The following is a 71,008-nucleotide window of genomic DNA, read 5'->3' as shown; positions in this document are numbered from 1 at the left end:
CCAACGACCTTGGACTCTGTCCTGGCTGGGCTGAGGAGCCTCTCAGGCCCCAGGAGGTGGCTCACAGGCAGCCAGCACAGTGGCTGCTCTTTGGAATCCAGCAGTGTTGCTGCTCCACTGAAATCTGGTGGCAGGAAAGCTTTGGCAGAGGGAGGACTGTGAGCATCACAGTGTCTCCAGGATGCCTGACTGAAACTGTTCAACCAGCTGCAACTTCACAGTTCTTCCTGGCCCAGAATCTGCTCTGGGTGGACATCCAGGACCAGCTTCACTCCGAATGCACTCTCAGGAAGCTCAGGCTGATTTCTAGGCATGCTGAGCTTTCTGGCAGCTTGGTTTTGATGGGAGCTTTGCTGCAGGCCCACTTCTCATGCCTGGAGAAAGCCAGAAGGAGTGTGGTCTATGCAGGAGCTGGGTGCCAGCCCTCTCAGCCAGCAGATCCCTCCCAAGCTCCCATCCATATTCCCCACATGAGCCTTTGCTCATCCAGTTATTACAGAAAATACAGTCAGATATAATGACAGGTAACCTGTTAAAACTGAAGAGCAAAGTGTTGCTGAGAGAGTGTAGTCATCTATTTTTTTTAATAGGGGAATGTTATTTATACCTATTTGAAAAGAGTGGGTTAAAAGCAAATGCCAATGTTAGTTTAATGTGTGCATACAAGAAATAAAAACAGCCCATGTTGGACTAGGTGGAGAAAAGAGGAGGTTACACTATTTCCTTTAAAAATGACTTTTAAATGGAAGGTGAGCTTGAATCTTTGGTAGGACCACGTACATCCTATTTGGAGGCTGTTCCTGCAGAGCCAGGGTAGCACAGCTTTCCCTGCTGATGATCCCCTCTTGATTTTTGTGCCCCTTTTGAGTGTGAAAAAAGTTTGCTGAAAAGAGGAACCATGGGACTTTTCTCTGAAGTTGTATTAAAATCAGCTCCTAAAGACAAACCACTTTCCTGGTGGAGATTTTGATTGGGAACTAATTGATGTGCACCTCTGTGTTCCTTTCTGTGAGGGGAAAAGACTATTAAAAGATGTGCTCAAGTGCCCATCCTGTTTCTGAAGATGCCCTGGGGCATTTGTCTGGACTTTTATAAGGCTCAGATTTTCCATGTTTCAGCACCTGCTGAGCCTCAAGACCAGGTCTAGAACACATTTGCTGAGTTGTGGGTCCCAAATCCCCATGGTGGGACAAGGACTTGGCCTTACCCCACACTGCTTGGCTGTAGAGGGTCCAATGGGATGTCAGCAGTTGCTCTTCCTTCCAGGCCCACTCAAGGCAAATCATACCAAAAAAGTCATGAAAAGGCAAAAGGCATGAACACAAGGGAGAAAAAATCCCAAAGAAACAATAGAAAAATCATTAATCCTCACAAAAACCTCCAAAACCCAACCTCCCATCCTCTTCTCCATGGTTTTAAGCTGATGGTTTCAAGTGATGAGATCTGTTTTCACTCAATGGAGTGGGGCCATCCTGGTGGTGTTGCCGTAGTGGGGCAGAGCCTGGTCCATCCCAGGGGTTGAGGTGGCTGTAACCCCAACCCAGAGGGCTGGGCTGAGCTGGGCAGAGCCCTCAGCAGGCATTAATAACCCAGGGGAAGGTTCATGCTGCTCTGGCCAGAACAGGCCTTGCTGTGCACTGAGCCTGAGCCAGTTGCAGGGGTCAGGCTAATGCTGACACTGGGGCCTTTGATTGTGTTTGATTCATGTGCCTACACCACTGGTAGGTCAGATGGGCCGTTAATCCCTGAGTCCCTTCCCCCTCCACAAGGGAAAAAAAAAAGGAAAATAAGAAATAAGTTTAGTGGGAGACTTCATGACTCCCTCAAGACTTGCAATGCCAGCTGACTGCAAGAACTGGGTGTCCAGAAATGCATTTCCTCCTCACTTTGGTTTTTTTATGGGGCTAGCCTGCTGCATTGGATGGAAAAAAAATCTCAGCTGATGTGTGGAGCAGAGCTGGGTCTGGTGGTGAGGTGGACATAGTGTGTTTCAGGGAGACTTGGTCTGCCTACGAAGCTGTGGTAGAAAGAGGATCGCTCTGCTTTGCTGTTTGTATTTGATCCCAGGGATTAAATTTCCATCTAATCTCCACATCTGGGAGGTTGGAGGAAGCAGGGTTGATACATAAGTGTTCATCTCCACCCGTTGTCTGTCCAGAGCTTTTTGCTGGTTGAATGTGCATTTGTATGTGATGGGGAGTTTTTTCCAGCTGATAAAATGCATTTGGTATCGATAAAAGACTTTATGGGTGTTCTCAGTGACCACATGGAGGGTGGTCAATGGGACTGGGCTGCAGGGACAAGCCACCCTCGATGGGCAATCCCTAGGGAATGATTTCTGTGTGGGAGATGGGGCTCTGCTCTTGTTTGGGATGCAGGGCTTCCCCTCAGCGTGTGTGGGTGAGTGGGAGTGAGAAAAAGCCATCACTGTGGATTTGGGAAGGGATAAAACCGGGAAGAAGCAGCCGAAGAGATCCCGGGGGCTCGACACCCCCTTTGGAGGCTGAAAATAGCGTCTGCCGGGCCCTGGGCTGGGGAGGCTGCTGTGGGCAAATGACCAATTAGGGAAACTTTGTCAGATTCGGGAAAGCCGAGATAAGTCTCTTTTATCAGCCTATAAAAATACCACTTTCACTTATCTGGAGCTACCTACGCCGCCCAGCTGCGGGAGCCGGCAGAGGGGAGCGGAGCCGCTCCGCAGACAGAGGAGGAGTTTCGGATGGGCTTGACAGCCGGGGTTGGGGGTGGGGGGGTGTTGGAAAACCAATTTCTGCCGGAGAACGAGCCTTCTCCCCTCTCCTTTCTTCCCCCCAGAGCCCACTAGCTCTTCTGGCCGTAGCCTACACAGGGTGGGGAAACCTTCCCCCCGCTTCTTCCCCAAATCTTCCCTTTTCCTTTTATTTTCCACTCTTTTTTCCGGCATGATGCTACAGAGCGGGCTCGGCCAAGCAGTAGAGAAGTTGAGGAGTTGATAGGGCAATGCAGAGTGGGCATGGATGGGTCCTGTACCCATGGATGTGCCAGCATGAACCCACAGGCTGAGGGTGAATGCAAGTGGGTAGAACTTGGCTCTGTGCCCACTTGCGCAAGAATCTTCCCATATTTATATGGAAATAGTCAGATCCACGCAGCCATCCACACCCCGAGGCCATGAGCTGACACGTCCGTGGGTCTGGGTATTTTCTGGACACCCAAACTCTCGTTCTGCATCTGTGCATCTGCATCTGAAGGCATCTCAGCCTGAATACCCACACGCAAACAGAGGATCAAGACGTGGAGAGAGTGCTAACATGAATTCCTACTGTGGGAAAACATGCTGCACTTTGATTATTTTCTCTGTGGTTTCCAGGCTGTTTGGGTTGTAGGAAAACGATCAGATAGAGCGTGGAGAGGGAAAAGAACCCCATCAGGCAACACAGTTTGCATCACTGCTTTCTGGGTTTTTGAGAGGATGTTGGGGAAGAGAAAAATGCTGGGGAAAATAAGGTTTTCGTTAAAATATACCCCAAGTAGGTTTTCTAGGTTGGGAGGAGGGCAAAGAGGGAGCAGTTCCTCCCTCGGCCCTCGTTCCCCCAGGTCCAGGCCCACAGAACATTCTTCTCTTATTTTTTAAAGGCAGAAGAAGCAAATCTGTCTGGTACAGACAAAATTAGAGCCTTGGCTGCTGTGGGTAGCACCAGGGGTGAAGTTGCCTCTCTTGGCGCTTGGGCAGGCAAAACTTTGTGCTGCAGTTTTTCTTGAGTCGTTTCTCTATCGAGGAATAATCACGCGGGTGAAGGAGAACAGGACGCTGCCACCGGGGGTGCCCCGGACCGTGGGGCGACCTTTTGCTGAGGCTCGGGGAAGGGGCAGCCCCCGGAGAAGCCTCCCCCGGCGGACCGGTACCTTTCGCACAGTTTTGCTGGAAGGGCTTCCAAATTCTTTTCCAAATATAGCCCCGGGGCTGCCGCCCGCCTCCCACCTCCCCCGTGTGCCCTTCACGCAGCCCAGGGACAAGCGTGACAACGGCAGGCGGGAGGAAAGCCGGGAGCGGGGCACTCCCACGGAAACACGCGTGGAACACGCCAATCCGTTTGCCTTGGGCTTCATGCGGGCTTATTTTTGGGGGAGGGAATGCGATCTTTTGGTCCTTTCTGTCCTGCAATCACCTCCGGTGCCTTCCCCGAGGGTGGGACCTTCCCCGCTGCCCTGTCCCGGCCCAGGGATAAAGGCCAAGGATTTCTCCTCCTACCCCTACCCAAATCGGGGAGTTCCCACCCAAAACGCCTTAGCAGAAAGGTGGTGGGGGAGAATGCCGGCGTGTCCAGGTGCCCGAAGGAAGCGCTCAGCTCCCGTGGGGGTAACGCGCAGCTTTTGGGAGAGATACCCCCCATTCCCTCCAGCATGTTTCATCCTCGAGTGAAACCCGGGCTGGAAGAAGGAGACAGAGGCCGGGGGGCATCTGGGGTGAGGGGACCCCTCCCCAACAGGCCTGGGAGCCTTCAAAGGTCATTTTAAAAGCGATAAATGTGATTTTCATCTCCCCACATGCCCCGTTTCCATTATAAAATGTTCCGCTCGGGATATTTCTCCCCCATCACGTTTTTATAGAGAGATCAAGGACAAACTTGTTTCAGGTCCTTGTGGTTTTTTGTTTTTTTTTTCCTTCGGTTCTTTTTGTTGTTGTTGTTTAATAATTTGGGGGTGGGGGGGATGTTTTTCAAAAATGCTTTTCGGGGTAAAGCTCGCAGAAGTTTGCAGTTCTCCCGCTGCAATTAAGAGGGAGAGGGAGTGAGATCTTGATTGCTTCTGCTCGTTCTGATCGCTTCGGAGGTGGGGAAGGGGAGGGGGAGACGGGACGACGGGCGGGAATTGATTTTAGATTTCTCTTTTATGTCGGGTCTGGTTTCTGGTGATTAAATTTCTCTCTTATGTGGACTGGACCTAGGGATAACTGATTAATAACATGCCACTTGGCGCCAACACGGGGTCTCGAGGCCTTTAATCGGCAAGATGCACAAGAGAACAGAGAGAAACACAGAGCAGGACAAAACTCCACCGACTATTTTAGCCTGCTGTTCTCTGCCTCGGCGGAGTTTTTTTTCTTCATCTTTTCAGTATTTCCTGCTAAACTCGTAAACTTTATTTGATTTACAGCTATTTCATGAACCTGCTTAAACTAACATGTGTTCCGTCTTGTCCGACTGAATCATAAAAACAAATCTTGGATCCAAACGAGATTTTTTCTTTTTTTTTTTTCCTTTTCAGAGAAGAAACGAGTTATTAATGGCAGAAAATAGACATTGTCTCGAACGGCGGCTACTCCAACCCTCGGAGCAGGGAGGTTGGCGGCTTCTGTGCCCGCAGCCTCGGGGGGTGGAACCGGGCTCGGCTCCGCAGGTACCGCCCGGGCTCCGAGCTCCACCGAGGAAGGTTTTTGCCCAGAGATTAGAGCGCTTCTTTCCACTAAAAAGAATTATTCGTTGGAAAAGAACGATTTTCAAGCGCACAGCACCTAAAAATGCTCTGGCAAAGGCATTAACCCACGGCCCCTGTGCTGGCAGGCTGCAGACACGCACAGGAGCAGGTAAACACGCCTGTCTGCCCCTCAAAAAACCCAGTCAGGCACGAAATGAGCTCCTAATATTTTCTCAAATGGGTGAGAGCAGGGGGTTTTTGTGCCCTCAACCTCTCCCACATCTAGAGCAAAACAGATACGCTCGTATCCGGCATGAACTCTTAATATTCATGGAAAAGGTTTAAGTCTATAGCGATGTGGAGATGGGGACGCACATGGGCTTGTAAAAAAATCAGATTCACCACACAAAGTGCCAACACCAGCAACTATGGCACCCAAATTTTCAGCCCCATTCCCCATCTCTGTTTGCATGGGAAAACATTCCAGTGAAGCTACCTGCTCCCCCCAGAACTGGACTCTTGACTCTTCGGGCAGCAGGATACGGTGATGCTCATGTTGCTGGTGCTTCCCTACACATCCATGGGGCTCTGACCCGCAGAAACCGATTTTTCTTCTGTACTCGGGAAGCTCAGGGCCCTGAAGTTACAGTTCGGAGCTTCATCCAGCCCTGGCACAAGGGGCAAGTCCCCACTGGAGGGAAAATGCTTTTTTTTTCTTTTCTCTCCCTCCTGTGAACATTTTTTGGCACATTACATTTTCTGAAGACACGAAAAGGAGTCTTAGGAGATGTTTGAGTTTTTCACGTAGTCTGTACTTTCTCCATATAGATAAAAGATAAGATGGCTTTTAGGATGCCCGTGACACCTGTTCGAACACAGGTTAGCGGGGGTCCCCAGCAACCATCCCCCCGCCTTCCTGGGAGCGTCTCCAGCTCCCGAAATTTGTTGGTATCTGTTAATACGAAGGATAACATGGGCATAACAGATCGGCGGGCTGAGCTATCGCTCCGAGTTCTTTAGAGCAGGGCAAGGAAAGAGAACGGGGGCGAGAAAAGGGGAGAGAAACGGAAAAAGGGGAAGAATAAAAGCAAAATGGATTGCGAAGGAGGAAAGATAGAAAGAAAAATTAGTTGGAAAGAAAAGGAGGAAGAAAGTTTGTCGGGATGAGGGAAACAGTGTGGATGTCCGGGCCGTGCTCCCTCCCAGAGCTCCTCTCCCAAGGAGTGCCGGGGCACAAACAGGGATGCAGGGGAAGGAAAGAACATTTACAGGTGCTGCTTATGCGGCCTTTTATAGGAGACTGATTCAAAATCTTTGGGATCTCTCTCCTTTCCCCAACCCGCGCCTCCCCACGGCCCCCCCTTCAAGGTCATGGCAAGATCAGTCTCAGGGAAAAAGGCAAGGGGCACTGCGGACTTTCCCTCTTGCCTCCATTAGTTTCTTCCCAAGGAGAGAGCGAAGGCCTTATCTGCTTTTATTTTCTCCTTCGGGCTGAGATAACGCCCTGACTGACACCCTGTTTGGCAAGAGCAGATTAGCCTGTCCATTCCGCTATCGATAACGCAACCCCCTCCATCAGGAGCATCGGGCACTGATCGCGGTCGGGAGGGGGATCTCTAGGGCACCTTGTGCCAAAAAATCGCCCGGTGATACCGGGGAGAAAGACAAATGTAGCCTAACTCCCTCTTGTCCTGGACAGCATTGCATCCACGGGAAAATTTGGGGTGGGAGTCGAGTCCTGCCTCCCCTGGGTTGCAATTAATTCTGGGAGAGATGCTTTTTTGGAGGGAGAGAAGGAAAAGAGAATAGATGCCTTTTGCTCCAGGGATGCTCCGAGCTTAATTTTGGCACTCTGTCGTCCTGCTTGTCATCTTGGAGAAAAAGATACCTCCTTCCCATGCGTGGGAGGCGAGGAGGGTCAGCTCGGTGCCCGCGCCACGCCAATCTCTGCCTCTACCCGGCTCCTTATTTTTCATTTTCGTCACCATTTTAAAGCCTGGAGTTGGCCCTGGAAATTAATGGGCTGTAGGGACGGGGGGGGGAACGGGTTTTAATTGAAACCCCTTTTTTTCCTTATAGTAGCCAGAAGGGCGGGGATTAAAAGGACACGAAACCACAAACTTTAAAAGAAAAACGTTATTCACCTGTAATTAAAATAAAAATAAAAAGCTCGACTCAGGTATCTACCCCCGAAGGCTCGTCTAAGTAAAGAAATTCTAGAGCGCTAAGTGCAGGATTTTGTAATGGAAATAATGACACGAGAGAACTGTATTGGCGGTACTTTGAAACAAATAATTTGTTGATAAACTCTCAGATCAAGGCAGTCAGTCCCTGCCCCCGTAATTTATAAAATAAAAATAGAGAAAAATTAGGGCGAAAAAACCTCAAAAGATACTGACCAAAAAAAAAAAAACAACCAACAAGTGAATGGACTAAAATGCTTCCAGAAAGGATGATTATTTTAAATACTTGTTTTGTCCCAGGTGCGTATTTCGCCAAAGTGAAATGCGGCCAGCAAAAGGGAGTAAGAAATAAAAGAAGAGAGAACTGCTCGGAGAGGGGAAGTAAATTATCTAAAAATGGAAAGGAAAAAAAGTAATCCCTGCTATGGGGGAGCTAAGTCTCTGTGAAAATATGGGAGGAAAAAAAAAAAGAGAGTTAGAAAGCCAAAACTGCTGATATATCTGTATTTTACAAGCCGGGCGGTCGCGCTGCCCCGTCCCTGGGCAGGGTGGCTGCCGAGGAGCCGCGGGAGGAAGCCAAAAGCCTCTTCGTTTTGGTTAAGACGACCCAAAAAGTGATTTTTAAGGGGGGGTGTGTTGGGGAGGGAGTGAGTTCATGCTCGGCACTATTTCTTACTGCTGACACCTCGACCCCACTGCGAGCCAGCACCCCGGCCATCCCCCCTCCCTCCACCTCTCCCGGGGAAAACCCGAAAGGAGAAACCTCCAGGGCGAGGGACACCCTTCAAAGGTAGCAAGAGGGCAGAGGGGCTGTGCACGGCTCCGGCCATGCGGGCCCCTAAAACGGGAGCTCCCCGCGGCCTGAGGCCCCGGGGCCGGGCGGTGCGGTCGGGGCTGCGCGGGCCGGATCCTGCGCTCCTGGTGCTCTGAAAAGCTGAACCACCGGCACCGAGCCTGGGGGGCTGCACAGGGTTCGGGGGGGGCCAGGGGTGCACCCCAGACCCACGGAGGTAAGTGTCCACCGTGTTTGGGTCCGAGGCTGCGGGTGAACACGTTGCTATGCGTGTAGGAGGATTTATATTTATATGTGGAATATATAAATATATATTTATAGGGGACGTATAGTGTATAGGCGGTGCATACACATTTATCCCCTCGCCCGTGTTCTGCGTGTGCGCAGATTTGCGCACACTCCCACTGAGCTGTGCGGAGGCTGGGGACAGACCGGTGTTTGTGCGCACCCAAAAACCCGCGTGTAAACCATGGCTAAAGCGTAAATATCTGCATAAAACCTCCAGCGGATGGGCCAGGGTTGGCTTGCGATGGCAGAAATACTGCTGTGCATGTGTGCGTGAAGATCTCATCACCTGCACGTCCACGTCCACACGATTTCGTGGTGGGCTTGTGCGCCTGTGGATATTTACTTGCACAAACAGACACGTATATTCATGCATATCTCCAGATCTCTGCACTCATGCGCTTATATTGCACGTTTAGTCCAAATATATAAAATAAATAATATATGAAATACATAAGATATAAAATTTGCTGACAGTCCTGAGCAAAGAGGCATCGTGTGTGGGGACGTGTTGGCAAATGGGGTGTCCAGACTCCTAGAAACACATCTATACTTAAATATATATAGATATGTGTATATTTATCTGCGTTCCTACGTGTGCTGACTTTCTTGCCGCTCATCTTTCGCCGGCATCGGGTGAAAATAACCGGTGGGTCCCGGTGTGACCGGCGGCAAAGGGATCCCCTCAGTTACGGGTTCGGAGGCCGAGAGCGAGCGGTCCCCTGACGGACAGGAGAGGACGATCCCAGTCCTCCGGCTGCAGCCGCCTCAGGGGCTCCGGGGCGACCTCAGGGGACACCAGGAGGTGGGGTCGGGGTGTCGGATGTGGAGGAGAGTATTTTATTTCTGCTTTTGGGTAAGGTCCTATTCTGCTCTGGCAGCTCCAGCACCTTTGGGCAGTCGGTGCCAGCTGGAGAATCACACTCGGTGGGGTTTTTTCCCCCCCATGCCGGCTATTTGGGAGGACTCCGAGTTGAGGAGCGCTGCCAGATCCAGCAAATGGGGCGCATCAGAGCAAGGGGGGGGGCTTTTCCTCCCCGACCCCCCTTCTTTCTTTTTTTTTTCCCGCCATCCTTGGTGGTGCTTTTCCTTTAGGCCTGGCTTCCCCAGGCGCCTGCAGAGCTCAGCCTGGGGAAGCCGGGAAGTGCAGGCAGGATTTGCCAGGGTTGTGGGGGGAGCAGGGTTGGGGTCCCTGCTGGGAACACTCACCTTTGCAGCCTTCAGCTCCTGCAGGAACTTCTTGCTCTCCCTTTGGTGTTCCTCTTTATCTTCTTTCTCGCTATTTATCCACCTCCCTATTTTTCTTTTGAAGGAAACGTTTTAGTATCCTTTTTTTCCTTGGGTTTTTTTGTTGTTTTGGGGTTTTGTTGGCTTTTTTTTTTAAATGTGAAATCTCCTGGCAGCGACCGCGAGTGCATCCCAAAATTCCTCCAGGTTAAGGGAGAGCTGGGACACAGGGCAGCACCAGCGGCCTCTTTGCAGCCACTGGCTGCACTTGGAGGGGTTTGATTTTCTTTTTCCCCCTTGTCAATCTCCTTTGGCAAATAATCGCCTTGATTTACTACTTTTTCCCCTTATCTTTTTTCTTTTTTTTCTATTTTTTTAATCAGAGCAAATAATTGGTTCCCGAAGTACACGTGAATCTGTGCAAATAACCAGGTTATCATTTACTATATATAGCCCAGCATGCTCTCTTCCAAAAGCGCCTAAGCATTCATTGGACAAGTTTTCTGCTCGCCCTAATAACATTATTTGTTTCGAAAAATAAATCAAGCTAAATAATGCTAATACCGTTGGATTACATCGGCTTTTCCGGGTGTAGCGGGAGCTTTGTTACTGGTTTCCCTATTTTCTGTTCAGAGTATAAGTGGGTTTTCCTGAAGTTTCCAACCACTCTATGCCTGCTTGGGTGCTACACACTCATGTGTGATACAGACGCCCTCCCACCCGCATGTGTACATCTGCATTGTAAGTCTCGGCGCGTGAATATATATATTTTATGTGTATAAATACACAGACGCATCATACAGAGTTTGCACTCACACAGCCTCGCTGTATTTTGCGTTGCACTGAATGGATTTCTTTGAGGAGGGGGAAAAAATGACAGGAATCTCACTGATGGAGCTTTAAAAAGAGGAGAATAATACAAATTAACCTTCCATTACTGCCGCAGTCAACCATGACAGAATAGGCCAGTTGCGTGGTTGGTGACGTCTCCGTGTCCTATAGGAGCAAAGCTCGTGAGATAGTAGCTATCGCCTTGAACTCTCTTTATTTTATCGGAGTATGGCTGGTAATAAAGAGTAATATTTAATTTGTCTGAGACCACAAATCGGCTTCTAGCTGGAAGGCTCCTTGCCTTGACATTCCAGTCCTGGGGAGCCTGGATTTGCTGTCTTTTCCCCAGCTGCTTGATTTTTTTTTTTCTTTCCCTCCTTCTCCAATCCCCCCCCAACCTGCAGACGGAAATAAATTCGATTTATTTGCATCGTTTTCAACTTGTCTTCAAGGTGTTTGAGAGCTAGTTTGGCACTGGAGAGGTGAGTGCTTTCCCAGGCAGCGGCCGGGCTCGGGTTTGCTCTTCCAAACTTCAGGGATTTTCACTTTTCCCTTTCTTTCCGGCGAGGGGAGGGAAGATCGTGTTCTCTCTCGCTAGAAGCTGCGAGAAACCTTTCTCTTCGTTGCTTTATTTTCTTCTTTTTTTTTTTTTTTAAGAGAAAAGCCTCTTGTTTGGAGCGAGAGGGATGCCGTGGGGGATGCTCTCAGCACATGTGCGGTGCGGGGCCGGCTGCACCCACCGCGTGTTTCCCCGGCATTCCCGCACCATCGTGCCCGCCTGCTTTATTTCCTCTTTTCCCACCTTCCTCCCCTTGATCAACACCTTTCGGAGCAGAGCCCAGGCGAGGGTAAGGGCTCTGCGGAGCCGCCGCTTCCCGCTCTCCCCAGGCCAGGGCTGGGGCCGCTCCGGCCGCCGCCGCCTTCCCCGCGGGGGAACAACCGCCCGATTTGCTCCCTCGTTTATTTGTGTTTGGAAGGGCTCCACGGCTCCTTTCCCCTCTAAAAATAATGAAATATGGGACAAGCTTTGCTCTGTTTGTTTAAGTAGCATTCTCTGGCTTATTCTCTGCGGCTACAAGTGCAGTTATTTTATTATTCTTATTTGCAACGGTTTACTGTTGGCTGTTTCTTCTCAAGTAGCTGTTGGAACTGGCGTGCACATGGGAAGGGTTTGGGAGATGCCAGACTACACATACGCAGCCCCCTCCCCAACAGCCGTTCACCCCCAGACTTTTCCCTTCCTCACCTCAAACTTTCAGAGGGCTCCGGTACTATCGCGCCCTGAGAGTGCTGGGAGCAAGGGTGGATTTGCTGAAAACTTCCTCGAAATGCAAAAAAAAAAAAAAAACCAAAAACCCCCCCCCAAAAAAACCCCAAAAAGACCGAGAGGCAGAAAAGGGTGAAGGATTTTTTTTTATTATTTGGGGGGACGGGACAAACCGGCGAGAAGAGGGTGGGGGCAGGAGGAGGAGGAGGGTGGGCAGAGCAGATCTAAACCATGCCATTTATTCCGAGTCTTATCAAAAATCCGCCTCGCCAATCTGGTTCTCTTCAGCCTGCAGAATGCGACAGGGAGGCTGTTTACCCTGCGCTGACCTATTCAACTTTACCCTCCCAATAATACATTAAAAAAAAGGGAGCGAAGGAAGATGCAGATAAACCCACATCCCCGCTCCTCGCTGACGGGTTGATTATTTGAGCTCCGGGGGGCTGCAGTCCTCGGCCGTGGCAGCGCGGCGAGGGGTGAGGAAGAGGATGGGAAAGGGCAGGGGAAGGAGCCTGGATGCGACCAGAAAGCGGGGACAAGGGCCACAGCCCCGTGCACACCACCCGGAGTCCACCTTTGCTGGATTTCTGTCCTACTCCATCGCGTTTCATCCCTTCTTTGGGGGGCATTATACCCATTAGGCGAGCCGATTTAGGGGGGATCCCCCCCCAGCCCCCCAATAAATGGCCTCTGTGAGCACCAGCAAATACAGAGCTGGGTTTAAATCCACACCTCTAGGCTGGCTTTGAAGGCGGGAGGGGGCGACTAGGGGTGGTTCGAGGTTAGCGGAGCCAGCGATTTATTTTAAGGGGGGGCAGGATATTCCCAGGCGCTGAATTTTCTCTTTGGTTGGGAGAGATGGATGGAGGAGGGAGGGAGGGAAAGAGGGAGGGAGCGGAGAAGGAGGTAAAGCAGAGGGGGAGGGTTGCTGGGGAGTTTGATGATTGTCTTTGTGCCTTGTTCTTGTTTGCCGGCCAGAAAAATAGGCTGGAAAAGGAGGTTTGGGGGGGAGGGGACGGGAGGGAGGGCTGTGTGAGAGGGAGTCTCTCCGGAGCAGGATCCCAGCTGGTTGGGCAGTGGGTCCCGGCACTTGGCGAACGGAGCTGGACGAGCCCACGTCATCTCCGCGCTCCGCTCCGCGCTCCGCGCCCGGCTCCGCGCAGCCACGGCGGCAGCGTCGCGAACCTGCCTGGAGGAGCCGCCGGTACCAGCCGGCAGAAACTTTTCTTTTTTTTTTCTTTTTTCTTTTCCCAAGAGGGTGCTGTTTTCTTTTTTCCTCTCTTTCGCTCTCTCCATCTTTTTTGATTACTATTTTTAATTTTTAAAATTATTTTTAGCTGGGGAGTAGAAAGAGTGAGCTGTGGAGAACTGTATTTTCCAGATCAGGCTGAGAAAGGGGTGGGGGTGGGGGTTTTATCTTGGTCTCAGGATCCTTTCTAGTGCGTCTGACAACCTGGAAGTGTTTGGAAAGAGCAAGAGAGAGAGAGAGAGAGGAGCAGGCTTGCATTGGATAGATTTTTTTCTTCCAGGCTGGGTTTTCACATGCTGATCCGCAAATAAATAAATAAAAGGAAATATGCACACGAGAAGCCTGATCCCATTGTAATTTCCATTGCAAACGGGGAAAATAGACACATACATTATATATATGGAGATGCATTGATTGCATGGAATTCAACAAGCAAGGTAACAGCTCTTCCATTGCCATGTATGTCCGTCGGGGTCTGTAATCCGTGTGTGCGTGTGCGTGACCGAGGGAGAGCGAAAGTGGCTGGCTGGGGGCATTGTTAGCCACAAATTGGCTTTGCCGAGGAGCTGCGAGGCCTCGGGAGACGTGGGGTGCAGGGGAAGGAGGGGGGACTGCTCCTCCCAGGGCTCCCACCGCGGTGTGGGGCTGGGGTGGGAACGGGGCAGAGCTGGAACAAAAGCAGAGTGTGGTTATTTTATTTTTTTTATTTCTCCTCTTTTATTTTTTCCCTCCCTCGAACCCACTGGGCGCTACTTTAGCAAAGCGAGATGCATTTTTCATACAGCCACCGCGGCCTGGTTCTGTCAAGCTCCATTTCTTCTCAGAAGCTCTTTTAAGGGGAAAAAAATTAGAAGGCACAGATCGCCAATTGCTCTTAGTTATTGGGTTGTTTTTTGTCGTCACACCCTCCCTTTTAGAAATTATTATTACCTTTATATCGGCTTAATTATGTCTGGGCGCAGAGAGCATTGGGGAGGCTCGCTGGGGCTGGGCTGCGCTGCCATGGCCGAGTCCCTCTTTGTTTTAATAAACATGATTTTTTTTATAGTTTTATTATTTTCCCTCGGTCTCCCCGCTAACTTTGCCAGTTCAGGGGGAATAATAGCTCCAAGATGGAGGGAAATCGATTGAAAAATGGATAACCAGCACTTCCCAAGGAAAAAAAAAACCAAGAGAAAAAAACAAACAACACACCACAACAGTCCAGGGGAAAAAAAAAAGAGAGAGAGGAGGAGGGGAAGAGAAAGCCTTAAATGGTCCCTGGAGCTGCGGCTCTGCCCCCGCAGGCTGGGACCAGGCCCGGGGCAGCGGCTCCCGCAGCACCCCGCGCACTTTCCCCGCTCGCAGAGGTTTTGCTTTGCCCTTCGGTCAGTCGCCGCCAGGCTCTGGCTGCTGTGCGGTGGGAAAAGAGCCTTTGGAAAGGGAGGGAGGGGGCAAGGCCGTGTCTGTATAAGATCTGTAGCTCCAGAAGTGCGGACCTGAAGTCCCTTCGCTTTTTGTCCTTTTAAATTATATATACGTACATGTATATATTACCCACCACTAGCAAGGAAGATCATTTCTCCCCCCTCCTTTCCACTCCCAATTTTCCTTTGCATTTAAAGGAGAATTGACTTCCCCCCCCCCCTCTCTTTTTTATTTTTAACAGCTTTCAAATATTGTTGCAGGGCAAAGAACTAATTTAAAAACATTCTCGTGTATTTAAACCCAATATTGCCTCCATATGGTTGGCCTTTCAAAACTGAATACCCTTCTTTGAAACATAGAAGAAATATTTTTAAAGCTACTAAAATTCTGAACTCCTTAAGAACAAAAAACCAAGCAGATAATTCAATTGCTTTTTTTTTTCCTCTGGTGCTGCTATGAAAGTTTTACCATTCCTGATAGAGCCTTTAAAGCTAAGTCAAAATACTGCTTTCAAAACTCACTGCGGTTACTCACGTCAGATTTAAACCGTGTATTTCTTAAGGTCTTTTACTGTCCTCGTGTAGTTTTACCCTAAATGTTATGATTTAGTTCACTTCAGTATCAGTTCCACCCCCTACTCACCATCCGAGTGCGTGTTACCTTGCACAGTGTCTCGTACGATTATTTTTTATATATTTTAATTATCTCTTCCATCCTTTGCTTTTCTTGCAACTGCCCGGGGTAAGAGGAGAAAAGTCTTTTAATTTTTTGTTCTTTAGAGGTGATAAAAGTTGAATTTTCTTTGAAAATGGGGTGATAGAAGTGGCCTCGCGTCTCGGTGGTGTTTTCCTGGTTGAAACTGGAGTGGGGTGAAAGCTCGTACTCCCATGGGAGGAGAGTGGGGATTTTAAACCCCCTGGGCCGCAGCAAGCCCGGGGGGATTGGAGGTGGCCAAGACACGGGGGAGGCTCTGTCGCCCCCACCTCGTATCCCACACCCTCCAGAGTCATTTGTGTGATGAGTTGGCCGGTCCTCAGCCCCTCGGGTTCCTTGTTCCCTGTGTCCTGCCAGACAGCCCTAAAATACGCTGTTTACCTTTTCCAAAAGATGCATTCAATAATACCGCCTCCCCCTTCCCCTCCCTCTCCACCCCCCCACCCCCCCCCCTCAAATCCTATCATCCCTTGCGGGCTGCGATAATAAATAAAACTCTTTATTTCTCCCTCTCCCAAAGTTAAAGGGCCTTGTTCCCTCCCCGGGCAGCTGGAAGTGAGTTGCGGGATTGCCGGGCAGCCCTACCCTAGCGCTGCGCTCGCTCCCCATCGCGTAGCTATATAAATATATATATATTTTATTAAACGTCAGCATTGACTTATGCGTCTCTTATCTCTGCTCTCTCCCCGATGTGTGCCTGCAGTGGGGGATTCAGCGAAGGAAGCTCGTAACATGGCGGATAGCGAGGAAGGCTTCGGGCTCCCCACCACGCCGGCGGACTCGGAGGCCAAGGAGCTCCAGGCTGAAGCCAAGCAGGACACCCAGCTGGGGGCCACCAGCAAGTCGCCCACCTCACCCCAAGCGGCCTTCACCCAACAGGTAAGGAGTCACACTCCTCTTCCTCAACCCCCTCACTATTTAATTTTGGTATTATTTTTCCTTTTTCTCTGCGTTTTTTTTCCCCCAGTTGGGTGGCTGAGTTATTTTAGGCCCCACGGGAGCGAAAAGCCTCACCTGATGGTGGGCCTCATCTTGCCTGGGTGTTATTTGGGGTCGTGCTCAAGCTCTAAACCTGCAGGGAAGTCCGTGCATGAATATTGGGGTGCGTGGAGGTTCACGCAGGGAAAAGCTCCGAAAATAACAGGGAGAGGAACCCGCTCATTCAGCGGTGGACACACCCCCAGAAGTGTCCACGCGTGGGTGTACAAACCCACATATGGACAGATACAGTGTGTTATCTTTGCTGTGGCCGTGCATATTTGTGTAAGATATAAATATATATATATTTAATACATATATGCACCCCTTGTCTGCCCAGGCAGACACACGCACAGGCAGACACAGCCCACACCCAGGCAATGGGCGCTGAGGGCAGGCGGTGGGTATCACGCGTGGGCACCCCTGTAGCGACCCAAGGGACAGAAACACCTCGGGGTGCCCCTTATCTCCTCCACCAGCCCTCACCCCCTCAGGTCCTGCGTGTTGCCTGGACACGCGTGGACTTCCACGCGGGACCCTCCAGCTGCAGTTCCCGGAGGACCTCTACGCTCCCGGGGAGAGCAGGATGAGGGGGCAGCGGGCCAGGCTATCCCTTGGTTTCTCCTTCCCCGCCCGGGCCGGGCCGTGCTGGGAGCTCCGGGTGCTCGGAGCCGTCCCTCGGCTCTCGGCCCCGCCGACTCGGGGCAGCCTTGGGAGTGAGCGGGTGGGGGCGGAGAAAGGCGGGGAAAGGGACTCTTCCACCAAGATCCCCTCGCTTTCGGCGGCCGTGGAGCCCCTCCGGAGAGCCCCGTTTCTCCCTGGCAGGTAACCCTCCGGTAAAGCTTCCCGGCCGCTGTGGGTGCCACCCGTGGGGTGCGGGCAGGAGGCTCGGCTGGGTCAGGGTGGGCATGAGGACTGATACCGGCGCCTCGAGGCCACCGTGTGCTTTTGGAAATCAACCCTCGAAGCGTTTGACGGGGCCCTTTGGCTCCGATTTTAGCGGGGGTAATATGTGTGCGGCTTGGGGAGGGGTGCCCACTGAGACTCCCATGCCGCCGTGGAGGGATGTGTTGTCTCTGCGGTGGCATCTGCCCCAACCGGGGGACTCACAGCTTTTGGATGGTGTGGGCTGGAAGGAAGACGGAAAATAAGGGGGTGAAGGGAGCAGAGTAACACCCCAGAGTAACGCCGCTCTCGCCTGCAGAGCGCAGCCGGCGGGTGTAAATCACTCGTGGGAGGGTGTAAATCTCCTCTGGCTGACTCTGGGAGCAGCTGGGCCGAAGCGCTGGGGGATTTCTCTGGGAAGATGCGGTTGGAGCCGGCTCCGGGGGCTCCCTCCCATCTCCTCGCCGGCACAGGCGCGCCGAGGCCCGCAGGATCCTGCTCCAGGCCCGCCCTAAGCAGCATCACGGTGCTCCGGCCTGAAATCCCCCTCTCCCCGGCTTTGCGGCAGGATTTTCCCGGGAATGCCCCAAGCTCCAGCCCTCACAGTCCGACCTATTTCCTCCGAGCTTCCCGCCGGGGCTCTCCCCGCACCGCTCGGGGCTGACGCTCTGTGCCTCCCCATCCGCAGGGCATGGAGGGGATCAAGGTGTTTTTGCACGAACGGGAGCTGTGGCTGAAGTTCCACGAGGTGGGGACGGAGATGATCATAACAAAGGCCGGGAGGTAAGAGAAGAGGGGGTGTCCGGCTTCCCCTTCGTGTTCGCGAGGGGAAGTTGCAGCCGCGTGGATAGGGATGTGTGTCCACCTTCCTGCCATTGGGACAGTCACATCTCTCGTGTCCAAGACCGCCTCTCATGTATTTGCCACGGCCGGGAGCACCCTCAGAGCCCTGCCCGGCCATGGAGAGCCCTCTCTGCCTTAATATATGCAGGAGAAATTGTTTCTTCTGGCTTCTTTCTTAACCAGAACAGTTGGATCGTTAATCCCAATTTCAGGCCTTTGGAAACTTTCCAGGAGAACGCGAGTTGCAACCACTTGGCCAAAAGCAAACCTTGTTTAGAGCAGCTCGGTGGGCTATTATTATTATTAGGGGGGTTTAATTATTATTATTGTTATTAGCAAAACAGGTCGTTCTGCATATTTTAAATGTTTCATACTGTTTTGCAGAGCTTCTTATTTATTTTGCTGACACTGAGGTGAATATGCCCAGTACACCCACGCACCCCATTTAAAAGTATATGCGGTCTTTAGCTACTGTTTATATAGCGATAACAAAGCTGTTTAGATGCAGAGATAGATGAGTCCACAAATAAATAGCATGTGGATCTATTTCTATATGAGTGTTTATCTGTGTGGGTGTGTAGAAAAATATACAGCCCTGCAAATATGACTTTATTGGGATTATAATCGATTCCATGACCGGTTTAGTAAACCTGATCCGCAGATATTTATATATGTATGAGCATATGTTGGAGGGGATTTAACATTATCCTTAATATTAATTTGTTGGAGGATTGTTAAATTGGAGAGTGGCCAGTGAGACTCAGTAAAAGAGTCTCTCCACTCCCACTGGCAAACCGGGGGTAGCCCGAGGGAGGCTTTTTCGTTATAATTTTAAATTCTAATACTAGGAGAAAGGGGGGAAAAAACCTCTCTACGCACAGGAATAGTAGTAGTTTTAGTTTGTAAGGGCAGAACTAACTATGTAGAGTCAAAATTTCAGTTTGCTCTGTCATCTGGTATTTGTTGTGGTCTTCCAAAATTTGCCTGAAGAGGGAGGGGGAAAAATACGGAGCTGGTTGGATGAAGTTTTAGCGAATAGATCTGTCTCAGGGCTCACATTCCCCTTCACTAGCCCCTGCTGGAAAAATCGGTTTTAAAGAAGGGATTTGTGGCCAAGGTGATGCAGTATGAAGAGGAGCTAGAGGGGGATAAGGCCGGTGCCGGGACCTCTCTAAAAAAAAACAGTTCCCTGGGAAAAAAAAAAAAAAACCTCTCGTAGGGAGACAGAAACCACCTTGCAGAAATTTCAAACAAATATCGCCGTGGACAGATATCTCATCTGGACAGCAATAAAATAGACATTTACAGTGCAGGGGCTCGGGAGGAGATACGGGATAGGTTTCATTATTTATATAATTCTCCATGTTTATCGTTGGAGAAATCCACGGTATTGCTGATCAGGTGTTTTCGATGGAGTTACAGATCAGTCTTCAGGTGGAATTTGGTTTCTTCTCCATTAAAACCTTAAAGTTCAACCCCCGTTTTTTTTTTGTCAGTGGCGATCCACCCCCTTTCAGCTTTTTACAACCGAATTAAAGCCTTGCTCAGGTGCCTCACGGCAGCGATAAGATCCCGAACCTCGGAGAAGAAGGCAGTATTTTTAGAGGTGTGGGATTTTTTTTTTGTTTATGCGTGTCTTAAGTCCAGGGATACATTTTCATCTGCTTTATTTTTAAATATTTGGAAAGCTCAAACTAAAATAACAGCAGTGTTTTAAGTCTCTGCCTCGCAGTAATGGAAAATATTTCGAAAAGCCCCTGACTTGTGTGTATCCGAGAGTTTCCAAGGATTTGTCAGGTGTGTTTGCTGGTGCCTCGGGAGGTGCTCACGGCCGCACAGAGATTTGCTCCTCCACCTCAGTGCGTGGAGGGTTTTTTCCTCCTTATCTGCCCACAGAACCGTTGATAGACAGAGAGGTGGTTAATATATACGAATTTAATTGTATACTTTTCTATTTACTTAATATAACGGATTTCTAGAAATATATACAATTATAGAAATATATTAAAAACATACATTTTTGTAGAAATATCTAAATTTTAACTTTTTTAATAAACTTTTTTTGGCAAATTTCCCCCCCCGTTCCAGCGGCTTATGGACAGAGAGAAGTAACTTGCTTCCAAAAGTTCTCACGGTCAGATTTGTTCAAAGAATGGAGAGTTGAAGCCTTAGTGAAACAAATAATTAGTAAAAATACGAATAGACACACGAGTAGGTGAATAAATAAATTCCGCTAGTGTCGAAATTCTCATTCTGCCTTGAAAAATCACCGAGTTTGCCTCGGTCGGGACCCGGAGCGGGACCCATAGGCACCTAAAGATGTTCTGCACCCCGAGCGAAGGGTGCACCCCTCCGCCACTCGCGCCTTTCGCGAAGGTCCCTCTGAGAAGGTGGCGTTGCCCTTTGGTTAAATGACCCCTCGCTATGTCTCCTCCTCGCAAACACACCCCGAAAACACCTTGGTAAACTTGCTCTTCTCTGCTTTTATACTTTTTTTTTTTTAAACAGGCGTATGTTCCCCAGTTACAAAGTGAAGGTCACTGGACTTAATCCAAAAACGAAGTACATCCTGTTGATGGATATTGTACCAGCGGATGACCACAGATACAAATTTGCAGATAATAAATGGTATGCAAGCGTGGGGGAAAGGGGAGGGAGTAGATCTCCGTGTCGGGCTCTCTGAGCTGCCTGTTTGGGAGATATCCTTCAATCACCGGCTCGTCCTTCTTTTTCCCATGCAGAAGAGAGATGTTTGGCTGCAGGAGCCTCACCTGAGCATAACAGGATGCTCCCACGGTTCTTGAGAGAGCAGTGCATCAAAAAAAAAAAAAAAAAAAAAGAGAAAAGTGTGCCGCAATTAGCGAACGATAACTAATCCTGTTTGGCGATGAGATTATTTGCTATTGTAAAGCCGATAGTTTAATTGTATTAAGGAACGGAAAATTAAGAATTGACACTTTGCTCCTGGCTTGAGTGCCGGTAATTAGAGAAAGGAGGGAAGGATGGGGTTAAAAGGAGAAGCAGGGAGAGCCATCTCTGACGGGAAGGGTGCCAGAGAGCTCAGTAATTCCCCGAGCGGTGTTTGAAATGCCTTTTCTCCCCAAGCACGGCAGTGACTGTCCGTAACCGCACACCTGAGTGGGAGGGATCCCACCGAGGGGATGAATGGGGAAAGCAGGAGCCCACAGGAGGGACCCCAGGAGGGGATGGTTGGGGAGCAGGAGCCCTCGGGCCGCTCCCACGTGCCCGGAGCTTAGTCCTGTGTCCCCACGCAGGTCGGTAACGGGGAAGGCAGAGCCGGCCATGCCCGGAAGGCTGTACGTGCATCCCGACTCGCCGGCTACTGGTGCCCACTGGATGAGGCAGCTGGTTTCCTTCCAGAAGCTCAAACTCACCAACAACCACCTCGATCCCTTCGGACATGTAAGTATCAGGAGTAGGAGAAGGACTCTCGGGGTCCCAGGCGCGCTCAGTCTTTCTCCCACGGCGTGTCCAGAACCCATGTGTGTACCCCCTACCCGTGTCAGCGCCACCAAGGGCGCGGCAGTGTCACCCACCCCCAAATCCCTATGGTGGTGGGGTGTTATTTTCTTTCCTGAGTGTGATGAACCCCAATGAGGGCCCCCAAAAATAGAAGTATAAGTCTTGAAAACGGGTTATTTCACCACACTGTGTGGGAATTGATTACAGACCCCAGGGGCTGGAGTTCGCGAGTGGGTGAACTCGCCAGGCTTAATTGAGTATTTGGCTACCTGATCTTAATCGCATGGGGAGTCTCCGATCATTAAAAGTCTGTTCGTTGCCTCCGGGAATTTGTCTAACAGGTAAAATCAATCAGGCATAATTATTGGAGGGAACATAGGACCTAAAACCACGTGGATACCTCGATAAAAAAAAAAAAGAGAACAGTAATTAAAGACCATAACAAAAATTGAAGGCCCACTAGAACTTCTTGGACATAAAAAGACCTTTGCGAGACTCGTGGGGCCGTGAAAACTTGTGCGAATTCTGCAGCCAGGAACAGCCCTCCTTCGAAGGTCTCCAAAGATGCGAGTTCCTCTGAGCAAATATATATGTGCATGTATGAATAATATGTATATATATCTATAAAAAGAAATATATATATATAATTGAGCGGGTATGCGAATCCAGATCCTACCATCTCTTTCCAAGAGCGTATTTTTCTCCAGTCTCGTTTCAACACTTCAGTTTCATTTTTTCCAAGTTTTTTTTCTCCTTTGCTATTTAACGATAAATGTTGTGCTATTAAATTCTTGCCCACGTGTTGGCTACGAAGTGAGCAGGGGGGCTGGGGAGAGCAGCCAGCCGAGCCTCCGGCCCACCCCAGTGCTGAGCATCCTTTTACAAGTGCTCCTTTGCACCTTCAGTTGGGGAGTTGATTTCCCTTTTCTTTTTATAATTTTGATTTTATTTTACTTTTACCTTGGACTTGCGGCAAAGCGGTTTGTAAAAGGTGCTTTTCAGGCATCAGGATCTTCCCCACACCACCAGCTCCGGGAAGAGGGAGGGGAGCAGCTCAGCCAGGGGGACTCATCCCACCCCCCGAGGTGCCTTTGGGGGACAGTCCTGGAGAAGGGGGGGGATCCGGCCCGGGGAGACGGGGCCAGGCATCCCCGCTGGGAACAGGCGGCTGTGGGGAAAAAGTCCCTCTAAACAAACCGAAGACGCTGAGGGGACAATAAGGAACTTCAGAGGAGGAGCTGCGCCAGGAGCCTCTCAATTAGAGTAGCTGTAATGAAATTAAAAACCATTAGATCGTTCACCGTTGATGTCTACGACTTTCCTGGATGTCAAAGCAATTTGCTTAAACCCCCGGGACGGGGGAGGCGGCGGCGGGACGCTCTGCGTCTCGCTGTCGCCAGGGTCCGGCAGTCATTATCGTGACCGAGCGGCCCCCCGTCGCCGCTCTTCCCCCTCCTCGATCCCCCCATTTTCCCCCGAGATTAACCCGGTACCGAGCAGGGACCGCTTTTTATCTTAAACATAGAGCGTCATCCCCCCGCCACCCTCCTCTTCCTCCCATCGTCTGCGGGTGGCTAACGGGGGGAGATGTGTCCCTAAATCCCTCCAGCCCTCCTCTTCCCTTGCTCTTTCTTGACTCTTTGGTCCCCTGGGGTGTGTGGGGGTTGTGATGTCCGGGCCGTCGTGGTGGTGAGCTGGGAGGTTTGGGGGACTGTGAAGGGCCTGGAAAGACGAACCCCCCCCATTCCTCTAGCAACATGTTTAGGATGCCCGTATGTGTTGGGGGAGCAGTTCCGGACCCCTCGGAGGTGTGGGGGGAAAAAACAGAGCAGCACAGAGCTGGGGTGGGGGGTACTGGGTAAGGAGTCACCTTTCACAGCATCACCCGGCCCTGACGGGCTGCTTGAGTGAGGGGTTTTCTGCAGAGATATGTCCCCCTACCCCAGCACGTAAATCAGGCCTTTCGGGGGAGTTCTGAAGCGGGTGAAGATTTTTTGGGAAGAGGATCCCACTTCTCCACTTCTTCCCCTCCCCGGTCAGTGGGGATTGCACCGACCTGTACCCCCACCATTCTCACGGGGTGTTCGGTCCTTCTCCCCTTGCCCAGATCATCCTGAACTCCATGCACAAGTACCAGCCCCGGCTTCACATCGTGAAAGCGGACGAGAACAACGGCTTCGGCTCCAAGAACACCGCCTTCTGCACCCACGTCTTCCCGGAGACCGCCTTCATCGCCGTCACCTCCTACCAAAACCACAAGGTGAGGGGCTGGGCCGGCCCCCGCCCCGGCAAACCGCGTCCTGCTCCTTCCCTCTTCCTGCTGCTCTTCCTGAGGGCTTTGGTTTCCTTTCCTACCCTCTTCTCATTTCACCCCTTCTTCTTTCCCCTTTTCCCTTTCTCCCTCTACTTTTTCTTTCCTCGTTTCTCCTTCTTCTTTCGCCCTTCTCCTGTTTCTTCACCCCTGGTTCTTTTTCTTCCCCCTTTCCTTCTCTTTCCCTTTTCCCTTCTTTTCTTTGTCCTTCTCCCCTCCGTTCTCCTTTTTTCCCCCTCCTTCTCCTTTCTCTTTCCCCCTTTTCCTCTCTTCACACACCCATCCCATTCCCTCTGTTATTCCTGGCCCCACAAAGCATCTAAGGACGGGGCTCAGGGCGAGCCGAGGGAGAATTAGCTCAACAGGATGGTTTGCTCAGATGGAGACGACCAACCGAGGAAGTTGGCTTTATCTTCCCCCCTCCCCATGGGTCAAAGGCTCCTAATCTGGAGGAGAGAGCCCGGCGCTCCCCTTCGCGGCCGGGGGCTGATAACCCGGCTGGGCGCGGGCGGCACTGCGGGGAGGGCGCGGGGGGCTGCGGGCTCGGCAGCCGGGAGGCCCGGGAAGGAAAGGGAGGCTCTGAGCCTGAGATCAGCTCCCCGTCTGCCCAGGCAAACAAAACGCAAAAATAATGGAAGAGGTTTGTCTTCCGGTGGAACAGAAAGGGGTTGGATGGAATAAGTGTTTTCTTGGGGTGCTGCAGCTGCTCCGCTGGGGGAAAATCCATTCCCCCTTCTCCTTCCCTGCTGGGCTTTGGGCTTCCCCACCCAGCAAGGAAGGAGGAGGAGGAGGAAGGCTCAGAGATGGGGTAGTTCTCTACAGATGTATCAGGGATGTTTTTCACCAACTGCCCCTTGCCACCACCTGCAGACCCTCTCTAGGGCAGATCCCCATGAAAAGTCAATTTTCCTTCATCAAGTAAAGCAAATTCCTTGGTTAATCACATAGAAAGTGCTTACTACAAGATTTTACTTGTGTTTATGGGCAGGTAGGACAGCTCCTTTGTACTAGATAGAGTGAAATACTTGTTTTGCAGGTGGAGAAAAGTCATTTAGCATCCCCACAAAAAATCCTGGATGTTTCCTGGTGAAGTTCAGTAGGAAGCACCTAAACCTGTGTGAAACAATAGTGTTTCCTCTGCCCATCAGTTGGCACGTGAGATGCAGAGAGTGGAGCTGGGCTGGAGAAGAAAGAGTGTTTCACTGGAACTAGGGAGAAAAGAAAATACTTCCCTGCCCTTTAAAATAGGAGTTGTTGGCACAGCCAGGACAAGCAAACTGAATCCAAATTGAGTCCTTGCCAAATTATGCCTTAAATTATAACTCCGCTGTGGATGCTATAAAATCAAGTTTAACTTCTGCTTGATGGATTCAGAGACAGAATATAATATTAATAGAACTGGGAGTTAATAAAACAGGACACACTGCCTGTTTTAAAGGCATTTCTCGATGAGAGCACAGACCCAATTTTGACTGCTTTCCTTTGAAGAAAAATGGGACTGTTTTATAGGAAAAGAAATTATCATGCAAATAAAGCAAAAGCAAAGCAGAAACATGTAAGTACAGTAGTTTGGGAAAACTGCCATATTAGGAGGAGCAGGAATATTTGATTGTAAATCAACAACATCTGTTTGATAAGAAATGACATCTGCGTATCTGTCTCTGTCAAAACATAGGCACTGACAAAGGCAGGAATCCCTACAGACACACACACTCACATCCCAGCAGACACATGCACCCACACACAGACACCAAGACATATTTTACACACCCCCTACACATTTTACATACCCTTACATCCCTCTTCCCCCTCGGCACACACATTCCTCCTCTTGCTGCGCTGAATCATTGGGGGAACAAAGAAAGAGTAGTGGTTGTAGCCCCAAGATAAAGACCCAACTGAGAAAGATAGAGCCACAAAAATAAACCAAGGAATGATCTACCCTAAATGGCATCTCCCTCCAGGGAAGGGAATAAAATTTGGAGCTTGCCCCAGTGCAGATGGAGGATGATATGAGAATGATATTGGGGCTGTTGGATGCTGGCTGTGCTCAAGGAGTAACATCCTCCAGCTGAGCTGGGTGGCAAGAGGGGTCTTTTCCACTGGCAGAAACCCGAGCTCAGCTTTCACAGCTGAGATGTTGCTTGGCAAACCATATTTTCAAGCTGCATTTTCATGACTGCATTTCTTGCTGCCATAAATTATTGTAGTCCCACCAGTCTGTGGCTGCAGCATTGAGGTACCCAGGGAGGGTCTGCCTGCCCATCCCCACGTCTTGCTCTCAATACACTACCTATTTTTTCCTATTTTCAGCCATTTCTCTCTCACTTTCCACCCATCACCTGTAGTTTATCCTTTGTAAAACTTTCCCATCCACACAATCATGTAGTTTGTAGATTCCAACATATTTTACACTTAATTTTTATATGCCCATGTATTTCTCACTCATATATATACACAAATTCACACATGCATGTGTTTTAGGTTTCAAGAACTATGTTATAGCTGAATTATATTACAGTATTCATTGTGTGACTCGCCCACAAATGTATTTGAGTCTATGCTTTCACAGCTTATAGAAATACTTGCCTGATTCCAGATCAGTCAACTTATTTCAATAGCACAGCTGCAATCCCTATGTAGGCCTTGTGCTTATTTCCCCTGATATTTTAGACAGCCTGAAAAGATATTTAAGCACCCTGGGATCTCCCTCTCCCCAGCCCTACTCCCCAAAAAGAGGCTTAAGCCATGAAGGAAGTTTTGGTAAAGTTTTCAGTGCTGTTGTCAGCAGCTTGGTTGACCACCTCCCCCATCTCTGCAACCCTGAAAAATACCCCAGAAATATCGAGGTGTTAAAATAGGTCACATGCACATTTCATTTCCTTGCCATTTACACAATGGGTGCTTGCAATCAGGTTGATTCCCAAATATTAACTTCCCCTGCAGTTAAGTACCATTTTGCTGTAGCTTAAATCTTTGTGTTACTGGCTTGTATTTATTAGGTACTAGCTCTCTGCTTAGGACCAGGAAATGAACCCTAATAGACAGAAATAATTAAGGTTCTGCCCTCATGAGGGTTCTTTCAAAAGCAAGAATTCGCAACAATTATTCTCATTAATTTTTACAACCTACTTTCCCCGTTAGTTGGACTTGGGCTTTATATTGGTCTTCCCCCTCTGGATATCCGGTTTTATGCTGATTTTTTTTTCTTCCTTGAGTTATTTAACATTCTTGGTAGCCCAAATTATTTTAAGGAAATTTTAGCCCCAGCTGGGATGCTACAGGCACCCAGAAATGCTACGTGCAGCAGAGTAAAGCAGAGGACCAGGGAAGGGCATGGATGAAGACTAATGGATACACTCCCAGACAGCTGGTGGGCTTTCTGAATACATAGGTTCATCCTACCCCTAGAAAGACCCTGTGCTAAAATCATGTTGATAAGTTGACCAAGTCAACTGGTGCTTCATCCTGATGAATTCTGAAGAGCTGCCTGTGCAGCAAATCCTCTGATCACATGGCCTCTTCTTGTTCTGTGGAGACATCTTGTAAGGTTGTGTAGGTGTAGCTGCTGCAAGAGGTGGGCAGGTCCTTTGGCTTGGGATGTTTTCTTCTCAGAACTCCGTTCTCCTTGCCTCTGGTTGCAGGTGGCCACCTCCATCACTTCAGCAGAGGCCACCATTGTGGTGGCCAGGTTGGCATCCCATGGAGTTCCTCTGTGCAGAGACTGGACTGGGTCCAGTCCCTAAAGCTCTCCCTGCCCAGCCTGTGGTCCTTGGCCCTGTGTCTTCCCACTTCCATGGGTAGAAAGGACAGCCTCCTCCTTACTCAGGACTCTTGTCTGAAGGGACATTTCCCTAGAGAGAGACAGGGTTCCCTGGGGTGAAGTGAGGTGAGACCATGTATCTTCTCTTCATTGCTAGAGCTGGTGGCTTCTGTGCAGCCCTTAGTCACTCTAGGATGGCACTGAGCTTTTGAGGCTCCTCACATCTCTGCTCTCAAATACTTAGTCCCATTCCAGGCCTTGGTAGGAGAGTGCTTCTTTCAAGAACTCTTGTGTCCTTCACACCCTATGTCTGAATCAATCTTGTCTCCCTCTGCCCCTCTGTCCTTAGTCTTGTTCCTGCCTCCCTGCCAGCCCTGGGACCCTTTTGTTCCTCAAGCCAGCCCTTCTCAAGCTCAGAAAAGACACTTTCTCTCCAGTGTCACTCTTGCTTGCCAACCCAACTCCTTCCCCCAGAACACTGTGCGAGGTCCTTCTCTTCTCATCCTCTGTTCTTGTCTCCCAGTTCAGCCAACAGCCTCCTCAATGAGCCCCTCTGTCTCACACCAGTACTTCTGACCAGCCACTGCCTCAGTCCCTCCCATTTCCTTCACTGGCTTCTGGGTTCTTCATCTTATCCCCCTCACCAGCAACTCCCTCTCCTCCTGGCCTTTACCTTGAGTTCCAAGTCCCAGCTGCCCATCCAGCTCCTGTTTGGCCCAGCCAGATGTCCATAGTCTCAGCAGGTCTTCATCTGTTCCTTTCCTTCTCACTTCTCTGGTTTGGCTTCCTCATCCTCACTGACTTGGTTTCCACCTGGGCTACATGAAAGTGCAAAAGAAAAAGGCTCTGTGCTTTCCAGCCCAAAGCTCATCCTCCCATGGCTCTCACCACTGAGAGCTGCAGTGGTGGCAGAGGTTGTCCTGGCTCCTCTCTGTCACTTTAAGCAGGACCGTGATCATCTGCAGGGCAAGGACAGCACATATCCCAACAGGATGGGGAGGTCCATGTGTGTTCTGCTCAAGGGTGACCACCTCGACCTCATCATCACTAAATGGGGTGACCTGAAGGGTGATTTTTTACACCAATTAAGAATTTTAAGTTCTTCAGGTGAGGCAGTTGTTGACAAAAATACAGCTCAGAAACTGAGGATCCTCATCCCTTGTAGAGCATGACGTTCCTTTTCTAGAATGCCCAACCTTAGGACAATTTTGAAAGAGCCCAAAGAGGTCAGGGTGGTGTTTTTCCCCTTAGCTGTAGTGCTAAAAATAATGTTGATAGTAAAACAAGTGAATAAAATGAAGCCCAGGGCACAGACCTGGTGTGGAACACATCATCCTTAACAAAGTTTTAACTTTGTTCTTACTTCTGAAGTGAGAAGCAATTGTGAAAAATCCTCTTATGGCAAGTTCTTGACAAAAAAAAATAATACTAAGTGGTAGTTTTGATCCTGCCCATAATGATATTCATGAGCCTTTAGGCACAAATGTCCATATAAATATATATCTGTATGGTTTTGTTTTTGTTTTTAATCTAAGTGTGTTTCTTTGATCTAATTAGATGCAAAGCTAAATTTTATTATGCTAAAGATGGCATTGGAAATAGGGAAATAGGGAAAGTGTTTTGTGGTCAGTTAGCTCATAGAAAGAAGAGAAGTGGAGCAGTGCTGAGATTTCATTGGGAACTGTTGCTTTCCATTGAAGTGAAGATGAATCCATAGGTCAGACAAGACCTGAAAAGTGTAAATCTGGGAGTCTCAATCTTGGAAAATTCTTATCTCAAAGAGTCTGTGGCAGCTTCAGGAATCAGTGGTCAGAGTGAACTTTGCCATCAGTTTCTCTCAGTAGCAAATATGTAAACAAAGCCCTACAGTTTTATGGAATCTGTTATGTAATTTAGCCCTGAGCACTCTTTCTTAATGACCTTACAAGATGTATTTTTTTTTTATTTTTCATGATGTAATTGTCATTTACTTTCTGACAGTTTTTCTTGCCCCCTCCATGAGTTACAGTCAATTAAACTGAATTTTGCTATGGCAAAATTGATCCAGAAGAAGGTTATTTCCACACATGCGTTTGCTTTTCCACCTCTGAAGCAGTTTGTAAGTCAGACAAAAACTGGCCAATCAAAATATCTTCCATGAGTTGTTTTTTAAAGCAGAGATTCATTAACTTTTTCTCTGTGCTCTACTTTGTTGTGTACAGTTTTGTTAAATCTGGCTTGGACTCTCCTGGATTCATGCTGGGGTTGATGCCATGAGTTATAATCTAGAGAAACTGTTCTGAGAACTCCAATCCATCTGAAGTACACCAAAGATCTGAGAATTAATTCAAAACCTTCTGTAGTCCCTGGTTTGTAGATGCCTTCAATCCAGCAGATCCCTAATTTTAAGGAGGCTGAAAGCCAAGATTTCAGTTGGGGTTTTCTACCACAACATGTACGTTAACACCTCTGTTTGTAAGTGTGTTCCTCATGTGGGTTTGGAGCCTTCTGTACCCATAAAGCAACACATTTGCAAGATCAAGGTCCCCTTTGGTATTTTGTCTGATATTTCATGGGTGATTAAAAGCTTGATTAATCAAGCAGGGCATTCATCTGAGGCCCTTAAATTCGGGACTAGGGCACTGATGGCTCTTTCTCCAGTGAAGGGAGAGCACTGGGGACCTGTGAAGGCAATGCTACCCACCTCAGAGCCCCAGTGCCCTCTGGCAGTCCCCATCTCTCTCCACTGATTCCAGCAGGAACGCTGGGAGACGAGGTTCCTGGTGCAGGCGCCTTGGTTAAAATGCCTTCGGTTAGGTTGGGATGAATCCGCCCCTTTGTACATTTGTGTGCTGGTGCCAATACTGTAAATCCTCGCTCAGTGAAGGACTTCACTTATGCAAGCAAATATTGCCATTGGGGTCAGCAAGGGAGGACAACCTGTACATTTACTGGGCTTCAAGAACATTTAAAATATTGAATAATGCCTATTATTCATTATAGAAGAGTCGCCACCTCGCCAGTGGAAACCGATAGGCCGTTTCTTTTGCAAAATACGCAGCTGGTTGTGTAATTATTCAGGGCTCCTAATTACAAAATGGGCCTCTGTTTTATTGCTAGAGAATGACTCAAAAGGCAAATTGACCCGAATAGATTGTTTGTTTGCCCTTCTCTTTGAAATCTTAAATGCGTGACAAAAAAAAAAGCGCAAGGGCCTGTTTATGTGATAAATGTGGTCCTGATTTAAGGGGAGTGCCTGTGGGGACAAGCATAGGGGTGATAGAGCCTTTGAGAGAGATTTGGGGCTGAATTAGGCAAAAATGGCAAACAAACAAACGATCTTTGGAAAAAAATATGCTGAAAGACCAGAAAATAACAAAATAATCTGGTTGTGCAGATACCTGGCGAGGTTTACTATTGACAGTAGCTGAGCCAGATTTTCCTCTTTGAATTTTGGCAGAGAGGTGGGTTCATTTTTTTTGTGCTTGAGTTGGTGAACACGAACCTCTCTCTGTTCTCCAGCCATCAATCTCGAGCTCTTTCCTTCCCGTTGGCCAACCTTCAATAGGAAGGAAGGACGGCGTTTCCATAGAACGCAATGAGTGCTTGAAGCTCCTCCAGTGGCAAACACAGCATTGTCTCTCCTCCTGGGAAAGTGGCTCTCCTCACTCCTGGCTGAGGGCTTAGACTGCCAGGTAGTGATGGAGAAAGAGAAGAAGGGGAACTGTTGCCTCTTCTGCCATACCACACCTGATCCAGGCTCAGTCCTGCTGGGCAAAGGCACCACAGCATTTGCATCAAATTTGGGATGCAGAGTGAGTTTTTACAAGATCCACAGGGAATTTCAGGGTGTTGCTGGTCCATAATTAATGTTTGCTTAGATGATAACCCCTAGCTTGAGAAATCCTGCTCACCTAAGCCTTCGGAAGTATGTGAAGGAGGGGATTGCACCTCTTTGAGAGACACAGCTCCTTTGTGTAAGGGTATGTCCTGTACAGCAGCTGCTTTAAATGTTTAGCTTAGATGTTGTAAGGGGACCAAAGTTGAGTCTGAGAGGGATTCATCCTGGCAAACTTTAGAAGCTGAAGGTAGCCAATTAAGTGAGCAAACACCCCTCAATTTCTTCTGGAATTAATGGGGGGAGAAATAATCTTCCAGGGCTGGTCAGAGGTGAAGTTGCCCTCCAAGTACTTTTGGTAGTTACTCCACGCAGTGCTTATAGGTGTGGGGCTGCCTGGGGCAGGATCTCAGATGCAGAGCACCTGGAGTACATTTAGCTGGTCTGAAATACAGAAAGAGTGAGCTTCAGTGGTCTGAGTGAGAGGATGTAGGGTCTGAGAGCTGAAGTTTTGGTCATGGCTGAAAAAATGATGTTAGTGGGATTTGTTCAGACAATATGACTTCCATTCCTGGTCCTCTGGTCAGTGCAGCGCTTTCTGTCCTGGCAACAAAAAGTAAGTAAGAACTCTAAGAAAGCAGATTTCCTCCAGAGAGAAATTTTTGTGTGTGCACAGTCCCACGTGTTAGTTATGGGACAAGCCTGAGAGAAGTGAGAGGCTGTTGACAGGAGATATTTTTCCAGTGGAGCAATCTAGAGGAAGGCCCATCTGGAGTGGTCAATGCCTGAGCTGAAGGATGACTGGAGTTCCTGAAAGCTGAGTTTTCCCTCGCATCCCTACCGGCTTGAGTTTAATAAACAATACCCCGTCTCCCAGGCCATGCCTTGGACTTGCAATGAACCCGTTGCATTTCCTCCCTTTCAGATCACCCAGTTAAAGATTGAGAACAACCCCTTTGCGAAAGGCTTCCGCGGCAGCGATGACATGGAGCTCCACAGGATGTCCAGGATGCAGAGGTAACGTGTCTCCACTGTGGGGACTCACTCAGGACCATGAACACCACCTGGGCTTTGCTTTGCATGTCACCTGTGGCTTGGGCTAAGCCAGGACATAGTGACAGTCCCTTCCCTGAGGTCTGCATGTGCGTTTTACATCAGGTTGTTGCAATATCAGCAAGATGTGGGGCCAAAATTCAGGCCCTCCCACTCCAAGGTGAATGCCTTCACTGCTGGCTTGCAGATTGTGGGTTGTCCTCCTGGCTGCAGGGACTTGTATTTGTTTGACATGTCTCCATTCAGAAGAACCTCCAGCTTTGTGCAAAACAGCCACCTCTGTGGCTGCCCATGGGCTTAGACCTGTTCAAAGCAATCAGAGATTTGGACTAGCTCAGAGAAGCTGTGGCCATCAGGCTACCACGGGAAAGTTGTTTTTTCCCCTAGGTGACAGTGCTTTAAAGACAAAGATCACAGCCTTGTTTTGGGAGTATGTTTGTTAAGGGTGCTCCACATGCCTCTGGAGATCTTGGTGTAGAGCCCTGTGTTGTGTTGTCACTGGCTTTTGAGGGGCTTTGGCAGGAGGGGACGTTTGCCTGGCCGGTTCTGGATGTGCAGAGTAGGAGTGCAGATGTGGTGGTTTCAGGCTGAAGGACAAAAGTGTTAGAAAATGTTTGGATCTCCAGTGCCAGGTGGCTGAGGAGACCTTTTTGAATCTCAGTTTTGGATGTAAGTACTGTAGCTGAAAATCAAACCTAAATCTTGTTTAATGTCCTTTTCTAAATGTCAGGTCCTGCTGGTAATTAACTTCGTGCCTTTCAATTCACTTGGAGCTTTGTCCATGTGTCAAGTTACTTCCTGGTGCAAATGTTTTGCAGGAACAGCGCCATACCCATGATCATACCTAGGGCAGATGTAGATGCTCAACATAGCATTTTCCATCCAGAAGGGGAGGAGAGACTTCAATCCCTTATTCCCTGGGATCAGCAGTGCTGGCTCTTGGTGAAGGGCTGTAGGGACCTCCCCTGTGACCTTCCACTGGGAGGGCTCTTCCCACTGCCCTCCCAGGACCAGCTGTAGGTGGTCACCACAGGCTGGAGCGCAGATGTCAGAGTCTCTTCTAGTTGCCGTGGTTGATGACCTGAGCAGGGCTCTCCACAGCCAGGAAAATCATGCTGTCAGGCAACAAATAATTCCTGTAATCCTGCAAGAACCCATAGGCCTACTCAAATGGGCAAATGTACTCCTGTATACAAATATTTTCAGGCTCAGCCCCAGAGAAGCCAATACATATGTATCCAAAAGGCATATATATATAACAGTTAATCTTCTCAATCAAAATCATCTCTGTGGTCTTCTGAATGTGCCCTGTGTTCCCTGCCTGCCCTTTCCAACGACAGCACAGATCCTGGCAAAAAGTGTCAATATTTATTTATTTATGGGTGCACTACCACTTGAAATAGCTTCCCCCCACCCTGTGCCAGTCTCCCAGCCTCTACTGGAACTCGAGCAACGATGTCCTCTCCTCATTTTTTTGCTGCTAAACCACCCTTTCATTACGGTCAATGGAAAGATTTGAAGGTTTACATTCATGGTGGGGTTTTTTTGGAGAGGGAGGGAGGAGGTAGAACAGTGAGGACTATTAGCAAGGGCTTCATGCCATATGAAGAGCATGGCATCAAGCCATGCTGAGCCTGGGCTAAAAATTGCTTGGCATTTTTATGCAGGCCTGTGGTTGTAGTTGATGATACAGTGAACAGAAACACTTGGAATATATAAATACACAGACCTGGCAGGGCTGAAAGGGTTAAAATCCACAGCCCTGGCTTTACAGGATAATTTCTGATGTTCACTTCCTTAATAACTTATCCTCTGTCCCGATAGCATAGAAATGGCTGTGTGCCTTTACAAAGATGTCATTTTTTTAAGGGAGGGCAGGATAAGATTATTATACTAAAATAAAGACCCATTCAAGGTTGAAAATATGTGCCCACCTTTGTGGGTTTTTTATATATACATGAATATATGCAAAATTATATAAAAATATATGAAAACATTTATAAAATAAGTTATATATATAAATAAGTTGTATATATGAAAAATAGATTGTGTCTGTAAGATAAAGAACCATTCAGGATCAAGTATGTTAGAAAACTATGACCTACCTTTTGTGGGTTTATATAAGATTAACATATAAATTTATATATTAAAATGCAATTAAATGTATATAAAGTATATTTTAATATATAAATATATGTGTATGAAATTGTCTCCCAGTGATGGACCCACTCCCCAGCTGGCAGGTATAAGTAAGTCTGTCTTGGTTTTAGGGGGGTGATGTCTATTTATGCCTTTGGAGAATATGATGGGATGCATTTTTAGTGCTATTCCTTCATTATGAAAAAAAAGTAGCGGCAAAAAGGCACATTTTTATAACAGTGCACAGCTTTTGTATCAGAAACTGGTGACCTGACATTCATCAGGTCACTGATCATCTCATTAAGGGGTACAGCCATGGAGGGAAAGATTTTGTCATGCTGAGGAGACATCTCTGTGTTTTCTTTATTTAAACCTAAGATGTTTCTTAATTCCCTGCAAAGCTGCTTTCCTTTGAGAGCTTGACCCAACAATGATGGGGTGGATGAGGAGCCCTCTTGCCTGTCTCATCTGCAGAGTCTGAATGATTTGCTTAGAGCAGTTCCCTGCCTTGAAGTAGCTAAAATCACATGAGATTAAGTGCTTCCTAATAGAAAGAACCTGCCATCCCACCAGCCCTAGTGGTCTCCTTGCACCTTTGGCTGTCAGAGAATGGGAGGGAGACCAGTTTTCTGGATCCAGAATAATTTCAGTTACCTCAGAGGGGGTCTTGCTGTGGGATGAAAGAAAGCAGATCTAAGTGCTAGTGAAGACTTGGCTGGATGATTCAGTCACTGAACTCATCCCTTTGGCAAATGGTAGGGACTTAGAGGAAGGAAGACAAAGTAGGGAAGAAGGACGACTTCCAGTGCCAAGGGTGAGCTCAGAGGATGGATTTGGGTGCCTCACCGAGGACTCTCCCTCCACATCTGTTTGCCTCCATGTGCTCTGGCTAAGCAAGAGCAATGTGGTGGTCACAGTGGTGTCTGGAGACAGAAGCTTTCTAGGGTGGATGGGGGTGGCTTTGAGTCCATCCCTCTCCAGGGCTTTCTCCTTTCCAATCCTCCCATGTCAGTTTTTCTCTCCTGTCTCCCAGAAAAAAAAAAAGTTAATAAGTCTGTCAGGGTAGTAAACTTCATTCAGTAGTCATGTTAAGCCTTTCAGCATCAGGTGATGTCATTCAAAAAGAAGAACCACCAGCTCCAGAGAGATTCAAATTCCAGTGAACACAGACTTCTGATACCTGTTAATTTTGCTCCCACTGCCTTTCTTTCTTGAAGAACACAGAGGCCCTTTATCAGCTTCTTTGGTAGGATGGATGCTCTGGAAGAATAGGCTTTACCCAGTTTTCAAGTTTCTGAGCATGAGATCGAGTTTGTTATTTCCTTGGTTAAGGAAAAATACCCAAAACCATTAAAAAGTAAGCAAAAAAACCCAGGAAAATGTGCAGAGTTATACTACATCTGTACCCTGTGGTCATGCTGCAGTTGAAAAACATAAATCAGGTAAAAATGACACTGGAAATTTCAAGTAAAATATTCCTTTTGGATCTCTTGCCCCCTCTGCACTGTAAAAATCTCTTTTGTCTCCACTTAGAGCTTCTGCCCATGCCAAGGGGAATTTGGTGTGGAGTAGAAGAGCAAAACACGTGGCAGAAACCTGCAGAGGGTGAAGTTTATGCAGAGAGACGAGATCTGCATTGTAGATACCAGTGTAGGACTTTGCCCCCCAAAAATTCTCCACACATTGAGAGTCAACAGAGCTGCACTAACAACCCACAGCTATTGGGTGATTTGGAAGGTTGCATGCAAGTCACAGCTTTTATTATTATTTTTTTTTTAGTCTGTGAGTGCCAAAGGACAGCAGGGGAGAAGAGTTTGTGCGTCTGGGGCTGGAGCACTGTAAAAGAAATTCTGTTAAACCTGTAACTAATTTTTGCTGGTCATCTGCAACTCCCATTGTCTTTGGTGGTTGTTATGGGTGCTGAAGTGCTTCTGGAAGTCTCACAACCTAGTTACAGTTCACTCAAATTAATGCAATTTAGTTCTTGAAGCTTCCTATTGGGAAAGCTTCTAAGAGCAATGATGATCCCATGAAATGGCTTTTGGCTCCCTTGGTGGCTCCTTTCAAAGTGAGACAAAGATCCAGAATGATCCACAGGACAGAGAAGAGTGATGGTATGTTATGGGTATGTTTTCTCTGCCAAAGATCACGAGCCACAGTTTGCTGCCTTTGGCATTAATCCACAGTTATCTTGTTGGCTCCAAAGGATTTATCTCAAAGATTCCCATGAATAATCGAGAATACAAACTGAGCCAGACACAGAGGACATAAAATCAGTTCCATAATTCAGAGATGGTGTGACAGAGATGAGAGTGCATTTTGGGGTGCCAGTAGAATAAATGGATCAGCCTCTAGGGATTGTCTACCTTGACATGTTAACATCATGTTGGACTGAGAGGCTCCAGGCTGACTAATGCAAGTCAGTCTTGGTCCACTGCAACCAACCTTGTTCTTCTTGTGTCTTCCCATCACATCTTTACATCCACTTCCATTTCCTATGTTCTGCCGCTGAAATCTTCCAAGAGCCACGTGCTGTGTGAAACATTTCAGTGTGAGAATTAGAGCTGTAACATCTGCTAGAGAGATGATGCTTTCCTCCAGCAAACATATCCGAGGAAATTTTCCTGGTCAAAGTCCCAGTGGAAACTGTAGGCTTGAAATGTATTCTATAGAGTTTGATGGAATTCAGATGGAATCCAAAATAAAGCTCTGCAGACCTCACTGGAGGGTATGCACAGCTCTTTTAAAATGGGAAAGTCAGCTCATCCATTCTCCATCTCCTCTTGTGTTCTTCTTAATCCAACATGATCAGTGGCATTTTTCTGCAGGAATCTATCTTTTTATGTGCTGGATAATGACATGGTATGTTTATTCCAGTCACTTTTTTTTTTTCAATTCCTTTTTATATGTCTGTTATGGCTGAATTCCATTTCTTTCCTACTCTTGAGTCTCAGCAGGAAGGACAACAATTGGTAGCCTGGGAAATATAAACCCCAACACCACTGAGTTATGTTTGCACATCTGGAATTGGGGTTTGATTCTGCACCACTGGGCTGGGTGGGTGGAAGTGGTGGGACTGACAGGATGACAAACATTTGTCCTTTTGTAGTGACTGACCAAGGAGGAGTTAAAGTCTCCTGGGAATATGGAAAGAGTGTAAGGGAATCACCATGTTCAGCCACAGAGAGACCTTGTATCAGACTTTAGACTAAGATTTGATGTTGTGAACAAGATCTGGACAGCTCAGGGGCTTCAAAGGTTGCAGGTAGAACATGGAAGCAACTGACCATGGAGAAATTCTTTTCCATATCATGCTTCATCTTGACCTTGAACAGATATCAGTATGATCCTTGGGATCTGATGTTTAATAAGTCTTTTGAAGCCTTGTTACCATCAGCTACAGCAGCTCTGGAAAGCCTTGGTGCATATAATGTTTTGTTGCAGAAATATCAGAAACCTCATCTTAAATAACTTGCAGTAGGAATTGGATGCTTCAGTACAGAAGCTTCCTGGCTATAAACTGTGCATCTGTGAAAAGATTTTTTTAACAAGGTTTTTGTCTGGCAGCTGTGTTTACTATGCATTGGCTTGTGCATTAGGAAACTTCTAGTCTGCACATGAAAACACATTGAAAATTATTGCTCCATTACACTGTAGTAAAAAGCAAGAAAGTGTCTGGATATCACTATGTGAAGGTCTCTCTATATATAATTCTTTTTCAGTTTTGATTAGTTTGCAGGGCATACAAGGTTTCTGGTTCTGAGATTACAAAATTTTCTTGAATTTGCTCCTTTGAATTTTTTGCTAGGTGTGAATTTGTGGCATAACTGATCTTATGGAGCTCTGTCATGGTGAGGGAATCATATCACAAGGGGAAGATGCCATGTGAGAAAATGAGACTGAACTTCCTAATTCTGCCTGACAGAGGTCTGGTTTGGATGGAAATGCTCAGGAAATGCAGGAAGGGTTCACTTATAAGGCCTGATCTGCAGGGCTGGGGTTATATGATGAACTTTAAGTGCAATTCATGTGCTATTAGGAAAGTCATGCAGAGGTGGTGTCCAATCCTATGGGTCTGAGAAACCTTTAGCCAGGTAGGAGTTAAGAACTGAGTCAAGACTGAGTGCCTTCACTATGGTCTTGGACCTCATCCTTGATCTCTTTTCCCTAAGCTTTAATGAAAATTGAAGTAATATTCTCTCCTGGTGGCCCCTCAACTGGAAACTTGGTGATGCAGAGACTCTGCAGCACCTTGTGTGCCTCCCCTTTTCCTCCTTGTCCCCTGTGCTATTGTAATATACCAAATAAAGTAACTAAATATTAATAATTAACCTCCAGCATGCTTTAAATAGACCAGAAACATCTTCTTTCCTTGTAAACCTTTTTTCCCAACCAAGTTTTTTTTCTCCCTTCTAGTTTTGCAATTTTTAATGCAAAAAAAATGCAGCCTATTAACACTCCCCTGTAAAACTAATTCACATTCTGGCCCAGGAGCAACAGCCTCTTCCTTGCTGTGTAGACAGTTTCCTATACTGCCTAAGTCAAGGTTTAACACTTTTTTCCCCTTCCTACTTTGCTACAATTTTTTAGGGACAGCAAAATTTCTGGGCAAAACAGTCATTCTGTGCCAGCAATGAACAAAACCTTTCATTCCACTGAACTATAGCCCAGGATCACACCCACCTATTTTGGGAATAGTGTCTTGGGGGTGGGAGGGGAAGAATCTGCTTCATTTTGTTTTGTCCTTTGGTATTCAAAAATGGTAGGTGTGCTGAGTGTATATTGAGTGGGTTCAAGAAACAGTATAATATTTTGAGATTACTGTTGATTTACAAAATAACAAAGATGTCTCTTTATTAGAGCTCAGCTCTATAAGGAACAACATGTAGAAATACAGGGATAACTTCCCTTGTGGACAGAAAAATGGCAAAGTGAAAGAAAGAATATTTTAGCTATTTAGTTAGAAAATACTTTCCTTCATCTCCCTCCTCAAACAGTTGATTTTTTGGCAAAAATAGCACCCAACATGTTTTGACTGAAATGGAAATATTTCAGTCTGGAGAGACGTTATTGCGATACCTCCTGGGAACTGCTGTTTGGAAACTTGGTGTCTCCAACCTGTTCCCTCTCCAGTGTGACTCCCAGCTCTCACCATGTCCCACAGGTCACTACAGTCCTCCTTTACAGCCACAGAATCTGTTGTGTTCCCTGGCAAATGGCATCTGAAAGGAATTTGGTTCCCAGTGCATGAGGGGAGTGTGGGATCCTGACACCACCTGTGTTCTGGCACTTGGGATAAAGATACTGGTGTTTCAGGCAAACAGCCTCTTCATGGACAGAAAGCAGCTGAGGTTCAGCCTGGACATGAGGAAGAATTTCTTCACTGAAAGGGTGGTCAGGCATTGGAAAGGACTGGCCATGGAAGTGATGGAGTCCCCACACCTGGAGTGTTCGAGGAAGAACTGGATGTGACACTCAGTGCTCTGGTCTAGTTCACAAAGTGATGATTGGTCCAACGTTGGACTTGGTGGTCTTAGAGGTCTCTTCTGACAACAACTATGTGAAAATATTTTTTATCAAGAAGAAACCAATTAACTTGCTAATTTCCCCCCCTCTCTGTTCTCAATTGAATGAGAAAAATTGCTAATTTATGTGAGAAGCATCTGGGATAGGGATGGTTTCTTATTGTTTATGTGGTGCTTTGCACAGTGAGGGTCTTCTGATGCTGATGGGGTCCCTCTGAGCTACTGTGAGAATTCATGGTTTACCAAGCAGATCCAACCCCATGTTCCAAGGAGACATGGAATTCTTCCTCTCATGAAACAGGGAGAGACTGGGAAAGTAGTTATCTCACCATCTTCCAGAAAAGCAAGAGAACATGATCCTTCTCCTCCACCACACCTCAGAGATGTCCCACTGGGGAAAAAAAGAAGAGATCCTGTAATTTCTTGGGGGATTGGATGTTGGTAGTGTTGGAGCTGAGGAAGAAGGAACTACACACCAGCTTCTCATTAGAGAGGAGAGCTATGGGCATGCTCCAAGTGTCACCTCCTTGTGGATTGTCTCCTTGGAGAGAAATGTGGTGGGAATGCAGCTTTGAGGTGTCATGTTGGTACTCTTTCCATGAGGATAGCTGTGTGAAGGTGGAGAAAGACAGAAGCAGGCAGCTCAAAGCCATAACCTGGTAGGGCTGGGAGATCCCCCAGAACCCAGAAGATTTGAGGGTCACCTGTGAGGTTTGATGGCCACAGCTGTTGACGTTCTTGAGAAGCCACCAAAGCTGCCTTCCAGCAAGAGTTCCTGGGGTGGAAATTTAAGTGCTGAGTGTCCACAGACAGGTCCTCTGTAGCCCACCACCCACCCTGGCATCCATTGTTGTCTTGTGCATCCCAGGGATAAGTCTCTGCTTCCTCCCAGTCCATGTCTCTTTTGTTCCTCATGAACAGCCTGGACTCCAGTACTGGGGGAAAGCTGCCTGACCCACAAGCCCAAGTGGGTAAGAAGCCACGCTCCTGCTGGGAGGAGCTGCTGGGCTTCCAGGGGATAAAACCCCACCTTTGGAACAGGCTTTACTTGGCAAGCCATCAGTGCCCAGGGTCTGGAAAGCTTTCAACACAATGAGAGACACATTTATTTGGTTTTGCGCTCCTGGGTGAATTTCCCCTCTATTCCAGCTCTGTTCCTGATGTTTCTGGCAGCCACTACAGCAGTGGTTTGGATGAAAGCTCCCTGCTGTGAGTAGGTTTATATAATTGCTATTGTTAAGTTTTGTAAATAAGTTCTGAGTTCTACAGTGATAGGTCCTCTCTTAGAGGCATAATTGGAGATTCAGGGCTCTTCCTCCTGGTGTAACTTGCCAGGTGAGCTGATGGTAATTAAGGATCTGCCCTTGCTCCAGCATAATGATTTTGGGCAGGTGGGTAGGATACTTCACAGCCAGCTTTGTCCAATTGTTACAGCCTCAAAGGAGAAACCTTCTCTTGGAATCCAGGAATCCAGGCTCTGGTTGGTGGCTGCTCTGAGCCAGGGGACACTTCGGCATGTGCTGCTCTACTGCCTGATCTTTATGCACTTTAGCAAGTCTTTGGGTTCAGGAAACACCCAGCTGTTTTGGAGGCAGCCCTGGAGGAGGTTTATACCTCTCCTGATGTTTCTGAAACCCCCTACTCAGCTTCAATTCTTCCCCCTGCAGAGCAGGAATAATCTTGTCCAGCCACATCACTGACGTACTTGGAGAAATGTCTCTAAAACACAATGTAGGGGCTTGTAGAAGTGGGAATTTCCAGCTGGTGTTGACAAAGCATCCATGCTTCAAACCAGAGCTCAGAGCAAGGGAACAATCCAGACTTGCCATTAGGGCTTACCCTCCCATCCTGGCTCTCCTGAGGCTGTGGCTCTGGTGTGCATCAAATCCCAGTGATTTATTTATTTCTCTTTTCTGAGCACTCTGGAGTGCAGCTTGTTCTGTTGTCCATGGATCCTCCATCCAGGACAACAAGGCAGACAAACCCTGGGGAAAAGGAATGGGAACAACTACCATAAGGAGAAAAAAATCAATCTAAATATTTAATCCACCTCCAAGTCAACTTGGCAGAAACGAGGTTTTTATTTACATGCATGTGCACATCCACATATACATTATAAATACTATACAGTTTATAAATCCTATAATATGTAAATATAAATCTTACATATTTTGCTGTAACTGCATATCTCTTTCCAGTATGGATGTGAAATAGCAGTTGTGGTGGAAGAGGCACAAATCTAAAGGAAGGTACTAAAAGGAAAGGGAATAATGAGTGCTGTATGGATAAAGTGTGACAGAGCTGCAGCCTCCTGGGAGGGATGTCTCTATTTCCTTGAAAGCCTATGCAAACACCATGACACTAATGTGCTGCCTTCATTTATTAATCCACTGATCTATTTATTAATTGATTGCTTTTCTGACTTGTTTTATTTTTCATTTCTCTGCTTTTAGTAAAGAGTACCCGGTTGTTCCCAGGAGCACAGTGAGACAAAAAGTGTCCTCGAATCACAGCCCCTTCAGTGGTGAGACCAGGGTCCTTTCTGCCTCCTCCAACCTGAGCTCCCAGTACCAGTGTGAGAACGGGGTGTCAAGCACCTCCCAGGACCTGCTACCGCCTGCCAACCCCTACCCGATCTCCCAGGAGCACAGCCAGATCTACCACTGCACCAAGAGAAAAGGTCAGACCTTGGCCGTTCCCCGCTCTGTGCTTTCCCCCTCCTAACATGACTGTCAGCATTGATTCCTGATGTTTCCCCTTGCCCACAGGCTGGACACCCCCAGCCTGTTTTACAGTGACACCTGGGGATGAGTGAGGGATGAGGGTTGTGTGCTGGAGGTGGGCAGCTCCCCCAGGCTGGGCTGGGAGACTCACCCTCATTAGCCAAAAATCCCATCTCCACTCCTGGGCTGGGCTGTTTAGAGGGGTGACAGTGCCTTTCACCCACGGTGAATCCACATTTGGAAAGATAGCTGGTGCCAGAGATAAAGATGACTTATCTTTCTCCATAGCCCCTCAGACAGGGTTAATCTCCAAGTGGAGATACCTTGACACTTTGCATTTTGCAGTTTTCAACTCATGGACTCACAGCTGGGAGACAGTTTTCTGTCTGCAAAAAGCAATTCCACTTAAATGCTTGTTCTAACAAACAGTGCCTGGGATTGAAAATCATGATATCCATGTTCCTTCCCCTCTGGTGCGACTGACCTGCTTTGACAGAGCTTGAGGGATCAAACTGTGAGGGCTTTACGCTGACTGCTCAGCTCGTCCTGGCGTGAAGAACCCCATGGCAGCGATGGGATAATTGTTTTGGGCAGTAGCAAGTGGTTTGTGGTCTCTGCCTCCCTCTCCCAAAGCAATGGGAATGCTTAGATGCAGAAATGCTTGCAGGACTGAGGTAGCAAAAGCCTCAGATCAGCTCTACTCCAGATACTCAGAACAAAATGGGGAATTTCCAGGGCTGAACTCAACAAGGAGTGACAGGAGATGGTTACTGCCGACCCCTATTCCCTTTTCTCAGGATTTAGTCTCTGCTGCACTGGAAAAGCTAACAGAAGTCAGCAAGCACCATGGCATTTGAGTGCACCAAGGATTTCTCCAGCCCAGTAGCCTCTCCCCACAGCAGATCCCTTCCTGCTTCCCTGCATAGTCCTATCAGTCAGACACGTCATTATTTTTAGTAACGTAACCCTGGGGCACTGGGACGTGCAGACACACAGTCTAAGGTAGTGGGTGCTGGGAAGCCCTGGCAGAGAGGGGGCAGGAGGGCAGTGGAAATCTCTCTCTTGTCCTTGGTGAATCCCCTGAATGCTGTAAGAGCACATGTGCTGTGTACAGGTATATATGCAAAACTAAAAAAGCTGAGGAATCCCAATGTTTTCCTAAGACTGAGCTAAACAGTGGAAAACAGAGGTGTCATTTTCTGTCCCCTCCAGCTGACCAGGTGACCCTCGTGTTCATACAGGATGTGCTGGAGCTGGGATTGGGGATGGTGATGCTACACTTGAGTTAGATATAAGATAGAGAATAAGGAGATGCAGCAGCCTTCCAGAGGGTCCCCTAGGTCAGAGATGGGGGATGGGGCCTGTTTTACACCTGCACTGGTGTGAGGTGCTGGAACACAGCTGGGTCACTGCAAAGCCCCAGTGTTCATGATGGAAGATCCCACTCAGCATGGCATCCCTCAGCCTGTGATCCATCCTCAGTGCTCCTTTGCCCTGGGAGCGGAGCTTTCGCCGCTCCTCTTCCCCTTTGCAAAGCCTAACCAAAACAAGCTGGCCCGAATGGCAACAAACCCTTTGGACAATCTCCGACTGCTGCGTGTCCCCGCACCGCAGGGCAATTCATCATTCGCCTCCACATTGTAACGTGATAAGGAATCAACAGAGGTTTCCTTCCAGTTTTGGGATTCCCGCTAAGTGGTGTCTCCATGGGTGGTTTCCCTCAATCCCCCAATTATCTCACTTCCTCTTATTGTCACAAAAGAGACGACTATCTGCCCTGTAATAAACTCCCCGGCCCCTTTTGGCCTGCGTGGCCCTTGCGAAAGTGCAGGAGACTGGCAAAGGGAGCCCTTGTCTGTATGGCCGGTGGCCCATCAGCCCCCTCATTATCTCCGCGATGGCTTGAGTGGCACAAGCAGTTAAGGGCCTTTTATCAAAGCCGCCAAATGCTTTAATCAAAGAGAAGCAGTGTCCTGTCCGATACCACCGGCTTCTTCCGTGGAGCTGTACGTCTCGGGAGTTTGAGTCTCTGCTTTCCTCCCTGTGCCTTTTCTCCCCCTCCCCATGCATCCAGTAAATCGAAAACAGCCACCAGGGCTTAAAGAAAAGAAACACAAAGTTAATGGGAAACAGAGAGCCAGTGTAAGCTGCCAAGCAGCTCTTTGCAAAGTGAAATTAATTAGAAAAAAAAAAGTCACTAGAGATGAGCAATTCTGTTTGGATAAATCAGAACGTGATCCAAGGTTTCATCTCGGACTCTGACTGAGCGTGACACTCCTTCTAGCACCAACCAAGGATCTTTCTTGGATTTGGGAAAATAACCCAACATATAATTCTCCTCTTTTTCCTTCTTCTTATCCAGCCTCTCATTTCTGAGCTTTCCCTCACATCTTTCCCTCCTGCCTTCCTACAATTCTGCATAACTCTTATCAAGCCTCGCCATCTAAGAAAATCTGAAAGCAAGAGCATGTTTATTCCTATTGCCCCTCTGTCCATTTTCTGGATGGGAAATCTTATTGATTTTTTGGATTATCTGCTCCCCAAACTTTGACTCCTCCTCAGTCAGTATAGGATTTATCTCCAGCAGATTATTTCCTTTTTGCAAGGCAGTGGTTATGGGTAAGTGCTCTCGGGGGCAGAGGGCAATTCAGCTGGGTTTGCAACCAGCTGGTGTCTGCATCTCCTGTAGTAAATTCCACCACTGTTTTCCAAGAGAGTCTCTCCTTGGAGCTCCTTCCATCTTGGACATCTCATGAGGTTTCTCTGTATCCTTTTCAGTTGGGTCAAGTCTCAATTTAGGCTCAGTTAGGAAGAGGTCTGTGTTCAAGCAAGTCAAAGGAACCTTATTCAACTTCTAATTCCTTGGTAACCTCAGACAAAGATTATGCTCTGGTTGACAGTGTTGTTCTTAGCTGTCAAGTCAAGATGGATTCACCATGAAGATCTGATATGGAGTCACATTAGGGGAGAGCACAGGGCTGTGAGGGGATGTTATCTCTGAAGGCTCCTCTGCTTCAGGGAGGTGATGCTCTTCTCAGTGAGGAAGGAAGGAAGGACACATCCCAGAGCTCCAAATCTGGTGATTACTGGTGCCCAGTTGGGAGTGCAGGGTCACAGCATTGGGAATGACCTCAGTGTGCTGCAACAGGGTTGCTGCTCCAGGCCCAGGAAATGGTGATAATCATCCTGTGTTGTATCCCAGCTCCACACTGAGGTTGCTTATGGCATGTGATGAAGTCACTGGTCTGGAGAGGATGGATTAACTCCAGTCCTGTATCATACTTAGGAGTGGCCTCAGTTCTTGATGTGGATTTTCAGGCTTTAACAAAGATCAGTTAGAGCTTTGTCTTTTTTCTAGTTGTTCTCCACCTCTCGCTCTCTCATTGTTGTGCTTGGAGAAAAGGCTTAGCAGCAGGCAGCCTGGTTTGTGTCTTTCATTTAGCCCCACATCCCAGTTAGTGTGTTGGGGCTTGTTTTCCCTTGTATTATCCTCTTCCTCAGATTTCCTGTGGACTACATAGTCATCCCTCTAAACCTCTGCTCCCTTCCAGCCTTACACAATCTCAGCCACTTGGCAGATTTCTGGGATGCCTGTGATGCTTGACAGGAGGCAACTGGAAAAGACTCTCCCTGGGGAGGTTATAAAAGTTCTCATGTTGGCATTCTGAGGGAGAGGAGGGATGTGGAAGAATCCACTGGCTTCAGCCAGTGAGGGCCATATCCTTCAGCCACCCAACCTGGACTTGACACCATGGGGAAGAATCTATCTTTCATATCCTTCCTACTTTGAGGAGGTTGATGGAGGTGCAGCAATATCTTTCCTCCTTCTCCTCAAGAATAAGTACCATTAGTGTGGACAGACCTCTCTGTTGATTGAACTGATTTCTCCCACATCTCACCCATCTTTTCTTTCACTCAAAGAATCTTTAGGACAAAAACCAGGTATGGAATGTCTTCTTGGAGGACATGCTGCTCATCCTACTGATGTTAGGAGGTGCAATGAGTTAGCCAAGTCTTGAGCTATGCTGCAGTTGGAGGTGTTTGTGGCTTGGATAGATGCAGTGAAGTCCAGAGCAAGGTGCCTGCTGGGCCAAAGGAGCCTGCCTGTGTGGTGAGAAGATTCAGGGGGCTGGTGTGCACCCAGCCTTTGCTGTGCAGCCACATTTCTTGTGGCACAGTAGTTTCAGCAGTTTCATCTCTTAAGAGGAAAGGCTGAGGGAGCTGAGCCCATTTGGTCTTGAGAGGAGATGATTGAGAGGGGAACCCATCCATGTCCATCAGTGTCTGCAGGGACAGGTCAGAGGATGAACCAGGTTCTGCTCTGGGGCGTCCAGCAACAGAACAAGAGTAATGGGCAGAAACAGATGCCCAGGAAGTTCCACCTGAATGTGAGAAAGAATTGTTTTACTGCCCAGTGACTGAGCGCTGAACAGATTGCCCAGAGAGGGTGTGGAATCTCCCTCACTGGAGACATTCCAGGACTGTCTGGATGCAATCCTGTGCCATTCTCCCTCACTGGAGATATTCCAGAACCATCTGGATGCAATCCTATGCTATGTGCTCTGGGATGACCCTGTCTGAGCAGGGAGGTAGGACCTGGCGATCCACCCACTGTGTTCCCTTCCAACCTGACCCATTCTGTGACATTGCTCTGCCATTAGAGTTTCCTCCTGTGCCTCAGTGGGCAGTGCTGACAACTTGCTACCTCTGGAAGAGGTTCCAGCTTCTGATGTGGATTATTGCTGCCCTACAACCCTTTGTGTCATGGTGCCCTGCAATGCAACACATCCAAATCACAAACGGTGCAATAGATAGAATAACTGGCTTGTCTTAGGTTCCATGCCCTGGGATGTACATCTTGTTTGCCCCCAGGAGTTGTTCATTTTGATTGAATCTGCCTTTTTCTTTTTTTCTTGGACAACCCTTGTCATCCTTGCACCCTGGTATTGGCTATTCAGACTCATGCTGGATTCATGCTAGAATCCAGACTGGATAAAGCACCAGCGTTGGTGATAATCACCCATTGTTGGGATGAACCTCCTGTAATGCCCTGGAAGTGTGAGTAAGCTTTGAAAACTAAACCAGTCAGGTCCCATTCTCCATTGTCTTCTGTCTTGGGGAGTTGACTGTCATGAATCAGAAAGGAGCTCTCCTGATTTACACCAGGGGAAGAGGTTGGCCCAGTGCACCCTGAAGTCCAGAGACCTTACATGTTTGCATTTCATTCAGGATGACCCTAATCTTGGAGTTGGGAAAATTCCATTTAAAGAGCCATTTGTGTGGTATTTACAGCCCAGCTGTAAGTAGTAAATACCGGAAATCTTGGAACTCCTTATGCTCTCACTCAAGCTCCTTCATTAGATAGATCATCAAATTCCCTGTGAGGGAGCCAGTTTCCACCCCATTCTGCAGGCTCCATTTTCCTTGGATCCACTTTGGAGCAGCTTTTCCCTGGCTCTGGCAGCTTCCCCTGCTTGGCAGAACCTTCTGTCTTAGAGGTTTGTGCAGTATTGAGGGACTGGTCACAGGAGCTGATTTCCACTCCTGGCTTTCAAGTACCAACAAATGTGGAGGATGGTCAACATTTTCTAGGATGGTCAGCACCTCCTGAATGTGACCAGCACACCCCAGATGGGTCCAGCACCTCCAAGGAAGGGCTCAGTGGCAACTGGAAAAGGCCAATGAATTGCCATCAGGGAACCAACATTAAGAATCAAACCAAGAGCAGGCAGTTAACTATCTTCCATTTCCTGTTTATACTGATGCTAAGGCAATGAGAGGACCTTCAGGGAGGGGATTATGACCCTGAGATGGACTGTCCAGGGTCCAGAACTGGTGGAGATGAATTTAAACTGCAGCCATCAGCATTGTGTGAGATATCTGTTTTTCTTGTTCTCCTTTTGCCATTCTCCCATTTCCACCCTTAGATCTGTTCCACATGCATTGAGAATGCCTTTTACCCAATCTGTGCTGGCTCTGATCTCCTCTGCAAGGAGTGGTGGGACAATGCCAGGTTGGACTAGAGAGCCTGGACCAATGTAAATCCATCATCTGGCACCAGCTGAGGCTCTCTGGTCTGCATCATCCCATCTTATGATGCAGACAGACTGTTTGCTTGTCTCTTTGAGGTTACAGAGATGGGAGAATCACCAGAGGGCAGGCAAAAGCTGTTAGGGTAGGATGTAATCCTTTGTCAGTGACAATGTCCTATCTGGAGGTGGATACAGAGTCCTTACACATCTTAGAATGTGGAGTGATGGTGCCCTTTCCACATATAACATCAGCAAGCCTGGCTGTAGAGAGACCAGCAGAACAATCATGGGAGCTTGCAGAGGGAGAGAGGGCACCTAGAGGGTTTGAACTAAAACTCTGGCTGGTTTTGTTTTCCTCTCTTCACCTGTGATGAATCCTGGAAGCAGCTCCATAGCTCTCCGACTCTGCCTGGCTGTGCTGTGGCAGGCAGTGAAATGTCTGAGCTAAATGGAAAAATCAGCAACCTCAGGTTGTAAGTCAGGCAGTTTTAGAGAATGGAAAAACAGAGCTTGACTGGTTTGTGTTGTCTATTTAAAAAAATAAAAATAAAACAAACAGTCAAACCCCAAGCCAACAATTTCTAATGCCAGCAGAGTGATGCGGTTTAATGCTGAAAACTTTATTAGCAGAACAATGCTGCATTTTACAAGACATTGTTTTTCCACCCTAGTGTTCTTATTACTCAGTGGTGGGTCAGGGATCCAAAACTTTTACGCTGTCCATAAAAGCTGGAGCTCAGGCTGATCTTCCAGATGTACCTCCTGTGATAGAGCCATGATCAGGGAGAGAGATCAGACCTGTGCTTCCAGCTTTTGTCTTTCAGGGCACTACATCCTCCCCACTGCTCCTGCACAAAATAGACCTGACCAGGATTAAGGAGAGTGACACACTTCTGTATCTCTCTGCTTATTGTTTCAGCTGCTTTAAAGATGGGATTGCACTGCCCACTTATTCCATTCTGTTTCCCATCCCAATTTAAAGGGAAGGCAGAGGAGAAAGGTGACTTAATGGTCAGGGCTCTGCATTGCTGGGGTGAACAAGGCTGGTTTTGCTGTTGTCAGGAAGAGAGAATGAAATGGCTCTGTGGTTTTCCACTGAATTTATGGGCAGCTGCTATTACAAAGCCAAAGGACACGTAGGGGAATGTCCCCACAGTGTGTACTTCAGTACTTGCTGTTGTCTGGGGTGGCTGGACCAAGATGAACACCAGTAGCTGTTCCAGATGGACTTGGAAGACACTTGGGTGGGTTATATTATATGCAGAGTGGGCACAGCTTCCAGGGCAACACACATGGATGTTCATAGCAACAAGGATGTGTGCATGGGTGTGTTTACTAAAGGTGCCTGTGCTGCCCACCTGCACCTCCTGAAGGTGAGCCATGAGCAGTCACATTGGAGCAGCCTGAGAGCATCACCTGTGCATCTTCTGGCATAATGCTCTTAGTCCTCCTTTTTGTGGAATTGCCTTTTTTCCTCCCTCCCTTTGTGTTTTAGGGGTGAAAAAAATTACAGCTCAAAAAGAGCTGGATGAGAAAATTTGAAAAGGATAATTTTGGGTGGTATTCTTTCAAATTTTATCTGTGTTGAAAGGTGCAGCCAGGAGGGTTTTAACAAAGAGGGATGTTTTTCTGCCTGCACCATAAATCTTGTTTTTGAAGCAGCAGCAAAGTTAATCCATGTCAGAACAAGCTCCCCTTCCCTTGCCATGATGTCCTTAAAATCTCTTGGTGAAGTGCTCATCCCTGGGAATTTTGCCATCCATTCCAACAGAGCTGGATTTCATTTGATGACCCTGTGAATGAGTAAATAAGTGCATATTCATTTATTCATTTTGCTTCACCCTAGAGATTTCACCTAAATTGTTTATCTCCTTCCCTCTCTTGGCCCAGCATGCTGCAGGAAACAAAGGGCGCTGCAAGATGTGCCGTGTTGTTTCTAGCTGGGAAATTTACTTTTCTGTTTTGTTCCCCTTGGCTTCAGCACACAGCCTGGTGTGGATTTATGTGCCCAGCTGCCTTGGCACAGCTGAAAATTGGGGCTGTAAAACTCCAAATCTGATTGTCTCAACTGTGCCATCACCAATGCTCTCCTGGGGGAATTTTTATTGTGATTTCCATTTTTGTCTCTTCTTCATCATGAAAATGTGTAAAGGCTTTTAGTTAACAGCATCAGCTCTGAGCCTCTCAGGTGGGAGTGGGGACCTGTTGGGTGCAGGGATATGCAGGGAGATGTTACTCCTCAGGTCACAGTGCTGGCAGCAGGTAGGAGATGAGGAGCTTGTGGGGGGTGTGTGGGACATCACTAAGCAAGCTAAACCTCAGGATCCCTCCAGCATCTTACAGCCTTGATTTTCCTCCCAGAGCTCCTGGCTAATCCCTTCCCCTGTACAACAGGCAGGGCCAAGTGCAAGACTTGGTTTCAGCAGGACTGATTCAGATCAATTCCAAGGAAATGATGGGGATTTATACTGAGAGGAGTGTCTGGACCAGACCGTGTGTTTGGTAAAATGAGGATTGTGGAGAGGGAGGTTCAGCTGAGGGCAGGGTATTGTTTGCTACCAGGAGTTTTCTGTCCCAACAGATGAGGAATGTTCCACCACCGAGCACCCCTACAAGAAGCCCTACATGGAAACATCTCCAGCAGATGAGGATCCTTTCTACAGGTCCAGTTACCCCCAGCAGCAGGGACTGAACACTTCATACAGGACTGAGTCAGCCCAGCGCCAAGCATGTATGTATGCCAGCTCTGCTCCCCCCACGGACCCCGTGCCCAGCCTGGAAGACATCAGCTGTAACACATGGCCAAGTGTGCCATCCTACAGCAGTTGCACAGTGTCTGCCATGCAGCCCATGGACAGGTTACCCTACCAGCATTTCTCTGCCCACTTCACCTCGGGGCCGCTCATGCCCCGACTCGGCAGCGTTGCCAACCACACGTCCCCCCAAATAGGAGACACCCACAGCATGTTCCAGCACCAGACCTCGGTTTCTCACCAGCCCATCGTCCGGCAGTGTGGACCTCAAACTGGCATCCAGTCCCCCCCCAGCAGCCTCCAGCCCACGGAGTTCCTGTATTCCCACGGCGTGCCTCGAACCCTCTCGCCCCACCAGTACCACTCTGTGCACGGCGTGGGCATGGTGCCAGAGTGGAGTGAGAACAGCTAACAAGGGAAGTGCAAGAGCACTGGCCATGGTAAAACTAAAGAAAAAATGGGAAAAGGAAAAGGAAAAAAACCTATTCTGTCAATTAAAAAAAATAAATAAATGCGAGAGTATTTTGCAAGACTCCTTTAAGTGAATGTTCACCGTTAGCACTCGAGAGGGACGGACACTGACTGAAACCACGGATGAAAAAGGCAATGGCCTCGGTGTGACTTGCCCCCTCCTCCCTTTTTTTCTTTTGTTTCAAGAGAAAAATCAACAGATTGGCACAATTGTCCCCCGCTACGGTCCCACCCAGTTTGTGTTGCTGCCACTGCCAGCCCCGTGCCCTCGTTCCCCCCTCCCTGTCCTCCTGCTCTTTTTGTTCTCCAAAGGACACCAAACTCCTGCTGCCTTTCTCAACACGGTCAGAATGCTTGAAAGAAAACAGTTAGGATGTTACTTTTTTTTGTGGTGTTGATGTTGACAATGTTATATAATAAATAATAATATATAATTTTTTTCTTTCAATTTTTTCAGAAAAAAAAAAGAAAAAAGACACCAGCCCTTTTAACCAAGGGTGGATTTTGGAGTGCTGTTTCTTTTTCTTTTTCTTTTTTTTTTTGTTAGTATTATCCTTGTTACTTTCCAACAGAAAGAGGTACTGTGAACACACAATTAAGAAAATCCAGTGCCTACCTCATCCAGGCATTGTACCAAGAGTGAAATTGCTCCCAGAGGGAGTTGTGTTTCCTTATTAATGCCCCAAAACACATCTCTGCAGGATCCATCCCCATAAACTCATCTCCTTTCCCACTTGTGTGTAATCCTCTCGCTCTTCTTTCCTTCCCATGTCCTGCTCTTTCCTGGTCCACCAGCTGGTTCTGACAGAAGCATGAGGTCATTTCCAAACTTGAAAACATCCCCAGTTTGAATTTTTCCTCCTGCTGAATTCTTACCAGCATGTAGAAAGCAGGACTCTGAGCCAGCTGCCACAGGGGGGACACGGGGGAGAGGATGCAGGCAGGGAAAGGAAAAAGTTTGCTCATAAAAATGATGATGACTCTTGTTTGCAATCCCTGACACTTTCATTTTATCCCGTGTTACTTTCCTTCCTCTCCAAAAAAAATCCAAACCAAAAATATAAAAAGGGATACCAGTCTGAGTATGTGGAGTGAGATACTAAATGTGTTTAAAAGGGGCAGAAAATGATCATGAGAGGTTGGGAGTGGGGGAGGCAAGAAGAGAAGAAAAAGCAAATGTGTGTAAGTAAAAATGTCAACTGCAGAGTTTTACAGGTGTAAAATTCCCTGGTCCTATTTATTTATATGTGGGAGTTCCATTAACTCATAGTATGTCACAAAGCCAGCAAAGCAGCTGATTCGAAGAGGTTAAAAGTTTTATTGAAATAGAAGTTTGCTTTCTTTTTTTCTTGTTTCTTTTCCTCTCTCCAAGCTGTGCACACTCTATACAATTTACATATATTTTTAATTAAAAGTAATTCTAATTAACAAAAGAGGTATACCTGTGTGTCAGCCACTGGGAATGTAGGTGTGAATGTGTGGGAATGCTGGTATGTGTTTGGGAGGGAATATAGACAGGTATCCAAAGTCATGTAGCTAAGGAGAAGAAATGATCCCTACCTGGATGTGATTTCCCATTTTTCTGTGCCAATTTATCTCTAATAAATACCACACACCCTCCACAGCAAGGGACACGCCCACCTATTTTTAATGTGGGTCTTTTTGTTTGTTTGGAGGTCATTTTTCTTGGGTTTTTATCCTACTTCAGGCCCACAAGTTTAATTTTTATTAATTTCTGGTGTAGTACAAGAGGTACAACATCCCAGCAGGGAAGGGGGTGATGAGCTGAGCTTGAGGTTGCTGTGTTTGGGGCTGTGGGCTTGTCTGCTGCAGAACAGCCTTGGTCTCCCAGGTCATTCCCATCCATCGTGTTCCCAGGGTTTGTGCTCTCCTGGAGTCACTTTCCCATCAAGGCAGATTTAAAAGTGACCTTGGGAACACCCCAGGTGGGTGCTGGGGTGGTACTGAGAAGCCCTGGTAGGGGTGGAGCTACACCCTGTTCCCATGCAGGTGAGGTTGATTCGACCCAGGGGAGATGTGGGGTTGTGTCCCAGCTTCAGCAAAGGAGTGGGAAGGATACTTTGGGGATTGGAAACAAGGTGAGAAAATCAGCTCCAGAAAAATAGAGATGAGAAGCCTGTCACAAGGACTTGGTCTGTGTGGCTGGTGAGCCATGGCCACCTCAGGAAGAGCATGGCCAGGTCCAGGGAAGGAACCAAGGAGGTGTCCCCAGCCTGCCCCACTGACAGCAGCTCCTGTGCACATGGCCAGCAGCTTTGGTGGCCTCCTGTGCACCACAGATCCAGGGACACCTTGCAAAGGCACAGAGAGTGAGCAGGACTAGCAGAGGGCCTTCTCAGGTGATGCTCCCACCTTGCAGTTCCATGGCAGGTGGGACCTGGGGGATGGGATCATCTCAGGCTATCCCAGCCCTGGCTACAACACAGCTTTCTTCCCTCAGATGTCTCTGCTTTTGCTGTCTTCTGCTTGCAACAGTTGGGTTCCATGAATGTGGGGTTAGACACAGCCAGAATGTGGTGCTGTGCTACCCCAGTGCTTCCTCTGGGTATTGGGCACATTTTCAGGCAGAAGGAGACATAAGCACCACATAAACCTTCTGTGGGCATGGCTGGGACCTCAAGTCCTACAAAAAGCTGTCTGTCTTTGTGCAGCCACCCCCAGGGAATTACCCAAACGTTGCATTGCTCAGTGAATCACAGGAGGTGCCTCCAGAACATGCAGTTGGCCAAGATAGATAACCAAGTAAATTGCATTGTGAGTTCAGGAATAAAAAAAGCTACTCTATATTTATCTGTCAGTTACATTGTACTTTCCAGGCTTCGCTATTCTACTGCCAATCATGTAATCATCTAATCACCATATGGTAATTTACATGTAATTAAATGTCCAGTGGTTACTCTGTAAGTAAACAGGTCTTACCAGTAATGTGTGCCATCCATCTCAAAGAGGATTAATGAAACTAAACTCACATGGTAAATTACTTTTTAAGCAATGGAAGGAAAGCCTCAAGCTTTCAACATGACTGATTTCTCTGAGCTCCTCAAGTTTGTTTTTTGACTCTTCAGGGATATGCCGAGACTCTTTGTTGGAGTCTGGGAGGACATGATGCATTTTGGCTGCTGAAAAGCCAGGTAGATCCCTGAGGATACGGCTTTGTGGAGCCACGTGGGTGTGAGGAGCAAGGAGGCCATCAGTGGCAGAAGGATGGACCTGTCACATCAGCAAAATCTGGGATGAGAGCAAAGGTGGATGGGAGGATGCAATATGGCCTTTTCCTCCTTTTCTTAAGGAGTTCATTACTGCTACAATATGGCATTTCTGGGCTTCTGACTTTTTGGAGCCCAGTTGTGCCATGTGAGCCCTGGTCACGCTTCCATTTGAATGGGAAGGCCTGTGAGGAATCAGAGAGGACATGAAAGCAAAATGTGGCTTGTTCAAAGGTCCACGGTGACTCCCAGCCTGGATATGAATGTACCTGATCCTTATTGAGCCTTGAGAAACAGCTTGTGCCTCTTCCCAACTGCTTCAGAACAATAGCAGAAGATTTCAAGAAGGTTGTCCTCTCCCTTTGGTTGCAATTTTATGTTCCAAACTGCCTGATGTGATTTCTCTAATTTGTTTTCTAATGGATCTTTTAGCCAAGTATGATAATGATGTTGATAATAATAAAACTACAAGGAGCAAAATTAGGGAAAAATTACGCAGGAGTTCCTCTTTTGTCATGGGAAGAATTGGACAAAAGAGGTTGCAAAATTCACCCTATTCAGAGCTAAACTGGCAACTTATTACTGTGAGGGTGGTGAGGCCCTGGCACAAATTGCCCGGAGAAGTTGTGGGCACCCCATCCCTGGAAGTGTTGAAGGCCAGGTTGGATGAGGCTCTGAGAAACCTTGTCTAGTGGAAGGCTGAAACTAGATCATCTTTAAGGTCCCTTCCAACTCAGGCCATTCCATGACTGATTCCATAATAAGAAGCTGTGCAACCTGGGGAAGACCATCCCAGTGTGGTACAAGGGACCCAGCAGGGCCACCACCAGCCTTTCTCTTCTCGCCTACAAGTTCCAGGAGCCATAAAATAATACTCAGTGTTGCCTGGTGGTTTCCCATAAGCTCCACTGAGGGTGTTGGGCTGGACCTGGGGTGCTTCTGCCACAGACCTGGGGACAGGGATGAAGGAAAAGTCTGAGAGCTGGACTTGCTGGGGGATGAAACGTCCCCAGGTGAGGAGGGGGCTGCGTTCTAAAGGAATCTCCAGTGGAGGAGGAAGGCTGCTGAGGTGAGTGGAAAAGGCAATGGTGGTCTATCCTCCTCCTCAAGGGCAGGGCACCTTCTTGCCTCTCCCTTTTGGTAAGGAACCTTGGGGCAAGTTTGCTGCTTGGACAGCTTGGAAAGTAGCCATGAAACATCACCAGGCAGAACTAAAACAGGTTTTTATAGATGAATATAATAAATAAGTGCAGGCTGTGCAATTCCTTCGAACAGACAAACAGAGAAAAAAACCAAACTCTGCTTAAAAAAGTGAATTCCCAGGCTGTGGTCACAATGCTGTTTTCTCAGCTGCCTTCCTGGGCTAAAGTACTCCCTGTAGTTACTGTAGCTGGAACCTGGGGCTGGCTATGGATGCCCTGAGAGGCACAGAGAGCTCTTTGTCCACCCCTATCAACTCACCTCCACATTTCAAGTTTCAACAGCTACGATGCTGAGTGGGTTTGGGAGGTGGTTTTCCCTTGCCTTGGTACCTGCTGAGGTCAGCAACCCCCCCAATGTTGCTTGAATTACACACAGAAAGTACAGCCCTGAATTGGAATGGGAGAGGGACAGACACCTGCAGCAGTGCATGGTGACCTTTTCAGTAGGATCTGAGGGCTCTAGAAGTACTTACATCCATAAATGCTGCTGTTGAGATGCTTTTGTTGTGCCAGGTGAAAAAAGTATATTATTATTTTTAATCATTGTGGTCATGATAATATTCTGCTGCTCTTTCTGTGGTTTGTGTGAGCACGTGGAGAATGCCTTTGCTAATGTGTCTCTATGTCACTGTGGTGCTCTGTGATGTTGTGATATCCCCATCATTGGTTCCAGGGATCCCAAAGTCATCAATATTTCACTCCAGCTTTTACTTAGATCTGAATTGCTATGAATCAGAAATTTGTTTGCTGCCCCTGGAGTTTTCAGGGAAACATTCCAATGAAAAGGTAATGAGGCTGCCATGATGCAGTGCTAGTTCTTCTTTTCCTGACATTGGTGTGTGATTTTCTACTCCATCCCTTACAAACACATCCCTGGACCTGCTGGCTGGGTTGCTGCTCATACAGCTCTGGGTGCTGCAGATCTTTGCTGCATGGTTGGCTCCTGTTCAATTTGTCCACCAGGACCCCCAGGTCCTGTTCTCCAAAGCTGATTTCTGGCCCCAGCCTGTCCTGGTGTATGGAATTGTCTGTGCCAGAGGTAGGGCTTTGCCTTTGAATTTCACGAGGTTCCTCCATTCCACTTATCCAGCTTGTTGAGGTCCCTCTAAGCAGCAGCTCTTCCTTCCAGTGTGTGAGTGGCTCCCTCAGTTTGGTATCATCTGTGGACTTGGTGAGCTAGAGTGTGTTCTGCCCTGTCATCCCAGTCTTTAATATATTAAGATATTAAAAAGCATTGCTGCCAACACTGATCCTTGAGCAGCCAACCACAGGTTGGACTTTTTGTTGCTAATTATCACCCTTTGCATCTCACGGTGAAGTCAATTTTCTACCTATCTTGTTGTCTGTTTATCCAGCCCATATCTCATCAATTTGGACTCAGAGAACACTGTGGGAGACTTTTAAAGGCTGTGACAGGTCTTGATGTAAGAAATTTAGACTGGGGAGTGCCCCAACATTTTTCCATCTCTAGATCACTGCAGACCTGAGGATGTCTGTGTGCACCTCCTTCATCAGAGCTGCTAATTAGAAACACTGTGGCCCATTAACACACAGGATGGGTTTTGTGGAGCACATGCCTGGGATAATCAAGTCTAATTGAAGCCTGGTTGAAAAGCTAAGTTGGCCTGATGTATTTGCTGCTGTTCCAGTAGTGTTGGCTGCCCTGCCTGAGCTCAGCTCTTGCCATGTCCAGGCAGGGAAGGAAAGGTAATTCCAGACTTGGAAAGCTTTTAACTTCAGACAGAGGGTCAGTGGCCCACAGAGGGTCCATGATGCTGTGAGCAGTTTGGAGCTGGTCAGTGGTGAGTTGTGAGTTGTACACAGACACTTAAACAGCCTCACTGAGTGACAGGCACCAACACTGTGATTGGGTTGATGCCAGTCAAGGTGGTGATGACAAACCCAGCTTGGCAGTGACTGCAGCTCCTACGTGAGGAGCAAATAATAAAACTCTCTTTTGGTTTATTTCCAAGTGTCCTGTGCTGGGATTGTGCAGCAAGGGAGGGAGGCAGCACTACCACCTCATAACCAGGGTCACAAGCTACAGGCTGAGGAAACCTTGCACTGCTGAGTGACCTTCAAAACCTCCAAAAACACTTTGTGAAAGAAATCAAATACCACTTTTGGACCAATATAGGTAACTGCACTTTTTTTGACTGTGTTTAACCAGCACCAAAACACTGCTGAGTCTTTAATGACATCACTTGCTTAGTTTACAAGGAAGAAATTGTATTTTTCCCTCATTTTTAAAGCAATCACCTGAAAAAATAAAGTCTGTTTTTATGTACAGCGTGTTTTAGAATAGGAAGCAGCAATTAAGCAGCTGCTTAATTTTTGGCATAAAACATCCTACTGGAGTGGGAGGTGAGGGTAGTCCTCATAATGGCTGTTGAACCCTTCTGTAAGGGCAATTTCATATAATTTGGGTTTTTAATTTTATTTTTTGGTTGTTTTTTTTTTCTGGAAAAGAGACGATCTTGCCTCATGCCACTCCACCATCCCAAGATGTTGCTCAGCACTAATCAGTATTCAGAAGAAAAACCAAACATGGACAGTCAGGGCTAGGAAACAAAAGGGTAACCTCATTCCTAGCTGTTACAGCGTTTTAAAAAATATTTTCCTAAGGTCTGTCTCCCAGACATTGTGGTTCAGGCTATGCCAGTATTTGAAGATTCTTACCCATAAGGAAGTGAGCTCCTGGTCTGAGCAGGATTATCACCATCCCAGGACATTGCTGAGTCTTACATGGGATTATTTTTAAGGTGGGTTTGCTTGGATTTTAGTCCTATTGACACAACTGTTAGTAGGAAAGCTGTGTGTGAGATGTCCTTTCTCCCCTGACTGTGGCAGCTTTTAGGAATATCTCAACAGCTTGGTCAGTTATTGATGGATGGGGCAAGAACCCTGTGGGATGATTAGCAGGGTCCAGCTGCTGCTCTTTGCAGGAGGACAGAATTCCAAGAGCAGGAGAGGTTGGCTCTGCCTGAGAGGTGCAGCTGGCTGAGATGTTACAGTAGCTGTATATAACCTAAATTAGGGCTTAATCTGAAGCCAAATCTGGGGAGTTAGTGAGCCAGGAAAAGTTTAACAGGTACTATTTAAAGAATTGACTGGCTTGGGAAGCTCTCCAACCTCAATGATTGACTTACTGAGGACCCTCCACAATATTCAACCTGAAATTTTTAATTTTGGTTTTATTTTGTTTTATTTTGATGAAATTGGTTGAATTTTGCTCATGAAGGTGAAGAGCTCCCAAGAGACAGTCTGATAAGGCTCATTTCTTTTGGAAATTGAGATAGAACAAACTCTCTGGATCAACTACTCCTTAACCAAAAGGTTTTATCCATCAGTCTTGTCTGTAGTGGGGCTGCTATTGGGGATTCCAGTAGAAATATTCCTTTAGACAGGTTACATATGTGCCTATGCAGGGCTAGGCTGGAAAAAACAGCCTTGTGGGGTTTGTTTTTCTGGCTCAATCCACCCTGATGAAATTCAGTGTAGTGGAAACGTATTAATTGAATCCTGTGCTGTTGGGAGTCTGTTCTCCTTCAGGACAGAGAAGTGGGGTAACTGGGGAATAAGTTATTTGTACATTAATGATAACAGAAAGCACAGCCATTGTCCAGACCTGGCTTGTGCAATTTATTGCCTGCACCATCTGGGATTCAATCAAGGACATGATACTTGCCTGGAGGAGAGGGATTAAATGATGGGATAAAAAGAATAAAGTGGCCAAAAGAGGAATTTCCCCCTTCCTCCCCCCATCCCAGAATCCAGCCAAAGACAAGCAAACCCTGCTCCATCCTCACACCTCGGAGTGACCCCAGCAATGCCCGTGGGGAGATGCTCCCTTGAATCCCAACCTTTCCAAAGCACTTAGTGCTGCTGCTCATGGCAAGGGAGCAGCTCCTTGGTGACACAACCCTGAGCTGTTCTCTGCTCCCATTGCTCGTGCTAGTGCTGAAGGGCCTCTTTATTAGTGTCATTGATGACCATGACCTTTATGTTCAGTCTGTGCCAGAGTTCACGGTGCTCCCCCACGCTGGGGAGGAATCTGGCTGGGAGACCTGGCAGTGCTTCCTCCCCATCCTGGTTTCCACTAGGATGGAAAAATCTTCAGGGCTACCTGCCTCCATTTCTTGAAGCAAAGATGATGAGGGGAAATGGAAGAAAATCCCTTACATTGCTGCAATTTTTGAGACATAAAAGCTTTTCTTTGAGAGCAAATACTTTTTTCTTTCTTGTTCCCCTCCCCCCCCACTCCCTTCCTCGTGGCATTAGGGCTCAAGAAATTCCTTGGAAAATAATTTGTCAAAGCCCTGACTGATCAAAGACATATATAAAAGGACCCTTTTTTTTAAAGGGGAAAAAATCCCCCTCCGAGCTCAGAATGAATTGGCAATTCATTTACCAACTGTCAGATAAAGTAGCTCAATCCCTATCACATCTTTAGCTGGAGCTGTGGCCAGAAGGAAGCAATTCTCGGCCCACTGTGTGTACATGTTTGGGGTATGTTAGTGATTAGGGTATTCCTGCCTGGGGGATGCAGAGAGATATGACTCAGATTCACAAAAGAGCCATAAATCTCCCTCCTTTTATTCAAAATGTGTGTTTTATAGCTATTTCCTGGCCAATTTCTGCCTCGAATAAATATGTAACATATCTCAGTGTGTATAGTTTTTTCAAGTCTGAGTGTTGGGCTTCCTCTCAGGAGCAAACTCTCTGCTCAGAACAGCAGAGAACCACATTCAAACTTTTCCTTTCATTCCCAGAAAAAGCCTTCAGTTGCTTGAGCGCTGTCCTGGTGGCACCTGCTCCTGTTCTTCATCTGCTCTGGGGTGACCTGGAAAGGGACTGGGTGGGACAAGTGATCTGAAGGACCCTGAAAGGTCATCCAGGCCCCAAGGCTGGATCAACAAGATTGAAAACTGGAATTTTTGGTCTGAAGGCTCAGGCAGGATTTTAGTAATCCAAGCCACGAGCCAGGCCTCACACAGCACTGGATTTGAATGCCAACAGCAAGTGAAGCTCTGTAGGTGCTCTGTTGGGCTGATGCTCACTCAGGGGCTGAGACTACAGCAGGGTTGGAGCCTGCCTGTGTCTGCTGCTGAAATTGTGTTGAGTTCCCAATTTGTTGGTGAAATTCTACTTGCAGCCCATGGTACCTGTGGCACTGCCTTTCCCATCTCAAGAGGAGCAGCATCCCTGCAGCTCTCCCCTCTTTAACCTCCCACCCCAGATCCCTTCAACCAGCTTGGTGTCTCCCATTTTATTGCCTCCACACCCTCTTTTCCACCCTGGTTACCTGAGTGCCATTTCTGACTGGATGGTATGGAAACCACAATGTAGACCTGAAGGAAAAGGCAGGAGGACATGGATGGTATTGCAGAAGGAAGTCAAAGGCAGGGATATTTCTCTGTTCTTATATCCCCATCACAGCCTGCATGAGTAGAAATGCCCAATGTCTTTTAATTGTGTTGTCTTTGGGCACTGATGGGCTGTGATTCTTCACTGAAATCAGCTGAAGTAGCTGAGAAATACTCACCAGGAACACGTTGAACCATTTGCTCTTCATGTTCAGCCAGATGTGGAGTTCCAGGAAGAAGGAAGAACAACAGGAACAACTGTGCTCTTGGAGAGTAATACCACTAAGCTTTCCATCAGTGTCCTGTTCCTCCAAGTCACGCAGAGGGCTGGTTCCCCTCAGTAAAACAACAGGAAAACCCATCCTCTTTGCAAGGAAAGCAGTAAATTTGGGGGCCTGGCATTGCTGGTACTTTATTTTTAGCTCTTCCCTCTAATCCTTTAAGCCTGTAGTTCCTTTCTGTTTCCTTTTCCCCTAAACCAGGAGCTGCAATCACTTGGCCCTGTTTCAAAGTCTCAAAGCCAAGGGCAAACCTCCCAGATCCCATGCCAGAGCAGTCTGGTAGGGGCCTGAAGTTTATCTCATGGATGGTTTGATCTGAAAGCTGCTGAAGTTGGTGGGAATCTTACCACCAATCCTCAGGAGCTTTTTTTACCGTGCCCTCAAACATACCCAGCCTATCTGGCAGTATGCTGAGTGTACATGTTATTTAAAAATAACACCTGTGATTGCAAGAAACACTCTCAAAATGTTTCCTGGACTTTGGTCTAAGGCTAGAATTGATTTTGTATACACAGTGTGCTGCCTTGAATAAAAGACCAAGCAAGAAACACACAGCAGATTAATGACCAGAGATGATGGGAATTTCTTTCCAATGGCAGAGGGAAACATCATTCACTGGAGTGAAATATGTGTTATAAAAGTGCTTTGGATGCTCTTCAGAGGGAAGACACCACCAGGCTCCTTTTTCTCTGCAGGTCTTTGCTACTTTTCAGTGATCTGTGGAATGAACATGGGCTTCTCATTGCAGGTTTAGACCCTTCCATGAGTCATTCCCAATGGATGAATAGTCCTGTGACTCTCAGTGCCAGGAGACATTTATTCCCTCGAATTATTTCTCTCTCTTATTGCTGCTACTTCTGCATCAGTCACTGCTGGTATTTGTGTCATTTATTAGCAAAGGAAAGGACTTCTGGAGATCTCTCAATTGTTGGGGTTAGTAATTCTGTATCTGAGGTGACAGTTTGATTTCAAAGAAGGAAACAGCAGATGTGAAACCCTCCAGACAAGTGGCTTTCAGCTCTGGCTGCAGCTTTTGGCTTAATTTTTTTTCCCCTCTCCGTGGTATCTCCATTTAAGGTTCCCTCATGTAAACATTTATAAGCACATGATGGTTTTAACAATGATTCATCCTATTAAAGTCCAAGTGGCTACTCACAGGATGGTTTCCAGAACTAGGCAATAGATATAAAAAGGGCAGGGACCATGACTTTTCTGTGTTATCTCAAGTGCTTAATACTTCAGGCACAACAGGCTCAATTTCAGAGGAGCTGCTCTCCCTTGGCTGTGTATTAAAGCTGCTTAGAAACATGATTTAGATTTTTTTTTTCTCTAGGAAATCCTCTTTATTTAAACAATCCAAATAGGCTCAGATTGTTGGGCAGCCCAAGGTTTTCAGGCAGCTCCAGTGCTGGTTCAGAGCAGAGCTCTAATGTAAATGGTCCTGGGAGAAGAGTAGGATGTAACTTTATTCATAGCAGGATTTTTATCAGCCAGAAAAAAAGAGTCAAGTTGGCACATGCCAGTTTTCCAGTTTTGTACCCAAACTCATTGTTTCAGGGCAGCAACAGAGAGATACAACATGGAAAAAGGGTTTTTTTTCCCCCCTCATTTGTGACATGACTGTGTTTTGCCCAGCCCCAAAGCTCAGCTGTGGAAGGGCTGTGGAGGGATGTGGCTGGTCCCCAGCTGAGCACAGGGATTTGGGAAGCTCCTGGCACTGTCTGGGGACCACATGCTGCTCTGGAGAAGGCACTTGGCTCTTGGGGCTGCCTTCAAGTACCTCAAATACCACTGAGAAGTGGCCTGTGTACCCAGAGGGCTCTGGAACCCTGGGCTGGGACCCCCATCTGGCTGGGAGAGCTCAGGTGATTCCCCCTGGTCATGTCACAGCACATCCCAACGCTGTGAGGGTTCTTCAGGAGCCTGATGAAGACATGGAAAAAACAGGGAGGATGGAGAAGAGGCAGCCTTGGACTCTATCTTGGCTTATTGAGGGGCTGGAGCGGGGCCAGAGAAGAGCAATGAGGCTGGAGAAGGGACTGGAGCACAAGCCCTGTGGGGAGAGGCTGAGGGAGCTGGGGGTGTTCAGCCTGGAGAAGAGGAGGCTCAGAGGTGACCTCAGCACTGTCTGGAACTGCCTGAAGGGAAGTTCTGGCCAGGTGGGGGTTGGTCTCTTCTCCCAGGCACTCAGCAATAGGACAAGGGGGCACGATGGGCTCAAGCTCTGCCAGGGGAAATTGAAGTTGGAGAGCAGAAGGAAATTCTTTGCAGAGAGAGTGCTCAGGCATTGGAATGGGCTGCCCAGAGAGGGGGTGGATTCCCCATCCCTGGAGGTTTTTCAGCTGAGCTTGGCCGTGGCACTGAGTGCCATGATCTGGTAAAGGGACTGGAGTTGGACCAAGGGTTGGACTTGATGATCTCAGAGGACTTTCCCAACCCAATCCATTCTATGATTCTGTGATTCTTTTTGGGCAAAACTATCAAAGTTGCCTCAGGAATGGGTTTTCTTTGGGGTTTTGGGTTGGGGTGGGTTTTGTTTGTTTGATTTTTTGTTTGCTTTTGAGGGGTGTCTCGGGGTGGGGGTTTTTTTTGTTTGTTTGTGTTGGTTTTGTTTTTTTTTTTTGGTACTACCTTGTGCATCTAGTCAGAGAGCCTCAGAGGAATTTCAGGGGATGTCTCTGGGGTCTTTTCCAAGCAGCCATGACCTTTGCTGCCTGTTCCCTCAGCTGGCTGGACGTCAGCCAGCTCTGCACTAGCAAGCATGTGGCTTTGTCAGCATGCTGCTAAGCCTGGGCTCTCACCAAAAATAGGGATTAGAAATGCATTCAATGCTTCCCTTAATGACTTTTTAAAAAAAAATTAATGCAGTAGGCTTTTACAAACAGTATGTTTTTCATGTGAGATGTATAAGAAAGCCTAAAAAAAATTCTCCAAAACTGAACCTGTGGTAAAATCACCTTTTCATTACAGAGTGATTCAATGGAGAGAAATGTTTTACTTTTTATAATGATTGATCAACTGTCTTCAAATATAGCAGGTAATTTAAGTTAGAAAATTATCATTCTGTTGAAAAACCACATTTTTTTCTTGGAAAAAAAAAAGAGGGGTTCAAGAGAAAAGGCTTTCTCTGGGTACCAGGGAAAGGCTCCTGGGGATATGTAGCTTCATGTTGTGGTGACAGGGAAAAGAAGTGAAGTGAGCTGATTATTTACATATATATGTGTGTGTGTGTGTGTGGATATAAAAGGTATTTTAAGGTGTCTATGAAGAATTTTTGATCTGTTTGATTGATGGGCAACCAAGCCCTGAGGTAGAGATGCCAACATGGTACCTCTGGGGGAGTTACTACCTCATCAGACATTTGAAGAAGGTATCTCTGGGCCACTGAGGCTTCTGTAAAAAGAAAAGTGAGAGCAGGATGTTACCAGGGAGAAAACATAAAATCCAAAACCCCTGAGTATGGCCAGGCAGTTGCTTTAGAAAAAAAATAATAGAGTTTCCAGGAAAAGCCTCAAGATGATCGTGGTAAGGTTGAGTGAGGGAACACCTGGGGAAGATTGATTAAGAGACAGCCAATGTGTGTGTGTGATTTATGAGGAGTGGTCCTGGCTTTAGTAGGAGTTCTTTGGAGATATTGCTGCTATGGTGCAGGACAGAGAAACTCCTGGATGCAATATAGTTACCAGATTGTCAAATATCACTTGATAAGGTTCCACAAGTGAGATTATTAACTTAGCGAGGGAGAAACAAAATATGAGGTCAAATAAACTGTGGGGCAGAAACCTGCTTTGAGAGACTGGAATTCTCTCTGTGCATCCAACTCAATATATACATGTGTGTGTATATTTATATATATATGTCCATCTGTCTGCCCATCTAACTATTTACTTACCTATCAGTCCCTCCTGCTGCTCATTCCTGGCATCTGGGAGCAATTCAGGAGGAATTGTTGCTTCAGCTGAGAGAGAATTATTTCAGGGACTCACTCCCAGGATGCCCCTTTGAACTTGAGGTTTCTCCTGCAAGGAGAGGGACTGTTCCCCTGTGTGCTGGATGGTGGAGCTGGAATCAGGGGATGGGGTTTTGAGACACAGAGGCTGGTGAGTACCCTGTGAGAGTGGGCACTTGTCTGGGAATCACAAGGCAAAGCTGGGTCTGTCTGGGGGCCTGTGAGTTCAGTGTCTTTCTTCTCTAATCCACCGTGACTTTGTGGATCTTTCCCTGTGCCCATCCAGGTTTGCTCCCCTTGGAGTAAATGCAATGGCAGAAATAATATTAGAAATGTTATTTCTCTGCCCCTCTCCATCTCCTGAGGGGCTTCCACCCTTTCCTTTTTCTCTCCCACTACCATCAATTTGATCTGCTGTCCATCCAGAGTCTATGAAGGTTTCCCAACACAGGGGGGAAAGTCAAGCCCTTCCAGAGCTCCCAGGGAACAATGGTCACAAATGGGAAACCACAGCTCTGATAAATCCATCCCTCTTTTTTTAAGTGCTTGTACTCTGTCCAAGTCACCAAAGCCCTCATTTTAAGATGTGATGAATAACTAGGCCATGCCTGAAAGATGGCTAAATGAATACACAGTGTTTTCCAGTTGGATAAAGACAGGGGAGAAGATAAGAGAAGTTGATAACTTTGGCTTTTTGAGTGATCAATGGTGGCCTCAAGAAATGTCTTATTAATGTTGGCAAAATGAAGGATTTTGAACATCCCTGGAGCCTGCAATGCCAGAGAGTCTGGAATGTGCAGCCCTGTTTACTGTCATTCAAATGCATCAGTAGAGTTTTCTGTAATGTAATCTCTGGGTTTATTTGTTTCTATCTCATTTTGAATTCTCCAGGGAATAACAAGGACTGAACTGCACTCCCTCTCCTTTGATAAGGTTGTATCTTTTGGAATTTCACATTTGGAGGTGAAGCTTTGAAAGATGTGTCCAAAAGGGAGTGAGGCAGAGAGACAGGCAGTTTTATAGACTCTGCTTCTGCTCTTGCTCAAGACAAGGTACCAATCTGCTGCTTTCTGTTCTGCTCTCCAGAGCCTAAGCAACAAGATCTCTGTCATTCCTGGTCAATAATCACTGTTGGCACAAAAATGTGCACTTCTGAAACCATACAATCAGACATCAGAATGCTTTTTGGATCATATTGAGAAGCCAGATTATTAGAACAAAAGAGTAAGGAGGAAGGGATAAAACCTTCTCATAAATCCCAGAAAATCTTCTGGTGCCTTCAGCTCTAAAGCTACAATGGGGTAAAAACCACAGCTAGAAAAAGAATATGAGACACTCTTTCCCTGAAGGGAGGAATCAGCTGGGAACTTAGACCAGATACAGTTATGGCATCACCTTGGGATGCCAAAACAATGACTGCCTTAAATTGTGGGTGTAAGGAAGGATAATACTGTCCTAAGGACTGTGGCAATCAAGGCAAGTCCTCTTCCAAGGTGTTGTCTTTGAGGGGATACCTAAACCCTAAACTGAGGTCTTTCAAATTAGAAAGGCTCAATGGCTCAAACTTTTATTGGGGAGGCTCAAAGTCAGTGGGACCATTAGCCAAAAGGGAATTCCAGACAAAGCCCTTCCCTGACAGGACTGTCAATGATGGAGGCAGTTGCCAAGAAGGCCACAAAGGGCTCATGTGCTTTTTTAGACATTTTTATAGAGAAAGAGCTGTGTGTGGGAAGTTCAGAGGGGAAGGAGTGAGTGGAGGGAGGTGAATAAAATGCAGTAAGTGGGAACAGGGATGTGTTTTGGGGCTCACAGCTCTTTTGAAGAACTGTCTGTAGGGCTGTCTCCTGGCATCTGTGTCCTGATCTTCCTAATGCTGACCTGAAAGGGGCATTTCTTGCAAACTGGTCTGTCTTGTGTATGAGGCTACTTAGAACAGAAGCCTGGGAAGAGCAGGTCCAAATGGAGCGGCTTTTCTGGGAGAACTTGCCTGTGAGCTGCATCTTGTTCTTGTATCCAGCTGTTCCATATTCCTACCTGCACCATAATCCTCAACCTGCTGAAAAAGATGCTCAGCCCCAAAAATATACTTAGGAGCCTTTACCTTGCATAGACTGTACCAGAATTTGCAGTACCCTTCCAGGGCAGAATGGGATGGCTGGCAGTGTGTCTCCAGCCCCACACATGTTTTCCTGGAAAATTAACTCCATCCAAGCCCAAAACCAGCCCAGGGAGAAAATACTACCTCTAGAGAGATCAGTTCTTCTTCCAGTTAGGGCTGGGAGTCCTTGTACTCTAATTTTAGCTATTTGAAATTTAGGCATTGAATTTAAACTACCCATCCAGACCTTTCCTTAAGCAGCTTTCATGTCCTTTGGCTCCTAGAGATGCTGCAGGTCAGCAGAAAGTCCAGATAAAGTGTGTGGTTGTAGGGATGCCCTAACAGTGCAAGACAATGCTCTGGCTTTGGGTGAGGACAGGGAGTTGGCACAGAGTCAGATTTCTGTTCTGAGCCTCTCATATGCCTAGACAGAAAGATAAACAGAAATAGGAAACAGGCTGGATCAACAGAAACACGGCTTCTATTCTGATATTTGCTCTTGGTGGTGGTTACATTCCTTTAAAGCAGAGAGCAAGTCATCAACAAGACAATAACAATCACAGCAACAATAAAAGCCCTCTCCAGCAGGCCTGTTTCCTAACTGCTGCTTTGGCATGGCTGTCTGCTGCCTGCTCCTCGTGTTAGAGCTCTGCTGGGAAGCGATAAGGAGCACACAACCTCCTGTTCTTTAAAGTGCACTCGAAATAGAACCAGAGATACAGGGCTACAAAAGGAACCCGACTGGCCTCAGGCTTCCCCCAGGGCTGGCTTTGTGGTTCAGCACCCAGGAGCCCCCTGTGGCACTTCAAATCAAGAACTAATTCTCTGTTGTCTCTATGGACAGTGGGTCAACGTGCTACTCAAAACTGACAGGTCTCTGCTTTAGCTAAATTTGCCATTATTGAGGAATCACTGAGGTAAACAGCACAGGCACCATTGGCACAACTGTGCTCTGAAGCCCTTTGATACAGAACCTCCTTTGCATTTTAGGTATAAGGTAGCTGTGGAGTTCTCAGAAAAATGATGGATTATGTACAGAATATATGGGTTATATGGTGGATTACATATAGAGTATACAGAAGAATTTCTTACCTGTGAGGTTGCCCAGAGAAGCTGTGACTGCCCCATCTCTGGAAGTGTCCAAGGCCAGGTTGGACAGGGCTTGGAGCAACCTGGGCTAGTGGAGGGTGTCCCTGCCTGAGGCAGAAGAAGAGTTGGAATGAGATGATTTCTAAGGTCCCTTCCAAGCCAAACCATCCTATGATTCTATTGATTGTTTAGCAGAAAGTTCCATGAATCATCCAAGCATAATGATAAAAAAGAAGACAAATTCCTCCTCCTGTTTGGAAGGGAGGAACTTTGGGTGGCTTGTGGGTCATCAGATGTGGTCTCTCTTGGGTTCTGTTGCCTTTTCTTACTGTTCAATTCACAGATGAGAGATCCCTTCCAAACCAGCAGCTACAGAGACTGGCCAACCAGCTGGATGATGGAGCAGGGAATGTTTCCAGCAGATGTGAGCTTGGGCTTGCAAGACCAATGGAGAGTGTCAGGCACTCTGCTTTCCCTCTATTTGTTGAGGTACTTAATAGCCAAAAATGACCTCTGCAAAGCAAAAAGCTTTGCCCACAGACCAGCAACCCCCCTAAATTCTTAACATCAAACATTTGGTTTGACCTGAAAGGATCATCCAGACTTCAGCCATGAGGTAAATGAAGATGAAATGGTGGTGGTTGCCTGTGCAAGTTGGCACTGATGTGAAACCACCTCTGATGCTGGTCACATGCTGAGCTCACACTGCTGTGTTTTCACCAGAACTGCTCTGATGCAGAACACACTTATGGTTTTTCTCTTTTTGGCAGTGAGTTATGCACCTGCTCAGCTGTTTTACAGGGGTGGACCCAGGGCTTCAATAGCTACATGGGAATATCTAATCCTCATTTTCCACCCCACTCATGCATAAGTGCTTTTACCTTCCAAAGCAAACATCAGCATGCAAGATGAGATCTCCTTTCCATGAAGAGTTTTACTCTGTTTTCGAAGAAGAGACCTGGGAAAACCTGTGGAAACTTTCTTGCTGGCCCAAGTGGATTGAGAGAAAGAAAACTTTGCTTCAGAGCCAAAAAGTGGAATGTTTTTGTTTTTTCTTGCATTCAGAGATGAACATGAAGGCAATTTTTGAGGGAAAAGGGAATGGCTGTCTGTAGAAACCACAAAAGAGCTTTCTAGGAGCTGGCTCCAATCTTGCTGTGCTTGGATTAACTACTAGTTCATAACCTGGATGTCAACAAGAGTAAGGCATGATCAACTCCTCTGCAAAATGGACCACATACTGGGGGACTTGGGAAGGGGGTCTATCCATGAAGTTCACTGTTGGATGGGCCAACAAAGAGGCAGCTGCTGTTTGACCAGAATTAGTTCAACCTGGATCTGAGCTCGCTAAATCTCTGCTAAAATCCAAGCCTTGTTCTTCCTCTTCTGCCCCTCCCCAGATCAAAGGCAGGGGAATAAAATGAAAGGAAATGGTGAAATAGTCTTTAAAGCTGAAATTCTTGCCTAATTCTAGGTCATGGCAGGGGCTGTGTGTTCTGCATGGGGAGATAGAATCTACCATGGCTGGAAAAGACATTGACCGTTTTGAGTCCAGCACTAAAGACTTCCTCCCATCTGGCCCCAAAAAGGGAGGAAAAAAGAGAAGAGGTTTTGTGCATGGAAAGGTGGCTCTTTACACAGAAGGAATCATGTCCTGGCTGCTTCAG

At 47.3% G+C, this 71,008-nt stretch overlaps 1 protein-coding gene across 1 annotated transcript; it reads left to right on the top strand.

The window, feature by feature from the left end:
• The first annotated feature begins 13,635 nt into the window (after positions 1 to 13,635).
• Positions 13,636 to 52,070, top strand: TBX5 (T-box transcription factor 5). Its single transcript, XM_071572116.1, has 9 exons — positions 13,636 to 13,669; positions 16,057 to 16,232; positions 17,905 to 17,999; positions 20,568 to 20,687; positions 21,335 to 21,482; positions 23,650 to 23,802; positions 32,359 to 32,450; positions 42,604 to 42,830; positions 51,487 to 52,070. The coding sequence occupies exons 1-9, from the start codon at positions 13,651 to 13,653 to the stop codon at positions 52,068 to 52,070; spliced, it is 1,614 nt and encodes a 537-aa protein (XP_071428217.1). The 5' UTR covers positions 13,636 to 13,650.
• The last annotated feature ends 18,938 nt before the right edge of the window (positions 52,071 to 71,008 follow it).

This window comes from Pithys albifrons, chromosome 17 (assembly GCF_047495875.1).
Source record: "Pithys albifrons albifrons isolate INPA30051 chromosome 17, PitAlb_v1, whole genome shotgun sequence".
In the NCBI taxonomy this organism is placed as follows: domain Eukaryota; kingdom Metazoa; phylum Chordata; class Aves; order Passeriformes; family Thamnophilidae; genus Pithys; species Pithys albifrons.
This window is presented reverse-complemented; position numbering and strand designations above follow the sequence as displayed.

Coding starts and splice junctions, on each gene's coding strand:
- TBX5 (XM_071572116.1), top strand. Junction 21,483..23,649: donor ACCTCGATCCCTTCGGACAT/GTAAGTATCAGG, acceptor CCCCTTGCCCAG/ATCATCCTGAACTCCATGCA. Junction 23,803..32,358: donor CCTCCTACCAAAACCACAAG/GTGAGGGGCTGG, acceptor CCTCCCTTTCAG/ATCACCCAGTTAAAGATTGA.